Here is a 72,089-nt window from a genome sequence, read left to right as displayed (position 1 = left end):
AGGTGTGTGTGAGCGTGTGCGTGTCTGTGTAAGAGAAGCTGCAAACGTAAGACTGTCCCCTGCTGAAGGTTGTTTGTTGTTTGCTTATACTCAAATACAAGCTGGCATCCTGTTCTCTCAATGTGCCCAAATATTCATGCAGAGATGCATTACAATGACACACACTCACAAAAGGACCTGGCATCAGCAAAAGTGTAAGTGTGCATTATGTAGTCAAGGAGCACATTCCAATCACCACAAACCAACTGTTTTGCAAAAACCCTTGAACAGAACAAGCAGCTACTCTACATAGGAACAAAGCAACACCACACTACACAAAGGACTTAAATACATAAGAAATGCAGAACTTCAAACATGTCTTCATAATGGTTTTCTTATCATCAGACCAGACTTCCTGCATCACACCCTCCTGATAAAGAACCACAGGACTCTGTTTGAGTCTTTTTGGGGAGAATCTACTGACCACTGCCTAAACCTTCAACTCTAGCCATCTGTACTTCTGTTGCTGTCTTCCCACCAGACTTAGTGGCTCTCTTAGGTTGACAACTCATCCGCTAGAGGCCTTTTTCCTCTTGTTCTGCCTCTTGCCCAATTCAAACCTGTTCCTGTGCTAAGTAGCTACTACACTTTTAGTATTTCCTCCCCTCCAACCCTTGACTTTTCCTTCCATTTGTGTTTAACCCCCCCCCCCCCCCCTCTTTTTCTTTCTTTATCTCATCTTGCAGGTAGGTACTTCAGGAAAGACAGGTAGGCATAGTACTTTACTAGAATTACTCTCTTTCCCTCCGGTCCAGCCAAAGAGCTATTGTTTGTGCTGAGAGGCTCTGAGTGGCCATAGAGTGCGTCTGAAGGGATCAGTTTCAAGACAACAAAGCAGAGGTCTCGGACAGTGTCTCCTGCCTTGTTCCTAGCAGGCAGCGACAGCCACACTACATGACAGGCTGAGGGGGAAACTGAGGATGGAATCTGTGTGTGAGGGCGTGCAATCTAGAGAGTATGTGTTTATTTTATTTCACCTTAAATAGCCGGTGTCACATGTGATTACAAGTAACGAAAACAATGGAAAACTTATCTCTCTTGCTACAAAAGGAGTGTCTGCAGTATCTACTGTATCGTGTGTGTCTGTTTCAGATGTGGGCGACAGTACAAAGTAGTGATTTATGGAGCTGTCTTGCATGAGAAAGACAGTGTCTCATCATAAAGAGAGCCAACACCAGAGGATAGTTATATAGCGTAATTATGGGTCCTATGACAGAAGACGACACACAAGGGAAAAGGAAGAATACTGCCGCATACACACACTGACACAGACAGCTTTTCATCCAACTACAATGACCCATGGTCTGACCTGTCACAGATTATTAATGACTGTTAATGTACTCCGCTTTGTTACTTTGTGTTTGTGTGTGGCCCGCACCCTCTGATCATACGGAGGACAGAAAGTAATCCTCTTTAACAGAAAGCACAAACTTGTTTTCCGACTATCTTTTCAGTACACTGGGGGGGACGAGTATAATATAGCATTATTGTATATAAATTCACTGGCGTCGTATTGTGTTTATGATCATATCATGTTATCATTTTCAAATTTCTGTTGCTCAAATTACTAATTATGGCCGAGCTGTTATAAAAAGCGAACCAAATTTGGGTTATGGCAGCTTGGGGCAGGGGTTGGGGGACGGGGACGACACCAATATAAACACTTCAAGCAGTGGTTCTCAAACTCCATCTGTGCTTTTATAAGTAACAAAATAAAGAAAATTGCAATCACTTTCAAGTAAATCAGATTGCTCCATCAGACATTTTTTTTATTTTAATTTCAATCACTTAGAACAATGAAAAGCCCTATTGGCAATATGGTAAATGTACTGTGTAGTGCAATACCAATTTCCTACCTGCCTAAAAAGTATCTCGATACGGAAATGATACCAAGACAAAAAGATCAGGAACACGGAACTCTTTTTTTCCCCTTCTGAAAATCTCGTCAATGTCAATGCAAGACAAAAAAGTAGCAGTCATTTCAGCAATTTTCTTGAGTGGTGAAATGCCCCGAGTGAGTTTAGTTTCCCGCTGATAAACAGCGATGGAGCGTATACGTCTAGAGCTTTTATTATGAAAGGTAGTACGGAAAAGGTGTAGCTGTAATCAGCAGCCACTGCTGTGGACAAGGTGGGAAAACAAATAGTTTCACATCTGGGTTCGAAAAAGGGGCCAACTGCTTATAATTGTATTTGCTTCATGGTATAGGTGCAACTCATAACCCTCAGCTACAGTACTTTAGTGCCACATTTCCTTCTATGAGTTGGCTTTATCGTCAAAAATATGTCTCTTATTCAAACACTGTCATTCTTAGAAATTATTGGCGCTAATAACTTGTGGTACTATTCAGTTTATAAATGCGATACTTTTCCAGTAACGGTATGTCGCACATCACGATTACTTTGTTTTTGCCAATAAAATCTAATTGAAATAAACTACATTAACGTTGTCTGCTCACTTGCATTTTAAGTTCCTGGTCCTTACCAGTCCATGAAGGACATTTTGCAGACAGGAGTTTGAGTCTTGAGGGACACGAAGCGCCACAGCGGCTGCTCTCTCTAGTAAATCACTTATCCGGAACACGACTACTGTACACATACACACAAAAACACACATGTAACTCCCTTGAGAAACAGAGATACAGTCTGTGAACCTCATCACTCAGCAAGAGGAAAAAGAGAAGAGAAGTGAAAAGTCACAGGAGGATCAACCCCGAGTGACCACTGCTCCACTCTTTAAAGTGCATCCTTCCTTTCTACTTCCCATCTTCCTCTTTCCTTCCCATGAGGGACCAATAATATGAAGATGTTAGCTGAGGTGCCCAAGAGAAACCTTTACTTGGGCAACCTGCTGCACACTGGAGTGGATAGTTTTTTTCAAAGACAGGAATGGGGAAAGGAAGGAAGAAAGATATTATTAAACATATTGCATGATGTCTCATACATCACCCATCCCCTCTTCGCCTTCACTCTGTCTGTCTCCTTCCTCTGGCGTCTCAGAAACTCTTTTTCAAAAACAGATCCCATTACATGCCATTATACACACTCAGCCTCACACACACACACACACACACACACACACACACACACACACACACAGGAGGATAAAGAATGTGGGGGCTGTTGTGGGTAGGAATCAGAGTTGGTGGGAGGGCCTTTGTGTAGGTAGATTAGATAAAAACACTAATGCTATTAAGCTGATGGTCTGAAAGCCACAGTCACACACTGACAGCGACTCAGGGGAATACACACCCGTCCCCAATGGCAGACATAAGGAGCCGCTGACACATCAGAAGCAGGGATCAGGTTTTCTGCTTTTGTGGGAATGGCTCTATATTGGAGCTAAAAGCTACATAACCAGGTAGCGTGTATTTTTGTGTCACCAAGCCTGGGAAATCGCAGTATGTGCTTCAAATTAGCTCCAAACATCGATTCCCTTTCAAAGAGGACAAGGTCACACTGAGTGTGGTGCAACAGCAGACCGCCCTTGCCCAATGTCTTCCCCCCCTCAGCTTAGGCTCAAAGCTTTAGAGGCGGCATAGTGTAGCGTCAGCTATGTACGTCAGTTCATGTGCATGCATGCATCTGTGTGTTCAAGTGTGTTCCCAGTCTCCAATGGGACAAATGGATCCAGATGGGAACTCTGGAATCACATTCCCTACAGGAAGCCATCCACCTGAAGCCACACACACAAACACACACACACTAATGCTAATCAGGATTAGGTTCCCCGGGCTCTGGAATGTGTGTGTGTGTGTATATGTGAACATGTCACTAGTGCCGGGGGAGTTGTAGCAATCGGTAAGTCTGGTCATCAGCACATGCATGACGACTTTGGTTCATCACTGAGCCAACATATGATCTACTTCCCTCGCAGGCTTGAGCTTAATGTATGTAACAGAGCTTTTAATCAATGGTATAATAAGGGTGTGGCGTTATGATGGAGATGATTGCCTGGGATTTTTCTGCCTCTCTGGTGCCATTTTCACAACAGCAGGGAGAATCAATTTGCTACAACCAAACCTGCCAGCTTACTTCACAGACTACAGCAATGTATCATGTTACATGTTCTCTGATAGAGATGATAAACATGCTTGTCCGAGTGGAAACTGGGCAAATGTGTACACACATCCACAACGATCTGATGAAACTTCTGTCCAAGAGCCAAAGTTTCTCTCAAAATTACAACAGTAAGGTTGACCTCAATCAGGTTGTGCATTATATACCTCGTGGCATGGTGCATATCCAAGTTGATGCTGTAAGAACAGGATATCATGGCCCTTTTAGGAAGTCTAGATGTTTTCTCCTGCATTTTGATAACATGAACCTGGTTCTAGTTTTGTTTCTTGCACCGTTCCACACAAAGCTACCTACAGCTCAGAAGTTCATTCTGGAGCACAGAATCTCACAGATCTCCATAATGCAACAACTGGAACAGAGCAGTCATTTTTAGACTCAAGCTTTTGTTATTACTATTACAGACCGTTTTAAAAGACGATGTCAACAATATACTTGTGCATGTTGGCATCAGAAGAGTGTTTTTCCCCGGCCATGCACACTAGCTTTCAACATTGAAGTAAAACTGTTAACAGGACCAGAATGTCTGGTTGTCGCATGTTTTCAGAATTGATAATCCAACAGCAGATTCAACTTCTACACTTTCAGAGCAACAGGTGTTTCAGTTTAATGAGTGACCGTGTTAATTGTTGACTTTCACCTAGGTGCGTCCATGGTTGCTCATAGTAAGTTGTGTAAATGGTCGGCGTAGATAATTAAATAAAAATTGATTGGAGATTTTATTTTTTTTTTTTACAGAGACACCACAGTTCTGTTTGGGTTCTTAACAGCTGTCGTTCCTAAGAGCAACCAAGAACACATTCAGCTGAGTGTCACCAGTTAAGATGGTCGCTCGTTCAATCAAAACACTGGTTAGACATGTTAACTACCACTGGACTGAGGACACGATCACAAATGCTCACGTTTGTAGCGCTCATTTTAAAACTCAATAAACTCAAAACTCAAGAGTCTATGTCATGGTATTTGACGTTCAGTACATGAGCACAGATAACTTTGTTGTAAGCAGAGAGTGACTCGTAATTTCTCGCTGGTGTAGCGTTACATGCCAAGTTTCTCCACCAAATACATAGCAGGCCAATAAATATTGGGCCACTTGCTAATGTATTCAACCTGCTCACTGATTGCACACAGGTCTGGAAAGCCAATTTGTTTAGGTTGTGTTCCCAATCTTTGGTGGTTAAAGCCGGTGCATAACCTTTGCTATTGCGTCCCACTTGATTTCCTTTGCCAAACTGCATGCATACACTTGCGTATGTCATAATTGTTTACAAACTGTAAAAGAGTCTGTAGAAGTGAAGACAGGATTTCTATTTGCCGTTACTGACATGTAAACAACAGCAAAATTCCAAACTAAAAACAAACCAGACACTGGGCAAGTGAGTGAACGAGAGATCTTCACTACCTTTGAGACGTGTCTTGCTTTTTAAAATATTTTCTTTCATCTCTTAACACCTCATTTGGGACATTTCTCTAATTTTCAGTAAATCAACAGTGTGTCATTCGATGCTCTTATTATTATTATTATTATTTCTCAAACTTAGCAGCTGCTAAATCTCAGTCTAATTTTCCTATTCTTAACATTTCTTGAGATGCAATGGAAACTCAAACATGAATATGCGGAACGAACAGTTTGTTATTTATTTCCTGAGTGTTGTTTCTTATGAACAAGTGCCAGGACAGAAACATATGTGATCCATATTGTTAAAATTAACCTGACAGTGAGGGTAGACAGAAGTATATACTGTAAATGGAAGCTCTCACTGGAGCCAAATTCAGCAATTTACATTACTTTCATATATTATGAACACATTGTTTAGTTGATCCAAGATGGTTAAGAAACTTCAATTGTGTGTCTTTTTATGTGCGTGAGGTGAGAATGAGAGAACATGATGATGAAAGTGTGCGCGTGTTTCTTTTCTCCCTGGATAGCTGAAAACTCAAGATCAGCACTGGCCATATATGACTATCTCCTGCATTTATTTTCCCTCCCCTCCCATTTTGCCTCTCTTTTTCCCCCCACATTGATATCTGATTTGCACTATATCAAATCGGTTAAACACATTTCATATTTTGGCTTTTCCAACTTGCTGGGGAGACTGGCTCACCTTACGCACTGTGTGTCTTTGTAAGTGAAATATGTGTTGCTTATGGAGGAGCGTATTGAACTTGCCTTGGCTAAAAACACAGAGAGGTGAGTTTCACTGCCAAGAATCCAAATAGGGAACTTTGGAGACTTGAGGAATGTCCCGACCTGAAACACACACACATACACACAATAATAAAGATATGTGGAACAAATTAATGTCTATTTTCAGTCATCTTCCTCATGAATCAGTTATTGTTAAAAGAGTAACATCAGTCTTTTCATCAATACATTCATATTTGAACAGAGATTACATGTCACAGTATATGAACAGCAAAATACCTCTCCGGATCCTGAACAAATAGTACGACGTAATGAAATGGATATCCTCAATGTTAATGTCAACTCATTTTCACTTGGATCTTCTCTCACTTGAGTCGTCGGCTGATCTACCTATACAGCTTGAATTTGATTGCCATAGACAAAAAACAAACCAAATGTATGAACAGCGTACATATGAGCATACCTCACCTTATTTGCTCTTAACAACCCTCTTTGGCAACCATCGGCTTGCTCTTAACTTGGTACAGCTACCTACTTTTTCTACCTTACGTATTTTGGCAATCATAAACAGATTTCAATTCCAAACACGATTCCTGTTTTTCCAAGATGAATATGTTACGTCACATGTATTTATAAATATCTTTTGTGATCTATTTTTACATATGACCAGTTAGTTTGTTGGGACTGTTTCCTCCAAACACATATTTTCACAGTGTAGCTTTCACTGTGGTCGGTGTTCAAACGTTGGATGTTTCCTACATTTTAGAGTCACAAGTAACAGTGAGCATTTATTTGTTTTTCTAGCACTATCTCCTCTTGTAGAGTGTTTGTCTCAATTCATAGGTCGTCTTCTTCTTAAAAACAATTCTACTAATCCTATATGTATTTGCCATGAACAATCTTTTAACAATTTGCTTATATCTTTGCATAATGTGTCTGTACCTTGCAGTAGCGGAGAGATTCCATCAGCGTGAGGAAGCCAACTGATGCCTGTTTATGAATACCATGCAGTTCTATGATGATGGGGAGAAAAAAGAAAAAGAAAATGAGAATTTGTTCAATTACATCAGACTGTCATTAATTCCTGTTTTTTGTGCACTGCTGTGGCATGCAATATATGTTGCCCTCTGGTGGAAAAGTTGAAATTGGTGGCCACAAAGTTTCTATCCGCCACAGAGTTGGATATATGTGGATGTCTGTTGTGTGAAAATGGCGTGTCTGTGCGAATGGAAGTCATACTCATGCCAGAGCATTCCCTGTCTCCATCCCAGACATTAGAGACAGCATGGCCAGTTACAAGGAGGTTCACCAAGCTCTGACTAAAAAGATAGATAGGAAAGGAGACATCAAGAGTTTTCGAGAAAACGAAAGATATCCAACATAACCACAATGCAATGATGTTTAACTGTTTTTGTTGAAGTCCAACTGATGAAGACAGATGTTTTAATACCTGCCATGACCATGCACAAGGTCTATGAGAGGCTCCATGGTGTCCTGGATCTCATTTCTTATATTCTCCATGCCCTGCACAGAAGAGATAAGTATACATTTAATTTTCTGTGATTTGAACATTGATGCAACAGAAAATAAAAAATAAAATAAAAAAATGATATAACACAATAACTAAAAAGGTGAAAAAAAAATGTAAAAAAATTCGACGTACTTGCAGCAGGCTTTCAAAAATGTGTTAGTTAATTATCATTATATGCAAATTACTTAAATACATCTGCTACCAGAGATAACATTGACAATATTATTAGTTCCAATCAGTATTCAATATTTCCATCCATCTCTCCATCCAGTTTTTTTCTTTTTTTTTACCTTGGTTATGATGACAGAGTAGAGGAATAGCAAGACTCCACAGCACCCCCTCCAGGTGTGGTAGAGAGACAACACCTCCTCTTTGAGACTAGACACTGACATTACAGTCCGCTTACTGCAGGATGGGAACAAACATCAGGTTAATTTGTGAAATAATCAAAAGACAGAAGATTTGATGGGTTTTAGGATCAACTGGTGTATTAATTGTATTCATCATGTCCACATGACTTTTATTTTAAATGCATCAGAGGGCAAAGAAAAATCGTATCTTCTCTGTTTGGAGTCACTACCCTATTTTGCTCCACCCTGGAACGCTTGAAAGTGGAGGTGTCAGTCTTAGTTAGCATGCATTCCTTCACTCTGAGTCAGCACTGCTTTTTGCTGACTGTGGTCTCAGCTGTAAGATGTGTGATGAAATACCAATATTTCCACTGGAGAACGCAGCCTTGCATATACTTAGTTTGGACGTGTGGGACAGCAGTGTGTAAGAAAGGATGGGAGCGGTAGTTTTGAAAAAAAATGTTTTAACCTAAGCAATCAGTGAGAGTGCTGAGTCAGCAAATTGTGAGAGACAGCCAATTCTTGCAAACCAATAAATTAATCAAATACCACCTATCCCACCTGCAGATACTAATCTGAGAAATATGATGTTCCTAGTATTGCATAATGGGAATTGTAAAACAAGAATTTGTGAGGTTGTACTCCCTCCAGAAACCCACAGTATTATCTAATCAGATTATCTGCTTTGAGGTAGAGTATAAATATGCAAGGTGTTATCTACAGTCACTTACTGGAGAGCACTGTGAAATCGCTCGAAGCCAAGGTCCTCAGCAGTTAAAGCAGCTAAGCACATTAAAAACACACATACATGGCAACATCAGAACATGGCATAGAAAAAAAAACTACAAACTGTCAAATGGTTCAGCGAGAATTTGTTTGTACACTGTCATTCTGAATGTGACAGACATAGGACTCACTGGGTTGCTGTTCCTGTGGCGGCTGGCTGCTCTCAGGCGCTGGCATGTCCTGTGTTTGCGACTGTGTCTGTGTGCTAGTATGTGGGCTTTGTCCCTTAGCCCAAGTCACTAGGCAGAACCCAGTTGATGGGCTGGAGCAGGCAGACTCCAGGATTTCACTCAGCGTGGAACACAGTGCTGTTTTCTGCTCCTCCTCTAACAGACACAAACATAAAAGATAGATGATATAACAAGCCAGAAAACCCCATAAAACAATAGCACAAGCTGTGGACAAGCTACCTGTCATCTGTCTCCAGTTGGAACTTTTTCTGTTGAAGAGAATGTTCTTTAGGAGGAAAGCCTGTAAAGAAACACACATTTCGGAAAAATATTGTATCCTTAAATTATATATTTTGGTACACTTGGTATTATTCATCCATAGTCTGCTCTCACAGACATTTGTGTTTACTTTATTTATGCATGATCAATAATTTTGTAGTCAATCAAGCATTGCCACCAATGCATACACCTACAAGACTCACGGACTAAGTAACAAAGTAAGTCTGCCAGGTGTAAAAGCTGGCTGCTCACTGTAACATGGGAGTAAATGGAAATTGATACTGGCCCCTAAAACACTGCTAGGATGTCAAACTAGAGTAGACCATACCTGGACAGGTGCAAGGACAGCACATGGACCGCCTTCAAACTGCTCGAGTGCCGTTTGCTCATTCTCACTAAAAACAAATCCTGTAATAAAGACACAGGCAAGACATCATTAAAAAGGTTCACAGTAATAACAAATAAGTCAAGTTTTTTTTTATTTTTTTTTTTTTAGACACTTTCCCCCTGCAGACATTAAAAAGCCACAAGTGCAGGCATGCTCACATCAGAGACCACTAACTAAACTCTATAGCAGGAATGATGCGCAATAGTCATACTAAACCACTAAATTACCTGTTGCACTTTCTTTGGTTAGAATTAAACCCTGGATACACTTTACTCTCAACAGTACATGGGTGAATTCAATTCTCATAATCCTTAGAGACAAAGCATCATACCTTGGCTCCATCTACGGAAGATGGAGGCAGACACACTCCCACTGGAGGGTCTCCCCCAAACCAGATCCACCACCTCTTTATTTAAATCCGACATGACAATAATTTACAGCTGGTAGATCCACAGGCACAAGGGAACAAGAGAAGGCTGTGGTTGAGGCCAACTTGGCAGCTCTTTCTGAGGTTGACAGTCCCCTTTTCTCGGCAGGTCGAGCCTGTGGCATCGGCCACGAGCTACCTGTGCTGCTCGACACAGTCTGACTCTAATGGCTGGCAGCAAACTGGCGGGTGGGAATGACATCAACGTAACCACAGCAGCCTGCAAAGCAATGGGACAAAAGCATACACTAGTGTCACCATCTGTAGGGCAACACCATGTTTTAACACATAACTTTATCGCACGAGGCGATAATGGCACGATATAGCTAGTTTATACTTATTAGTGTAACGCTAGACAGCCTACTCGTATTATTAAGAACCGAGAAGGCGAACAGTCGTGTGAACGCCCAGTAGTTAGTAATGGAGTAACACTGAGAGCAGGCAGACACGTTTGTTACCTCGTTAAACTATAGTGATTTAAAAAAAAGAGCTGAATTGACGTGAAAACGTCAGCAGTTAGCGTTAGCAGTATTCCTAGCAGCTAATCTTTCATTTCTTTGTCACTCCGTCACCTCTCACGTTAAAGCTAAGCCGGGTAGTTGTTGTGTGACGGTTAGCCGTCATTTAGAAGACGTTGTATCTGAATTACCTTGATACACAGTCGAGTAACGGGAATCCGTATTGATGATATATTGTGGTAGCTATTCCACTATCAGCAGCGTCTCTGTCATTCGTTTATTTACAACAGCATTGTTAAAAAAAAAATGTGCGTACGTTTTGACGTGGCTGCCGATTGGTTGAAATCCAGAAAGTTCGCGATGCGTCAAGGGGTTCAGCTTCAAGGCGTTACCTCAATGGTCTACAGGCTTGTCAATCATATTGAGCACCCGCCCTCAAACAGGGAATCGTTTAATTAATTTAAAGCCCGCCTTAAGTAATCAGCGCTTTGGGGGAGACAATACTTACATTCAGTAAGTCTAAGATTACGTCATTATTAAATCATGCGTTTAAATGCAATGTCTAACAAAATGTCAAACCATTTACCGTATAAATAATGTTTTTCCCATTATTTCAAACCGCTCGTTATGTCCACTCCCTCTCTCCGTAGTAGTCACCCAGTCGCTGTTTAGAGCATGCGCACTGCATCCCTCCAGCTCAGACATACGCGTGTGTGAGCCACACGTTGAAAAAAGTCTGTTTTGAAGACAGAAATTGTCAAAAATATCAGCTGTATCTTCTTTACCACCATGGGAGGACAAGCAAAGGGCAAAAAGAAAAGCAAGCCGAAGAGGAAAGACAATCGCCCAAACAGTAATTTAGTTAATTAGCACACCATGTTGCTAGTTCGTATGTAACTTCAACCTCTCAGATCGCAGTTAACGTTATTGGAAATTAATCTGTTGCGCTTTTATTTCAACTCCAAATGAGCCCAAACTAACGTTGACTCTCCGCTTATTTATTCACAGCAGATGCAGGATTTGTTGGATTGTCGCCTCAAGAAAGGATGAAACTAAGAGTACATGAAAAAGCCAAGAAGAAGACAGCTGAGAAGTACTCTGTGCAACAGCTACTAGAAAAGGTGACATTGACAATATATCCACATCAAAGACATGCCTTTTGAAATGCATTTTGAATTCTGATCATATATCTGTACATGTGATCATCTTTTGTACAGACAGAAGAATGCATGGACAGTTTTGACTTTGAGATGGCTGGCCTTTTCTGTCAACGAGCCCTGGATGTGGAGTCCACCAACCTGCAAGCTCTAGACATGCAGGGACACATCTGCTCTGAACTAGGGGACACACAGAAAGCTAAGGGAATATCCTTTATGCAGGTGTATTCTTTCCTCTTATGTGCATGTCAGTAACCCAGTCATCTCATGTAAACACTAATATACCACTGATATATATTATCTTGTTTGAGTGGAGTGAGCCTCCTTGACCAATTATCTTTAAGCTTTTCTGCATGCAGTGGAGCTGAGCCCAGATGTAGGCCACAGTAAGTACTTGTACCTGGGGCAAATCCACACAGGCCAGGAGGCAGTGAACTACTACACTAAAGGAATACAAGTCCTGCTGTCTACATTGGACAAACAAGCACAGACCACAGTGAGTGCACCACCATACACACTCACATTTCCTCTTTTACGTAGTTGTACATACTTGGCATTAAATAGGGAGAGATGCCATTGCACCTAAGGCTAAATGCTAGTGTGATGGTATTTATCTTCACAAGAGGGTGCTGTTGAACAATATATGGAATAATTATTATCTATTGCATGCATGCATTTCACCTTGTGATGACATCAATCCAGCAAGCAGTGTCAGTTCAATTGGAAATCAATACATTAATCACCTGGTAGTGTACATACTCAGCACAGAGTTATTCATAATGGCTCCGCTTTAAGGTGCTGCATTATCTATGAATAACGATGTTACTGTTACACTAACAATGTCATGTTTTGTTTCCAGTTGAATTCACACATTGTCCAACTTACATTATTTCATTTTTATAATTGTTGTAATTTCAAATAACCTTTCTGACAGTTTTTATAAGAAATAGCATTAAAGGTTTACTCAACAGCCAAATTATTTTCATAGCAATTGTTAGATAATATAACTAGGAAAAAGCTTGAGCTGTGTCAAATCTTCATATGCCTTTTTCCGAGCAGACTTTTTGACTTGTCATAGTAGGAAAAGCAAAGCTGTTACTAATAACATTAACAATGGCTCCATTCTATTCAAGTGTCCTACTAAGCCGTGACAGTGAGCCAGCGTTGACAAAACCAGGACCCTGAAACCGAAGCAGCTAAATGGAATTCAGTCACCATTCATTTAGCCCTTTTCTACTATGACATATCAAAATGGTTTTCAGAGAAGTTGCGCATAATGTTCCTTTCATTGGACAACTAAATTGTTAATAATACAAAATAATTGTTTCCCATGTTCACTATCTTTTGATTTATTACACTTAATAAAACGTTTCACATCTTTTTAAAGACCTCTGTTCTCCGATCTTTACGCAGGCTCAGGCTGGAGCTGCTGCCCCACCAGATGAGGACACCGAGCTGCCCACAGCGAAGGATGTTTGTGTAGCTTACTGCTCTATGGCGGAGATTTACCTCACAGACCTCTGGTACTGGAGCACACAGAGTAACGCTCGTGACACTTGTAGCCCATTTCGTGTTACCGCTTTTTTAATGAGTTGAGATTTGTCTTTCTCTCTTTGTGTGTGTGTGTGTGTGTGTGTAGCATGGAAGAGGGCGCTGCAGACAAGTGCAAGGAGTTCATTGAGCGTGCATTACAGTATCACCATGACAACCCTGAGGCTCTACAGCTCATGGCAAGTTACCTGTTCAGTACAGAGAGAAACCAGGTCAGTCCATGCACAATCACACACACACAGACACACACACAGACACACACACAGGATGAGTTATCACTACATTAAAGCGGGAATCTGCTGAGTTAATTATTCTGCGCAAATTGAATTGTATGCCATTAATCAGCAGATGGACACTTGCATCACCACGCACACATACACACAGACAGGTCATGCCGATAGGAATGTTAATTACTGGGCAGATCATTGAGGTCAAATAGATAAAGAGAGAGAGCAGCAGTCTATTGGGCTCAGTTTGGAAAATATCTCACAAGAACTTTGCAGTATGAAGCATCTGACAACGAGTTTGAAAGAATATCTTAATTATATTTCAAAACATTTCCTCATTTAAAAAACAATTTATTATTGCTGCTCTACCAACTGTTGTTAAGAGCAGATGCCATTTGAGACAAAACCTTTCACTGAGAAACGTATGTGGAGCACGCTTAAGAATGCGACCCATTTTGTTTTTGCAAGAAAATTAAAAGTCGTAAAACGTTGCATCTTGTGAGTTTTTTTTGGTTCACTATTGTGTCTTTGAGTTGGATAATAACATTTGATTTTCATCCATTTACAGTTATTTTATTATGTAAAAGTGCTACAAGCCTGGGATTTAATATTTGAGAATTAATAACACTCTTCCAATGTTTCCTGGAAAACGATTTGATAAAGAGAGTGAAAATATAGCAACAATTGTTTCCAGCTACATCGCGAGCATTGTTAATGGAAAGGCACTTCTTTTTTTTTTACATAATTTTTCTGAAAAGTTCTGTCGGGCTGAAGTGGATCTGTAGTACTAGCTGTACGCTGTAGGGGTCAGACTGGCTTCAGTCACACTGTGTATCATCCCACATACGCAACAGTCTATTTAGAAATACTCTGGTAATAATTTTGTGACAATATTGATCTGACCTCAGTTTAATCAAAAGACTATTGACATATATGGAGCATTCCTGATCCAACCTGTAAAAGTGATTTGAATTCAAATTATTTCTTTTTTATTTGAGTTGTGTGTACATATGCAGGTTTAGTTGTTGTTGAATTGTGTATGCATTTGTCCGTCTTTAGGAAGGCAAAGAATACCTGTTGAAGAGTGTTGGAGTGTGGCTACCTGCCCAGAAACAAAGTGCAGCTTTTTTCAGCACAGAGAAAGACATGCAGGTGAGTTGGAGATGTGCTTAGTATTTCTCTGACGGCAACAAACACTCATAACAGTTTATTTATAAAGCACTTTCAACTAACAGGATTGTCACACTGTGCTTTGCAGTGAGCACAAACACGAGTAAACAGTCGAGATAAAAAGTAAGAAATATCGAAATGAGGGATAATAAAAAGTAGAGAGATGGAAGATGGAACAACTACTTCACAAACGTGTGTGTGTATAAAAAAGTGTCTAAAGGGTAAATCAGCAAATTAGTTCAGTTAATTTGGCCTAGAGAAAGTAATGATTGTAAAGTCAAAGTAGGGATGGGTTCTAAATGACACCAAGTAGATGGCATTCAAATACGGAGCAAATGTGATATAAGAGGGTTTGGGATGAAGATTTGAGACTAAAATCCCAGTAGCACCACTGTTACGACTCTTATCTTTAGGAGCAGGTTGATCTGAACTCAGCCTGCCCACACTCGCTGTGATTAACAGCCACATAGCCGCAGAATGTTGCGTACCTTGAAATTGGATTGTGTTATTATCAGACAAAGGAAGAACTATGTTCTGTGAACACTGTAGAGGTGACGGTGTTGTCTTTTCTCTCCAGGATGAGATCCCGCCATACGAGTCTCGTGTAACCACTGCCAAACTGCTCATTGAGTCGGAGGAATTCGAGGTAAAGTTGTGTGTGTGTGTGTGTGTGTGTGTGTGTGCATATGAGTACGTTTGAGTGCTTCCTTTCTCGTGAATAGCACTGAAGGTAGGAAGGCCATGCATGGTCTTTATCCCCTCCAGAGTTCAGTCTCAATAATTTAAGAGTGGTATTTACAGAGAGGGACAGGGGTAAGGGGGTGCATAGGGGAGGAGGGCTGTGTGTGTGTGTGTGTGTGTGTGTGTGTGTGTGTGTGTGTGTGTGTGTGTGTGTGTGTGTGTGTGTGTGTGTGTGTGTGTGTGTGTGTGTGTGTGTGTGTGTGTGTGTGTGTGTGTGTGGAGGGGGCCAGTCTGATGAATTGCCGCCATATCTATGATTCGCCGCACTTCTAGATCACTCATCAATTTCTAGTATTAATGGCCGCGATTTTAGTGGCTCAGTGCCTTCAGTTCGGTGCTAAAACCCGGAGCAGTCATTAACGCTTGAAGTAATTTTCAGTGATTACTGCCACACCAACAGCGGTTCAACTATTTTCTGTTGTGATCCAGTGATTAATTTGTAGTCACTCTTGTTGAGTGGTTTATGGTTATTACTGACAGGAAATGAGAACAGTGTCCTTTCCCCCCTTCACTCCTAAATGGTTCAGCTGCAGTTATGTCTTTGTGTGTGTGTGTGTGTGTGTGTGTGTGTGTGTGTGTGTGTGTGGGGGGGGGGGGATGGGCTGTCAGGTGTGTCAGTGAAATGACAACGTCTCGGTCCACAGTTTCTGACATGTCGTTTGTCTTCATCCTCCTGGTGGTGTCATCAAGCCTGAAACCCAAACTGCTCATATCCTGGGTGCTTTAGTTTGCTGTATGGATACATATCCACATACATATCCATGAACAAGGTTGGTCATATGCTTTTTACCAGCAGCTATGTGAACATTTCAGAATGAAATTGAGCTTACGGATAGAAGTGGAGTAGAAGCAAGCTATTTTCTGTCCGTCTCTCCCAGACTGGGACTTAGCCGGATTTGATAGGGACATCCTCTCTTCCCTTTCCTTCCTCTTCTCCTCTGTCACAAATACACACACACACACACACATTCACTCATTTTTGCGCTCACTATCTCTCTCTGTGGACTATAAATCTATTCACAAGTAAACTCTCTGTAAAGTTGTGTGCTTCCAGTCTGTATCAGTTTGAAGGCTAGAGTGTTGCAAGAGTGCAACAATTTGTTTGTATTTCTTTCCCTATTGAATATTTAGTTGCATGGCTTTGGAAATGTAATTTAAATATATGCCAAAGAAACAATAAAAAGAAAAATAATAGTTAATTTTATGTTCTTTGTCAAAAAGCATTTGTCTGTCTCTCTTGGAGATGAAGCTATTTGTCTGATGAATGCAGTTTGGACCATTATGTGGTTTGAGTTTGAATTGAAGGAAATTTGGCATTTGGCAAAATGATAGTATGATTACGTTGTCCAAATGATCTGGGTGTATGTATGATATTATCTGGACAGTTATTGGGGTGGATCACTATAGAGCATGGTGGTAACAAATTCAATAAAAAGGGCCTTTAGGTGTTTTCCACAAGAGCTGTCAATGGGAGGTGGACGCCATCTTATCGTTTGTGACTTTACTAGGTGACGCTCCACACAAATTGCTCACACATTGCATGTATGACCTTTGCTATCTGAAATAGCACCTCTTGCGTTTTTGCCTGGAGAGTTTCTTCGGGGGTTATTTCATTAAAGCCAATTGATTTATCATGACATTAAGAGAGGTGGTCGCTAATTCGCCAGTGGACAGCCTCTGCAAATAGTAATGCTAAACCCAAAGTAGGAATGGGTTGAGCATAAATGATCATTATTGTATCAGTGCTGTATAAACATGTATCTTTTATAAAACATAATCTGTCAAGGCCATGACTTCCAAAATGGTTTTGAGGGAAAAATATTTTTAAAAGAGAGTTTTCATACCAATTTGTAAGCCGAGTGTGCATGAGAAGTTCAAAATGAAATTCAATTTAGTTGAGAAAGCGGTTATTTTATGATACTTAAAATAATGGGTCAAGAGCATGGAAAACATGCCATCAACTGATGGATTGGTACGTGTCTCATGCTTTGTTGTGAATAAATTATGGCATTGAAAAAACTGAGCTCAGAAATTCTTGAAAACAAAAGTATTCTGTCCCAGCAATATGTGGATCTGTGCCACTTAATTTGGAAAGGGGATAAAGTCAACACAAAATGTATTACAAGGTCTTTTTCTCCCCTGTTTGATTGCTTTTGAGGAGAAACTGATTTCCATAGCTGTAATGGAAATTTAGTTGAAGCACACCAGAGGTGCTTGAAAGCAGCATAAGTGAGACAACTGTGAAAATATAATTGTTTAAATATTTCTGGGCCAGTTTCTGTAGTGCTAAAACAGCTAGTTCATGAATAGATATGTTGATGGATAGAAGATAAACTCATAAATACTGAACAAGAATCAGCTGTTTTTCTCACTGTAAGTTTAATATCTTTGGGTTTTGGATTGTTGGTTTGAGAATTTGAACAGTTGAAGGCACTGCTGTGGGCAAATTGCGAGGGCCATTTTTCACATTTCTTCTGATATTTTAAAGACTAAACCAGTTGAGAAATGATTAATCACCAAGCAGGAACACCTTCCAATCATTGGTTCTATTTCCCCCAATTTCATGATTTGCTGCTTTTTACTGCTTTATGTAATTATAGGAAGAATATCTTTGAGTTTTGGGCGGTTGGTTGGGTTAAAATTATCAATTTGAAGAAGCTTTTAATTTCTTTAATTTTGACAATAAAAAAAAATCAATCAATCTATGAAGAAATTATTTTACAATAAAATAATAATTGTTTTTAGCCCTAAATTCATGCTCCATTATACTGACGTGTAACTTCATGTTTGAATGAAATACAAATGTGCTTTGTAGTCACAATGCGGCCTTCAGAGACCACAGTTTTCTCGCTGTCAAACACACAGACACACAAATTACCATCATCATCACCCATCACCGCCATTAATTCACTTGCCACACAGCAGACAGACAGACAGACACACAGACAGGCCGCCTCCCTTGACAGCCATTAAGGTGTCTGTTCGGCGTAGTTTTCACAGCAGCTGATGGTTAGTTACTCTCCTTGTCGGTGTCACTCTTGTCAGCTTTCATGTTCCTTGAACATTTCTGTTCTTAAATTTAGCTCATGATGGAGAGCAGCTTGTACTTTCCAATGTTGCTTGCAAGTACAGCTAGCACTGACATCCCCAGGATTTATTTACATAAGAGTAGACGTCCCTGTTTGTGCGTCCCTGTTTGTGCGTCTCAGTTTATGCGTGCATGTGTGTGTGTGTGTGTGTGTGTGTCTGTATGCGGCTGTGTGTGTTAGAGATACTGCTTGCCCTCGCTTGTAAAGTGATTTGTCTTTCTCCTGTCTCGGCTACGCGCGCCGGTAAAATGATTCTGTTACACAAAATTGCCCGAAGATCACACACACACAAACACACCCGCACGCACAAACACACAAACAAACTGCACACGCTCACAATGGCCATTATAAATGTGTTCCTCCCCAGAGTGTTGCTTTTTAAAATCTTGAAATAAAGAGGACAGCATGTACGTAGTGTCTTTGCGGTGCACTGTTGTTCGTGGACCAGTTTGATATTGTTTATTAAGATACTTTTTTGTGCCCTTCCTTCCAATTTTCACACTTTTTTCCCCTCGTAGTACCGCCTCTCTTCCCCTTATCTTCATGCGAATATTAATCGTGTTGTTGTTTAGAGCGTGAAGCGGCTTAAGAATCTCTGAATCTTTAATCACTCGCCTCTGGGTTGACCAGTGTAGTTAGGAAGGAGTACAGTTGGAGACGATATAATTGTTATCATTGTGTACTTATCCTGGCTCCCAGATATCTCTTGTTCTATTTTTGTTGCTCCAAAACTGCCAGATGTTTAATACCCAGACGGATCTTTACTCCTATCTCTTATATCTATTGCTTGGCTTGGATTACTCTGAGTGTGTGTGTGTGTGTGTGTATGTGCGCGGTTGTGTGTTGTTGTGTGTCTGCCGGTGTGATACAATGAAAGTCAAGTAGATCATTCTGACGCTGGGCATGAATCCATTCATCGTCAACTGGGATTAGGTGTTTTTGTTTGTGTATTTTTAATCAGACATTAATTAATTTAAGACAATGGGTTTTCAGCTGATAATTGGTCTAGCAATCAATCAACTGACTCCCTGACATGGACATTTGCGCACTCTTAATGAGATACCCTCAATTAACCTGACTCTCCCTCAGTCGACACAGGCAGCTGACCTCTTTATTGCCACCGGAAGCGCGGAGGCTTAATGAAAAGAGAAGAGAAGCCTAAAGAGCGGGAGGGAGGGGGGGAAAAATGAGGAAGCTCTCCAGCTAATAAGACTGCCTTAACAAGAAACAAGTGCTGCTTGTTGTGCTCACTGTTGTGTGCAGCTTTGTTATAGTGTGTGACTTTGCGGCGGTGTGTGAGTGCACACACAGGTGCGTGCGTGGCTTTTATTCTTGCCCTTCACCACGGGTGATTGGCTAACAGTCGCCTCCAACCTGAAGTTGACAAAAATCAATATATCATCACCTGGGGCCTCTCACACACACACACACACACACATACACACACACACGCACCACAAACACAGAATCCACGGAGGGAGGCAGAGCAAACCAAACACACAGCCTACTTTAGTCAAGGTCTGTTTTCTGTAATAGAAACTTCCCACAGAGTCTGACCCAGACAGGTGCTCTATGGCAAAGGTCACCTAACATTAAACTCAATTTAGACCTCAAAGGGAGATAGTGGGGGGACGGGGGGGTGATGGAGACGATGGGTCAGGCTGATATTACAGTTTATCATGTGTCCCTTGTGAGTGATGCCGGTTCAGAATATATTGACTGGTAATGTCTGTAAATGGATTATAAGGGCAAATCGAACCGAGCAGCCGAAGTGACTATCGACTGCGCGATAAGCACTGGTGAGTGTGTCTATTGACGGCCACGTCTGTTGTCTCGTTGGTATCGACGATGCCGTGATTGGGACGTCGATCTCATAAGACGCTTATCAGACTTTCTGATCACTCTGATTGATCGAGCTGCCTGGGAGATGCACAGCACGGCGTGCAACAGCAACGTGCTCGTGCATACTTGTTTTATGGATCGAGGCTGTATCTATGAGTGTGCACTGATGTTGAGCCGAAAAAGTCATTTACTTGTCTGACTATGCTCTGATGTAATGAAGATTATTTCAAATGTCATTTCAATCTCTTGACCCTCATCTACTCTCCCCCTCTCGATGTCTCTTTGTCTTTCTGCATTAGATGGCGGTAGATGTGCTGGAGGGTCTTCTGGAGGAGGATGATGAAGTAGTCCAGGTAAGCAATGGATTGATGGCCCAGCTTTCTTTTGTCTAAAAAAATGTGGTTGTCTGTATTCATGTTTTTGTTTTGTATTTTTCATTAGTTGGTAAAATACAGGGAAGCTGTGCGCCTCTGATAATGTTTGTTTTTGGTTTTTCTTTAACTGATTTTGTATTTCCAGCATGGCTGTCTCTATTTGTTTAGCAACACCAGTTGGTCTGATGTCGTGCACGCTGTTGTAGAAGCAATTGACCAATCAGAGCTTTGTTAGGATTAACAATGGGACTTCCCACAAAGCACAAATTCACCGAGATACAGTACATCCATGAAAAAATAGCAACAGAAAAAGTATGGATGAGGTTGATGGAGCTTATAGAAATAACAAATCTTAAATCTGCATATTTCTTTTAATTGTCATGAAAAAACGTACAGCTCATAGCAACCACGACCACAGCTTCATCAGTTTGCCCTGCTGATTGGCCAGAGCAAAGTGCATCAAATATCCCTTCCAACAAGGAATGTGTGAACACAAACACATGTCAGGCAGAATGAATGAAGTGAAACTAAAATGGTTTACTTAAATCCGATTATCAGGCTCGTCCGTCTCGACTAATTGGCGCTTCTCAGTGGTCAGGGGTGTGTGTGTGTGTGTGTGTGTGTGTGTGTGTGTGTGTGTGTGTGTGTGTGTGTGTGTGTGTGTGTGTGTGTGTGTGTGTGTGTGTGTGTGTGTGTGAGAGCACGTGTGTGTTACTTGTCAAGGTCTTTTCTGGTGTCCTCTTGCAGGATGTCTTTTCATTATGATAATGATCAGACCAACTTGTAGGCAAATCTTTTATCAGCCCAGAGGGACGGAGAAAGCCTCAACCTGTGCACCTATTTGCTTCTGTCGAGCCACTGTTTATGTGTCTGCACAAAGGAGTGTCTACACACCCATACTTTGCCATTACTTGCTCTCAACACTTGCTCATACACCATGATGTATGACTGAGAACTTGAGTGCGTATTAGAGAGTGACGTAAATGGCAGTATTTTCTGTGCTTTAGTAGGAAGTATGTGCTGTCATTGTGCTCCAAATCCCCACTGTCAGTGGCAGATGAAGTGAAGGTTTTCCACTGAGTGTCAGATTCAAGAATACATCTCTCTCTCTGTCTCTCTCTCTCTCTCTCTCTCTCTCTCTCTCTCTCTCTCTCTCTCTCTCTCTCTCTCTCCCCCCACCCCACCTCAGGCTCAGCCTCCCACGTACACACACACCCCTGAGCTGACAGATTGAGAGCAATCATTGGGGGGCTGAACTTTTAAACTTGCTCCAGAGATGTACAGCTGTGACAATCGATTTGAGCGGGCCTGCAGCCAATCACACATGCATGCAGTCACCAGTTCTAATGGTCAGAAAGTGTTCTGTCAGGTTACGTTGCTCGTCATATTGGTGATGCCAGACGTATTTGACTACTCTCTCTCTCTCCTTGTTCCCCCCTCGTTCTTCCCCTCTTCGTCTTACTTTCTTTTGTTATTTCCTCTTTTAACTGCAGTAGATAAGTTGTTAGCTTTCGTCTCCGTCTTTTTGCTCTCGCGTATCTCAAAGTTGGAGCCTTACTTATATAATGTTGCGTCTGCACAACAACAACTGAGCTGGTTTCTTGCAAATCTTGTTTCAAAGGTATTCAGTTGATTCATGATGCTTTTGTTCTTCCTTCAGCAGCACCATATGGGAAATAAGATGTGCCTTCACTTTGAAATGACAATAGTCTCAGTGATTTGATTGACAGAAGAAAGTTTATTTTATTATGTGTGCTTCTGTCTGGGGTTGTGCTTGTGAATAGTGGGTTCTCTAAAATTCTCAATTAGCCAACTCTTTTCATGTTTTCATTTTGAGTGTTGAGGCCGTCTTTACAGCATACACAAAGATTTTATCGTGGACCATTTGTATAAATATAGTTTTTGACTTGTTTTTTTTGTATGTTTTGAAGAAGTTTATTTAACTGACCCAATTTTCACTTTATTTCTTGGACATACACAAATATACAACACATTTCTGCATTCACAGGCAACGTTTGAGTGATATAAATGTCGCACTGCTGGTTGTGCAACATTACTACATGTATCCAGTGCAGCTGTTGTTCTGATAAGTATGGCTGCAGGGGGTAGCCACCCACTCGGCATGCTTAGTGGCAATTCTGAACTCAGTGTGGTACGCCTTGATGTGTGCTTCTTTTTTTAGCTAAATGGTTTATTTGGCAGAGGTACAGGTCCTTACTGCCTCTTCCCTGAATAAAGTGAATATTTATGTCTTGGTGCTTGAAGAACAGTGGGTGTGTGATCTTTGGCCTCAGATGAGAGGCACACACACACCTCCAAGTTCACTGAGAGTTTAAAATGATTGTGTTTAGAGGAAGAAGAGCAAGCGTAGCACAGTATATGTAATTACACTTTAAAATATGCTTCCACTCACTGTGTGAACTCTGTGAAGCAACAGGATTCTTTTTTTAAGGGATGTTCTAGGTTTTTTTTGTTTGAATTTAACATATTCATGAGGTTTTCATGAAGTTCAATCATAGCCAGTTAAGAGATCCTTAACACCTAGTCTGCATGCTGGACTTGAAATGAGTTGTCTGTGTCTGTGTCATAATCTTACTACGGGTTGTACGTTAGCAGCAGAAGAGGTTAAGAGGCACATTGATGGATCTAAAGCTCTGCATTTAAAATAAGAGGATACTGCTGGTCTCATGTAAACATTTAGTAATTGATCAAAAGACTCAGTAAATGAACATGGCACAAACTAAGTGCGTGGATGCATTTCTTATGAAGTAGCTTTGTCTTTTCAGCTATTGTGTTTAAATTAAATGTTTGTGCCCATGGCCCTCAAAACACTTATGAGACAGTACCACAGGCCTGTGGTACTTCTGTTCCTCCAATTTATATCAAGGCAAAATGATGTGTACAATGAAATAATGAATAGTCTGATAAAGAGAATAATAAACTATATTTCCTCCTCTAAATGAATGACTGATATTGTACACAACCTGTAAGTATGATATGATTTGGAATGCAGAGAAGATATTTGCCGGAGGGAATTCAGTTTTAATTTTATTACATTATGTTTTGGTTAATGTTTCATCAAAGTAATTGCATTTTTTGCTCTAGAAAGATAACAACCAAATTGGTAGCGGCAGATGATAGAGTCACAAGTCGGGTCTGAATTAATTGTTAAGCTACTATGTGCACATGTGCATTTACACGCATGCATCATTTCTAAATGAAAATAATACATGTCAGGATTGGATGAGGTTGACGGTTATTATGTGAGTGATTGATTACTTGTGTTGCTGTGTGATTCCATGTCATATGTGTGAAACCTGTTTGTCAAAGACGGATGTGAGATTTCATGCAGACATGCTCCGTGAGGGTTACAAATCTGTCTCCCTTGTCACAGCTCACTTACTGCAACAAGGAACACTTTCTCTCTGTCCTGCTCACACGCCCCAACCCAACCTCTCTTTCTCTGTGCCCCCCCAGGTGTGGTACCTCTCCGGCTGGGTGTGCCACCTCCAGCTGGAAAAAGCAAAGGAGCAGCAAGAAAGAGAGGGGAGAGAAGTGACAGAGGAGGAGACCGAGGAGTGGAAGGCATTGAAGGAAGCGGCCAGATCGTACCTGACCAATGCTAAGAAGGTAATTGAGCTCAGAAAATCTACCACACAGCTCTAGGTAGTTGTGATGGGCCTTTTTTTTCTTCTTTTATTTTAAAAACTATTTCCTACCTTTTTACAAACCAAACAACTCATAGTTTGATCGGGAAGATAATTAGCAGATTAATCCATAATAAAAATAATTTGTTGCAGCCCAATATGCAATAACTAAGCTCCACCTCAACCAACAACACGGGTTAAACACTTCTTAAATAATAATGCATGAGTAATAATAACGTAATGGTGTAACAAACAATAATACATCACACACAGCGGCCATTTATCAGCAGTACTGTTGGTACTATCCTGCTAATGTGGATCTTCCTGATAAAACCTTCATACTTTTACTTCAGTAAGATTTTGAATGCCAGACATTTTCGTATTGAGTATAAAGTCTCTGAATACTCCTTCCACCACTGTGCATGGCAAATGTGGGTAGGAATAGTTACATCTAGTACTAAGGTGAAACTCCCAAGACGCAGTTCTCTTCAGAGATGGAGTACATGCAGTCCTGTGGCTGTGAGGGGATTCTAACTAAGCTCCATTGTTGCCACAGAAATGTCTTTTGGTACTATCTCAAAGAGGTTTAAATATACCGCTGTCTCTCTTCCATTCCCGCTCACACACACGCACGCACACTCGGAGTGATGTGTCTCGTTCATTCTGTCATTCTGTCAGGGAGCAATGCCTCTATGGGCCATGATTCATGTTAGCCTAAAATCCAATAGGCTTGTAAATCAGACAGCACAGGCTGAGGGATAGCAGGCCCCACCTACATTTCTTTTTTTCTTCTCTTTACTTTCCTCTCCTTTTCACCTCCCCACCCAACTCCCCACCTTCCCTCCTGCTCTCCCGCAACATTGTGTTCCTCTCCAGATGAGTAGGAGCAGCAGAGTGGCAATATATTAATGCCTGTCTCTGGGCAGCAGTGTAGTGATGGGCCTGTCTAACCAGCATCCACTGGGACAGGAGCGAGGTGGGCTTTGAGCTGCCAAGAGGGAGAATGGAAAGAAACTGTGGGGAGGAAAACAAAGGCACACGGCACATATAGATTTGAGCTGCCAGCTTTGTAGTAAGACTTAAAAACAAATGGAAAGAAATGGAAATTGAGAAATAGGGAGAATGAAGTGCTACAAAGGAATAAAAAGGTGAAAGACTTAACGACTTGAATGAATGACGTGAGTGAGTGAGGCGGCAGAGCGTGACAAGTAAACACCATAGCTGTTTCTTTGTAGAGTGAGTGAAGCAACAGGCGCAGAATAATGTGGAAGGTAGATGCTAAAAGACTTGGCAAAGGTGAGGTGGAACGTGGAGAGAAAAGACACCCCACTGTGGTTCGCTTAATTCCTCCTCGAGCAGCTTTTTTGTCATATGTGTGCGCATCTGCATATTGTGTAGTCAAGATTTGCCTTTGTTTATATCAGAGCTTTGTTTCCGAGCGTCACTGTGTTAATTATTAACGATGAGTCAGTCTGCTAGTTAAAATGGGCTCCAACATGGAAATGAGGCCTCAAAGCCCAACGGCTTGTTTTGGCGCCAGTCCACTTCTCTGCATACTGTATGACTTTGCTAAGGGTGTGTGAGTGTGAGTGTGCGTGGGTGTGTGTGTGTGATGTGAGACAGTGAGAGAAAGCATGTGGCTATGTGCACCTTATGTGGATGTACATATTTAATAACGGTTGTGTGTGCCAACTTGCATATCTAATTATGTTTTAAGAACGGTCTTCATTATCCACTTCAACTGTGATTGACTATCTCTCTTTCTCTCTCTCTCTCTCTCTCTCTCTCTCTCTCTCTCTCCCTCTCACAAGAACACACACACAGATTGCATTCAGCTGAAATACTATAAAAAGGAATGATAGGGAGGAACGGATGGTCTGAGAAGACAAGAAAGAAGTGTAGGAGAGGAGCAGCAGGGTGAGCAGGAGTGGGAGAATGAAAGGGGAGGCGAGAAAGGGAACAGATTGGATAGTGTGTGTGTGTGTGTGTGTGTGTGTGTGTGTGTGTGTGTGTGTGTGTGTGTGTGTGTGTGTGTGTGGATGTGTGGTTGTGTGGGCGCAGAGGGTGTAGCTGGTGAATAGTGGCGAGGGTAAAATCAATAGTAAACCGGACGTGAAATGGAATTTGAGTCTCAGCCAGATAGGGTGCGATTGAAGAAGGATCTGCAGTGTATGCACAGAGGACACTTTTATATGTGTGTGTGTGTGTGAGTGTGCACAGAGGCAGCTGGGGCAAGTGAAGGTCAAAAGCTTTACTATTTGATGTGTCTGAAAGGGTATCCCATGAGCAGGGATTGTGGGCAGGGTTGGTCCAAGGTGTGCTTGTCATGTAATTTTAATGCCTTTCCCTACCATGGATGTGACTGGAGAACTGAAGTGTTAAGTAAGTGTGTGTGTGTGTGTGTGTCTGTGTGCGTGTGTGAGTTTGCGCTCAGCCCTCTTGAGACGTCCAGCGACATGCCCTGTTCACACTCAAGAAGGTCTAATCTCAGCCAGTGTCACACATTTGCAGTGAGGGAGTCTGTATGTTTTTCTGACAGAGTGAGACAGAAATGAAGAGAAATATAATGTGTTGAAACTATTTATCTAATTAATGTTCTCTTGCTAATGAAGAGATGTGCAGTATGAGAGCTGGGATTGGTCTTAAAATGAGTTGGGGAGAGCAGGATGGAGGATATAGGGGGAAGTCGAGAGGAGGGCAGGATTTTGGAACTATTGTGAAAGTATGAAGAGGTATCTCTCTCCTTGACAGGAAGGTCATTTGGTGAGAGTGTACGAGTGGGAGCAAAAGGAAAATGGTCAAAAGACAAGCCGGAAGAATGAAATCATTAGAAAATGAAATAACAGAAGAGATGAAATGAAAGGGGAAGTTAAGCATAGGTGTGAAACAAAGGTGAACAATGATGGAATGATTAGTCTTTCACCACATAATCAGCCTGTCTTTATTCTGCCATATGAGCAGTAGAAAAAGGTTTCTATCAAAAAAATGTGCTTATTATTACACTTTTGTCTGCTGCACACCGGACAAAAGATAGCTCTTACAGGCAGTCTATGCTGAACCACACCATATTATGTAGCCAAATGAATTAGGTACTTGAATTAACAAATTGAATTCTTATCTATTGGTACATTTTCATTTTCTTTACTTACTTTTTCACTATCAGGTCTGTACTCCAAACCAAGCAGAAAGCCATATAATGACCATAAACAGGGTGAGTCCTCATTCAGCCCCCAGAAGCACAGCTGCGTTGTGCACCTTTAGCGAACATAATTCAGTTTTGTATTAAAATCCATAGGCCTATTCAATTCTGTTGCCAAGAATTGGAGCCATTACTGTCATTCTCATGAAGTCAAACTTGCCAGCTCTGTTGATGTATGCCGCATCTTGTTTTGGAAATAAAGTTTTCAAATTGGTTTTCCTGGTTTGGAAGTTTGCCAGTCTGTCGAGCTCATCGGGCTGCTGGTCATGGGGGTCATCAACGTCAGCGGCGGTATTTCAATCTGGACCAAAGTGGCGGACCGACCGACATATCGACACCCTTGACGTTCCTAGAGCCACGGCGCTAACATGGCTAAAAAAAAGAATAGCGAGTAGATGGTTAGAACAGATGTGTCAGGTGTGCAGGTTTGAATTATTGCCGTGCGTGCGCGTGCGTTGTCATGGCGGTGGTCAATTGTGCTTTGGGCTGCAACTCGGGGCTTGAAAGTAGAGCAAAGTGGACCATGAAAGAGTTATACGATTGCATACACTCACACATACGCACAAGCGCTACCTCCCTCTCTAGGCAGCTCTCTGGGCCGTGACAGTGAGAAAAGAAAACATAGGCTGTTGTAAATGAGAAACGCCTGTGTTTCTCGCGGCGGCGATGCTGATCTCAGCAGCGTTCGGTGGGAAATGTGTAAAGAATAGCTCCTGTTTGTTTAGCTAGCTGAACGCATCACAATGAGTAATCGCATTCCATCCAGCAGACACACTACGCTATTGATTCGTCGGAGATATCACCACTTAGAAATACAATTTCCAAATGACATTCAGTATTGTAGAACATACAGTATTTATTTTATTTTATCATTTACACACATTCACCGAATTTCTCTTTCATTATTTCTCTTACACAACTCATATGAAAGACACCCTCTACCTCGTATCCAAGGCAGGTGCAATTATTCTTGGTATCGAGTCGAGCCTATTGTAAAGCAAACGCAACTTTTTCTTGGGGATAAACATCTCCAGGAATTTCAGAGTGACGTTGGCGGAATGAAAATCCATGTTTTTCTTCCCCCTCTATGTGTGTGTGTGTGTGTGTGTGTGTGTGTGTGTGGGTGTGGGTGGGTGGATGGTGCTTTAAGGAGACTGAGAGGGTCAGCTCTCCCCCGGTGCCTGGACCTGGGTCACGCTCCAAACTCCCTGAAGCTCCAACCTGCGGAGACAGCATCCACTTAAATATACACACATACACACACACAACATATTCTTACACTCCAAATGAGTTCCCGGGGGACTGCGTGTCTCCTGTCAGGACCTGCTGTTGCTTAGAGACTGGTCCTGGGGCAAAGCAGTCACACACACTCTCTTCACTCTTCTGGCCTCGTTACACTTTTAGTAAGAATGATGGCACTCGGCTGCTTATTGTCCATGAGCTCAAGGGACTCTCTCTCTCTCTCTCTCTGTGTGTGTGTGTTAGACTAAATAGAATAATATTCCTAGATCTTATGAACCATTCCCCACTCACCCTCTTTTTCTCTGGAAAGAAAAAACAGAGATATAAATTGCTGCATCAGTTCCCCGTACTCTGTATATGCACACAGTCTGAAACTCAGTATTGTATCGGCCAACTTAACTTTGAGTTCAGTAATTAGACACAAGCCGAGTATTTTACAGAGATAAATGTGCTGGCTGCCTTGAGAACAGGATTTTTTTTTTATCTTGCTCCTTCACGCCATATTTCACTGAGATAACAACTTTGATTATGTGTGTGTGTGTACGTGTTCATGTGCGCCACACAACCATGTGCTCCAGGATACATTTATCTGTGTGTGTGTGTGTGTGTGTGTGTGTGTGTGTGTGTGTGTGTGTGTGTGTGTGTGTGTGTGTGTGTGTGTGTGTGTGTGTGTGTGTGTGTGTGTGTGTGCGCATGCATGTTGCACCCGCAAAAGGAAGATAAATGGTCTTTTTGTCTCTTGTATGGATGAACGGTGGATCCAATGTGCTGATTTGCCAAATGAAAGACAAAAACTGTTTACCAGCTATTTTGTGAGCGTGACTGCCTCACTGACAGAATGCAGCTGCTGTTGGATATTTCAGGCGGCCTAACCAGCACTTGGAGACTTAACACCTCGGGCCTGCTCACTTCCTTTAACTCCCAGCTGCTGCTTACTGATGCTGTGGTGATGCACCGTTATCTTCAGTGGCACAATGGATGAGCTTCAGTCGAGGGCTTTTCACTCACCATATCTCATTTCCTGTATTGCCTCCACGGTACAATTTCGGTCTCAACATTTCTGCTGTATAACCTACTTTCTATTTAGAATTTTCCTTTTTCCAGTCTACTGACTGGCCCATTACACTCTTACATTGTCCTTTTTTGTCTTTTTCTCCTCCCTTTTCCCCAGCTGTACATTAAGTTGCGATGTGATGACCAGCCGATGTTGGAGCATGTGGAGCAGCTGTTAGGCGATCTGGGAGGAGAGCTGGAGGCAGACGAGGAAGACCAAGTCTTGGATGAAGACTATGAACCCTGTAGCGATGACGAGGAGGACAATGCAGAGGCCCCCATGGACCACTGACAACACTCCAATTTCCCTTCTCCCCATCATGCTTTCCTCTCGTAAAATGTTCTCGTGCACTCTCTAAAAGTGCCTTTTGTACTGACTATCCTTTCACAACAGTTTATCAAAGATGAAATTTGAAATCAAGTGAGATGCACAAAAGAGCGACATTAAAAGCAACAGCCTACTCAATCCCTTTCAGTGAGTTGTCTTTGGTGAAACAAGTGCATACTTGAGTAATGCGTTCCTTATTAATCTCTATGACAGATGTTGATGAAAGAAATTTGTTTCAGAGCTTTACTACTTACCAGCAGCAAAAGCAAAACACCTTTGAATGCTATTTCCTCTCATATACACCCACACATTGGTCTCTACAAGCAAAACATACATGGCACTTGTGCGCACACACAAACACAAAAGCTTCACGTTAATTACTTCAGCTCATCCTCAAAACAACAACAGCAGCAGTGTTTCCCCCTCTGACAGCATCTCGACAGGAAGTGAGCCTTATTAGAGCACCGTGTCTGCCAACGTTCAACGCTATCTTTACATATAACGATTCTAATATTCCAAGTTCATGTGCGATTCTTAAATTTTAATGCCATTCAGTTTACAGTCTCGGCTTTGTTTTTCCCCCCTTTTTTTGTTGTTAATTTATTGGATTCAACAAGGCAAGACACAATAGTGAGAATTTGACATTATCTTGTGCAGCCTGTGCTTTTCTGTCTTCTAGACTTTTCAAAGTGGCTGCTACAAAGTCTTTCAGAAAGGAGGAACGGGAAACTCTTTTTTCAACTATATTCCACATCTCAGCCTTTTAAAATTCTCAGGCGAGGCTACGTAGGAGCATGGCTTTGTGTAATGGAATGGCAAAATGACCGATGCTTTTTACTTGCTTTTATAGTTTTTTATGATTGAATTCAGGTGAAGAGCAAGAGTTTGAACTAAGTGGTAGAAACAGTATATGTGGAGCTATTTTCTATGTAACGTTTATGAGGATGTGTCATTTGAAAAACCTTTTAGCAAAAAAAAAAATCAAGATTCACAGCATGACAGACTATGTCAGACTGAAAATGTCAAAAACACGTACGGTGTGACAATAGTTGATACACTTTTCCACATTACAACATATCTGAATCTTTCAATCTAACACTCAAAATTGCGATTGACTGGCCCAAATTAATCAGTATCTATTTAATTAAGCTTTTTACACATAAATGCAATTTGTACATTAGTTTCTATGCAACTTGCAAGCATAGCAGTTGTGACTTTACTCAAGCCCTGTATATTTATAGTCCAGGTCAGTATGTGACATGCATGCTGTAACACAGTGTATATCTCAATGCAGCATGCCTGTTAACAAAAACACCACTGGCATCCACTGCTGCACAGCACCTTTGAAGAATTTTTATAACCAGTAAATGGGAACGTTATCTGAGATCCTGCTCCTGATAGCGACCCAGCTGCAAGCTGGGAAACCTGTTTCGGAATACAGGAGTTCAGATACCTTGATCTGATTGTGCATGTTTGTGTTTAAGGATATGACACTGTCTGTGTGCGTGTGGGTATATGCTGCAGATATTGATAGCTTAATGTGATATGATGTGTTGCTATTTGTTGACCCAGCTTTGCGCGGAAATATTCATGTCTGTGATGTTTAATGTATGATAATGCAGGCCTGGAGGACTGACTACCTGGAGGGATGCTGTCACCTAGCATTTGGCTTTATAATTAAAATGGGCTCCAGTGTGTATGTGGGTTTCTACATGTGTGTGTGTGTGTGTCCGTGCTCATCTGCAGTGCTCCGTGATTAATGACTCCAGGGGTGAGTGAACATCGGCGGTCAGCCCTTTCTGGTTATTCTGAGCTGACCGAGTGTGAGTGGGCCATTGTGGACACAAAGCCGCGGGTGATCTCAAAATCCTCGGCTATTCTCTCACCTGTACATCAGCGTCGGCACTGCAGGACTGTTTTCACTTGCTGAGAGAGGAGAGTGCAGTTTCTACACAAGGACACACATTCAATCACAGGGAAAGCACACTCACTGTTTACTTGCATTCTTTCCCGCTCTATGCGGAAAATCGCTTCCTGAAAGGCCAGAATGGCTCTCTGAGAGGCCAAAGCACAGACCTATTCAGCCTCGTATAAATATATTTCTATGTCCATGAATTAACACATGTGCATAAACAAAAATGTATTTACATTGTATGCATAGTTGCTGCCTGAGGTGTATGCATGCATTTACCTGTACGTCAAGCTGCCTTTGGAGGCCAGCAGCATGACTTCAGTCTCCAGGGAAACTAACCCATAATTAGTATTTTTGTGTGTGCGCATGTCCCTGTATGTGTTTTTTAATAATCGACATAATGAGATGAGGAGCGGAGAATAATCCTGGATTAACAGCTTTAAAATGCATGTGTTGTCATCATAACAACATCCTGATTTGGATTTAATCATTGGAACGCAAACACTCCGTAACCACACACACACACACACATACACACATGCACAGCCATTGTCAGATAGCTGAATGCTACAAGCTGTGTGTGCATGTGCTGTTTATCCTCATCCTGTGCTGATGTACACTATGTGTGTATCATGGACTTAATTAGAGATTTAAGCGGGGTGTTCCTCTGAAGGGATTAAAGGGGAAATTATCAGAATCTGGAGACTTAATGCTGAAACCAGTTAAACGGAAACAGGAGGAGGGAGATCAGAACTCGGGGGAGTAAGACGTTTTAGGGGCAGTTCTCCCGTTTAAACACACATGCACTTGTTCACTTGTGTAAATTGTCCTCTTGAAGTCACGTGAAAGCACTTACATTTGTTTCAAGGTGTGCAAGCTATGCTTTCAGCCTCTCAAAGCTGCTATTCAGAGTCTTACGGGCACGCTGTGTTTGGATGCAGGAGAGGTTTAATGGATATTCAATGATGCTCTGTGACAGAAATGCAGACAAGCACAACGAAGAAGACCAAGGACAGAATCGACTCCCCTGATTTGAGGATTGAGGACTCATGCCACTCCTCTACGTCCCTTTCTTTATGCTGTGGCCGTGCATTTGAACTGTGAGTCAACGACATAATGGGAGTGATGGTTATCTGACCCAAGGGTTTTCCTGACAGCTACTGTGAGAATCCATGAATCAACTCTTTCCTCTGCAGTGAAACCATTTCCTGAATGGGATGGATTTCCTGGGTAATGGATGAAGTGCATCCGATGTGGTGAACGCTCTGCAGCTGATTGACATAAAGGGTTAAAACTCACAGCTTTGTGGGGTTTAATGTGATTATTAAAAGGTGATATCGTTTTTCTCACTGTGTTCACTATTTGGGAAAATGTGTGCTTTTCCTGAAACCCATATGGCAGGAAGTTAACGTCCATAATTCAATTAATTTCATTATTTTAAATGGAATATTTGTTGAGGAAAAGTTTCCGTGCTTTTTTCTTCATTGTGTTCTGCAGAAACTCATTACTAATCATGATTAACTCCCAGAGAAGTTGTCCTCATCATTGATCTGCGTTTTTTGTCATCACGGCTATTTTAGATTACCCTGCTGCTTTTATTGTCTGAGAGTTGTCTGTGTGCATGCAGAGATGCATGAACAGTTTGTGTGTGCGTTGTTTTTGTTTTGTGGGTACACGCATAATCTTTGGTGGGAACATCTGTCTCTCAGAGATAACATAACCAGGGAATTAGCCATGCTGTCTTACAACCGAACATCACATCTCACTATTACAGCCTCCTAAATTATACCCTATTACACCTCTGTGTGTGTGTGTGTGTGTGTGTGTGTGTGTGTGTGTGTGTGTGTGTGTGTGTGTGTGTGTGTGTGTGTGTGTGTGTGTGTGTGTGTGTGTGTGCGTGCGTGTGCGAGCGAGCGTGCGCGCGCGTGCGGCTGAGTGGAAGCAATGTGCTGACAGTGTCATGTCCTTGGGGCGCCTGCCAAGTTAAAGAGTATCACAGAGCCCACTACCTCCTCTAATCCTTAAATCCATCGTGGAACAGAATTCCCTAGTTACTTCTGGATTAAACAAGTCCTACACAAACAGGTCTCTTCTCAACAAGGGAGCCAAGCATACAGTAAGTGAATATAATATAAAAAGAAATAGATCGGATAAAGGTGCTTTTTCTGGCTCAGAATTATACATGGTGATATATCTTTTTGATGTAAAAGCTCTAAACAGCCTGAAGCCACTTAGCTCTCCGTATATGGCACCTGCAGCAACAGCAGTGTCTCTTGACGCAGCTGGTGACAGATTGCTCTTTGAAGTGAGAAGCTTTAAGTTCAGAAGCTCACAAAAGTTAGCAAAACGATGCATCAACCTAAAATCATCAGATATGCAAGATCATTTACGATGAAATGCGATAACTGAGGAGAACTACTCAACTGATGGAAACTAGAATTTCTATACTATATCTTGAGAGGCTTGATCCCTTTGAACTTTATTTCCACTTGTAACTTTTGAATGTCATTTGTTGGCTCAGTTGAAGAGTTGAAATTCCTAAGAGGAACAGATATTCAGTTAAAAGATGTAAATTGGAGTGGAACAGCCTGGTACGGTGTGTCACGCTCTGCCAGGACTCAAGACAACTTTTAATGAATGTCACTGCGAGAGGGGAGGTAAGGGAAGGGCTTTCCCTGTGTAATAATAATACTGCACAGCACCTTGTGCTCTGAATGTCGGTGCCGTACGGCATTCAAAATTATAAAAGAAACAAATGTAGACTCTGAATGAGGTGAATTCAGAGGACGAAATGTAATGGTGCCTTTTCTTCAGCAGAGTGAGAGAACAGCCGGGGGAGCTGAACGCAGCCCACTGACCTGGTAGAATCAAAGAGAAGGGTAAGAGGCGAGACCACGGAAAAAAAGGGGAAGAAAGAGAGAGGACAAGAGATGGGAAGTGTCTCATTTATACAGCATTGCAATTTGGGTCGATGGATCGCTTCAGTAGCTGTGAGGGGCACTTTTTGCTCAGTGCGATCTATACCCACAATCTAACAATCAAATGTGGTGCCAATAGAGCAGTGAGCTCTCTGTGATTGCTGCTGTATTTGACTGAGTGCCAGCTTTAGTTTTTATACCTCATTAATTCACAGGAGCGATTGACTGAGGAAACCGCTTCTTCCCCATCATAAATCAAACCCCACTCGTGTGCGTGCACGTGCACAAAACAGCAATGAACACACCAGGGGGGCAAACCTCAGGGCGTAGGTAATGATTTAATCACTCACTGACACAAAGTACAGTGATATCGTGATTACTTATTTCCACATGACCCTTGTGTGGGTAACTCCTGTGTGTATGTGTGACTTCTATATTTGGCTTTATAACACAGAGAAGGTCCCAAGCACTCATGGAAGAATTTGCTTTTAAAATAACATTTAAGCTTTCCGTGATGTGACACTTCTCATGCATTTTCCCCTTTAGACTTTGTGAGTGATTTTAATGCTTGAGAACCGAAGAGAAGATGTAGCAAAAAAGAAATAATGCAGTGGGTTGATTTTGTATCATCTCCACAATCATCAGTATTGGAGGACTGAGAAGTTGCAGCTCATTTTAGTATCTCTAAATTAAAGTCTGGGATAAGAACTGTGCAGTAGTGTGTGTGTGTGTGTGTGTGTGTGTGTGTGTGTGTGTGTCTGTGTGTGTGTGTGTGTGTGTGTGTGTGTGTGTGTGTGTGTGTGTGTGTGTGTGCGTGCGTGTCAGAGAGCGAGAGGTAGAGATAGAGAGGTTTTGATGCTGTAACAGCTGCTAATTATTGCTGCTCTATATTTCACATAGTCTGTTTGATCTCCTGTCCTGTGGAGAGAGATAGGGATTCTCTGTTTCTCACTAACTCACACTTTTGTAGACACACACACACACACACACACACGCACACACATACATACACGCATATACGAGCAAGCTCAGGGGTCACAAGGTGGAGAAAGAGGAATTGTGCTCTAATTACCAAATCTCTGCAGGAGTTGACTTATATTTCGAGCCAACACCTCAGGACTGGGAGTGTACATTTTGTGTCTTGTTTTTGTTTCTGTATTTATGTCACCGCTTGCTGTGTGCTGGGCTGTGTTCACTGATAGCACGGAGGGCAAATCAATCCAATCTCTCAAAGCACTCTGGGTAGTCCAAGTCCATAGACCATCTGGATGCCGCTCTGTTTTCCTCTGTGTTCTGCTCCCTGAGTGCCGGCCGCTGCAGTGATCGACTGTTTGGCAAGCGGCCTTAATACATCCGCACCTTCACCAATCACCAGGCATGGATGCATAGTAACAGTTACTAACCACCATGGATAGCCTTTGGCAAGACAGGCAAGAAAGAACCTCTGTGATGTTTCATTAATCATGAAAAAGGGATTTTCTTTCTTTTTTCTTTTACCTCGCGTGTAATATCCAAGTACAACTGCAGATTGAGAGTCTTGAAACTCGGTAGATATTTCTTGACTTTGGGAAAAGTCCCAGTGCTGTGAACCAAAGGACAAACTGGGCGTGGAATGTGGTCAAAGAAGTGTGCTTCTTTGGACAAATGATGTATCTGTCTTGCAATGAAAAAGGCCAGAATAGCACTTAATTAAATGTATTTTGGTACTTTTTAAAGGACAGCATCTAAAAGACTGTGACTGAAAGAAAGTTTAAAAAAACATCCTTTTATAATTTGAAATGGTGAATAAAGAAACTTTAATTATAAGCTTTAATTATTTGCACCTTTTTATTTAAATAATTGCTACACTTGCTGGACAAACCTCTTGCTACAAGCCATCATTATATTTTCTTCAGACACTCAAATAGTGTTTTTCTACCTTTCAAGATGATTATCAGTTTAGGATAAGATACATTTTTAATGTGGCCACAAATGTGCTTTTTTGTTGCTTTTACCTGATCTTTGCATCATTTGTAAAATACTGTGTAGTTTTACCTCCTTTGACATATTAGACGTATTTAAATAAAACATCACAAACAGGGTAATTCCCTTCCCAACAGTTCAAAGACATGCACCCTGTGACACAGGGTTAAGTATAATCACTTCAACCTAATGGGTCAGGTTTGGAGCCACATAATCTTTTAAAGATCTCTGAGGAGTTCTGGGCCTCTCTTTGAGATGTGGTAAACCACAGAGTAGCTTATTCATTATTTATTTGGAACATATTGCAACATGTTGCACAATCAACATGAATCAGACAGAAAAAGAAAAAAAGCATTACAGACTGTTTATTTTCAACCAAGTTTTAATGTAACAGACTCATTCATTGCTGTCTCAACAACGGATTTGTTAAATGCTGTGTGGAGAGAGAGAAAAAAAAGGTTTTCATTTCACATATGAGTATGGAAAGATGTTGAAGTGTTTGTATCACGGAAGCCGTTGATTGTGGAATAAGCATTGTACTGATCAAGGTTAAATCCACCTTTTGTTGTATTGTATGCCATGACTCTAATGACATTAACCCCTGCCAGAATATTTACACTATAGAGACAGAACAGATCTTTACATGTGTCAGATATGGAAATGAGTTTCCCTTCTTCCTACTGTGTATGTGTCAGTGCAGAAGCACCTCTTTCAATTGCACACACACAAATACAGCATACACCAAGGTTAAAATGGCTGTGCTTACCCACCAGGCCCTGGAACGTCATTTCTGTTTGTTGAAAGTCGCACTCTAACTCAGATAACCTGTATGAAATGAAGATAAGGGGATTGTATTATCACTCTTTCTTGCCTCTGTGTCCCTGGCATGAAGGATACTTCAAAAGGCAGCTGGCCTGTCTGTGGTTCAGAAGGAAATAGAGAGGATGACACAAGCCCAGCTTGTCTTTGAATAGCAGGTGCACCTTTCCCTTTTATTCTGGGCCTGAATTAGGAATGATAGAAAAAGCAAAGGATCAAAGTCTGTTTTCACTATGTCTGCTTCAACACAGCAGAGGCTAGATGGAGAAACACATTTTCATTTAAAAACAGTCAATAGTTGGGCTGTTTGTGCGTAAACGTGTATGTGTGTGAGTGATTGGAGTGGATTCTAGTAAAAGCACTGACACAACCCCATTTCAAAAAGCAGGCTTTAGTCCAAACCCCAAATGTTCCTCTCTTTCATTCACTAGCGTGTCTTTCCACGGAAGATTAATACACACTCTTTGAAAATCACAACGCCTTCTGTTGAAACCTCACTGGCCAAGCTCTCTCCATGAACGACTGTGGGTTCAAAGGTTGCAAGGCTACCTGGGAGAGTGGAGCGAGGGGGGTCCCATGAAAAGCAGGGGACTGGGGGAGGAGAGGGATGGGATGATGGGACAGCAGAATGGAGGGAAACAGGGAGGATATGGAGAAGGGAGAGAGGTGAAGGTGATGAGCGAGAGAGGGGTGCAGATGGGGCAGAGGGTGAGGGAGCTGAGCTGGGTGTGGGCGGATGGAAGGAGAGTTGGATGAGGCGGAAGAGGCGGAGCAGGACGGGGGCAGGGAGAGGGCTGCGTGTTGTAAAATGATATGATGGAGGCTGGAGAGAGGCGGGAGGCTAGGGACTCTCAGAGCCATGGGCTGAGTGAAGTTCTCTTGTGGAGTCACATGTGGAAGCGGGAGACTGACCTGGAGGGTGTGTGGTCCCTGTGTTCGCATCGTGTCTGTGTGAAGTGTCTGAGTTTGAGGCTGTGAAGGGTTGTGCAAGGACACAGGTGTGTAATGTTCCTCAAAAGTCCCACAGTTCTCTGTCTTTGCCGTGTGCGTGTAGTTTGTCTGTATATCTGCGCTCTCTTGCAACTGTTCCAGGACTTTCTGCATGTGCTCTCTTGCTTGCTCTTGCAGGAGGCGATATTTGTCCATCTCCTCAGCAGTAAAGCTGATTGGCAGAGCTGTCTCTCTACCTGTCTGCTTGTCTTCAGTCCTGATGCAGAGATTTGGAGCGTTGCTGTCCAGACGACATCTTGGACTGTTGGCGACCGCTCCAGGATCCATTCCACTGCCCCTGGTCTCCTCTTCCTCCTCTCCTTCCTTCTCCTGACTCTTCTCCAGCAACCCTTTGTTCCTTCTGGCCTTTCTCTGGATTGCAGGAAGTTTCCCTATGAGAGGGAGAAGCAACACCCTGGCTGGTTTCTGTGGCAGAGGCTTACTGGGAGAAAGGCCTGGAAGAGTTGTGCCTGACCTGCTTGTATCAACAGGGGCCAAGGGTCCATGGACAAGGTCAGACTGTATACTGGGCTTAAGATGAGAAGGGCTTGTGTTGCAATGGTGAGTGTTGAGGCCCGGGACTACGGGAGCTAAATAGGATCTGTTAGGAGAAGAATGAGAGAAGGAGCAAGAGGTGAGGCCGGATGAAGTGGACATAGGGCTGCTCTGCTTTTTTGCTTCCTGAGGGGCCTCGGATGAGAGTCCAGGCGCTACAGAGGAGCTAACTGTCAACCCATCATCTGTGACTCCTGAGCAAGTACTGCTCCTGCTCCACTCCCAGCTTAGCTCGGACATGCCGGTGCTGCTGCAGGGGCTGCAGGGCCGCGGGCTGTGACATCTGCCGGACTGTGCGTTGATCACACTCTGGGGGCTGTATGTCTGCCTACTGGTCCACCACTCGGGGCTAGAGACATGTCTGGAGCTTGAGCGTCTGGTGGCTGCACATTTCCACACACAGCCCGGGCTGTCTCTGCTGTCTGCTCCTGTCCTGGAGCCTGATGTGGATCCGTGTGTCCCCCTGTCCTCCCAGCTGTCACCGCTGCCCCATGTCCATCTGTCCACGCTGCACCTGTCCCAGTCGACATCTTCTGTGCTCAGATGTCGGTCTCTCCTGCCCCAGCTGCCAGGACTGGGGCTAAACTTTGCCACCCGGTCCCACTCCACTGCTCTGTTTCTTGATCTCCACCCACTCCTCGACCTGTTCTCCTCACCACCTCGAGGATAGCCCCCCCTCAACCACTCCCATTGCTCTGTATCGGAAATCGGGCCCCTGTCTCTGCAACCTGAATGCCCTCCCATTTTCCTGCCCCTCTCTGTCTCCTCCCAGACTTCACGATGCCTCAAACTCTTCCTCTTACTATGAATGGATTTCCTGTCCCTGTGGAGGAGTTTTCTCTTTCTCGCCGGGCTGCAACCACAGCTGTTGTCAGGGTAACAGCAGTCAATGAAACTCTTGGGGTTGCTATGGTGACCCCTTTCCCAAAACAGCTTTGAGTTACATCCTGGTGAGAAGGAGTGTAAGGAGAAGTGAGACCGCCAGGGAAAAGTCACTGCATCGCCGTCTCGCTTTCCCTCCCCCTCGGTGTGTCTGTCTGCTGTGTGTCTGGCGAGCTGGGAGTCAGCACTGCAGTGCTCTGCCTGCTCTCTGTCTGGCTGTGACTGGGATTCAGTGCCGAGGCTCCTGTGAGGCCTCCTCTTTCTGACAGGGACAGCTACTGGCTCAGCCTCATATCTTCCCAGGAGACAGCTGCTCCCAGCTCCCTGCACCCTCCTCCTCCTCCTCCTCCTCATCCTCATCTCCCTCGTCTCCCTTTGCCTCCTTTTCTTCCCCCAGTTCCCTCCAGCTTCTGCACTCCTCTCTGGGCCAATGGAGACTGTAGAGACAACACTCCTCACTTTGCACCTTGCTGATTGCCGCTTAGTTGAAGCTTTTTCCTTCTCAGCCCTCTTCTTCTTTCCCAGCTTGTGTTTCTTTGTGCCGGCTTTCCTCTTTTTGCGTGACACTTCTGAAACGCCCACGCACGGCTGTGGAGCACTGGCACACTCGCACATTGTCTCACTCCCACACTCACACCTGAACGGGCCGGTGCACATTCTCTGTTCGCCAGGCTGGGTGACAGATTCTAATTTACAGCTCAGAGCTATGGCTCTCTCCCTGATCCCTCTCGTACCCCCTAATCTTCCTCCCAGTGGATTCTGGGGGTTTGTGTCAGAGCTGTCACGATGAGTGGGGTCAAATGGATGGGAGGCTTCCCTCACACCATCATCCACACTTAGCGAGCATCTTCCTCTTTCTGGTCTTGTTTCTGATGATGAAATGTTTTCGTTCTTTAGCAACAGGTGGGCTTCTGTCTCCACATGGATACGTTCCTCAGTTTCCTTTCTGTGTGCTTTCAACTCGTGTCTTGTCTGTCTTTGTAAACAGGAAGGAGCGTCTGGTTTAAGAATAGCTGGCACACGTAGATCTGATTCATCTGAGAGAGCAGACACCTGCTTTTGTTGTGACTCCTGCAGATACTCTGTGAGTTGTTCTGGTTGCTGTGGGTTTAAGCAGAGTGGGTTGCAGCTGTAGGAGATGTGTGGTTGAGACTTGGTGAACATACGCAAATTGACAGGCCATCTCAGTCGGGTACAGCCATCTTTCCCCAGCACACACATACACTGACTCTCCTCCATCCCCACTTCTGTTTCTCGCTTTCTGTCTGTCTCGTTATCTGTGTGTTCAGTGTCCATGTGTGACTCTGCTAGTGCTGTGCCCCATAGGGCCACCTGGGTCTGTGATAGCAAGCATAGTGCATCGTGGCTCTGATTATCAGGTGCTGCTGTAGAAATAGTAGAGTGTGCTTTTACTGCATCTCTTGTTCCAATCTCCCCTTTTTCTCTGGCAGCCTCTCTGGGGATTGGCCCCGTGTCGTTGAGACTAGCACTGTCAGATCTGGACTCATGTTTCCCCTCCTCTGCTGCCCCAATTTCCCTGTCAATGTCTTCCATCATCCCCTTTATCCTTTCTTTCATTTGTTCCCTCTTCTCTCTCTCCTCCTCTTCCAGGTCTGAGAAGACGGAGGCAGAAGGCTCAAGCCTGGGCCCCCTGCGTGAGAAGCAGAAGGACACGCCAAGTCTGCCGCCCACTCTCCCCTGCCCAGAGAGAGGCAACTGGGGATGCAAGCCCAGGCAGGACTCGGGGTACACTGCAGGAGGGTCTGTATTGGATGCCAGATGTGTGATTAGTGGGGACTCAGCGAGAGCAGTGGCCAGCGGCATCTGGGAAGGAGATTGACATGGATCTTCTGGCTGGTGGCTAAGACGTGCTGTTCTGGGTTGTGTAGGAAGGGGACTATGGGTGTGGCTGAAGGGTTCAGCTTTGTTCTCAGGCAGGCGGTCGATTTGGTGTTTTTCTTGCTGCTGTCTCACAGCCCTGACTGCACTTCTTAGTCCAGAAGTCCTTCCTGGGACTCTGAAACAGAGAGTGATATAGGTTTTTGGATTTGAATTGATTTCACTTTACATCACTTAAGCTTAACTTATGACAGATAGAGAGTATTCTATTGAGAAAGAAAAGAAAGGAACAAAGAACCACGGAAAGAAAGACATAAAGAAAAAAAGAAGAGGCGTAACATTCGTATTCACAGTAATGCTGTTCACATGCTGCCTGATTATAGGAACACACATTTAATTGCACAAGGAACAGGCACAATCAAGATGATTATAATATGTATGATATATTGTTTTTTGTATCTGTTGTTTTGATTGTGTAGGTATGCAAACACGGAGGCACGCAAGTTTTCAACTTGTTTCACTCATTTTACAACTTTCTAAATCTTTAAAACTCACATCTGCTTCTCCTACACAACATCTACTCTCCGAGCATCAACACAAATGTGTCTTCATGTTATATTTATTTCACCTGTGGCCTATCTAGGACAACTCGGTGCTCTAACATCTGTGGACACATCCATCAAAGGAAAGAAACGTTGACTGGATGTGAAAAACTCTAACCCTTCTGGACTCCTGCCCCTGGTCTCGTTACACAAACACACTAACACACTGCCACAGACACACACAAATACACTCTCCATCCACTCACCGCTGGGTTTCCTGTTGCAGCTGTGCGAGCTGGTGCAGACGTCTGAGAGCCTTCTCCTGTTTGCGCTGGTCCTTCCACGATTTTGAGGACACGTTGCGAGCAAACTCCCTGTGCTTTAGTTCCTTCAGCCTCTGCAGGAAGTGAAAATGAAGTGGTAGAGATGGAGGGACAGACAAAAGTATGTGGAGGGCACAGGGTAGCGAGAAGCACAAGAGTGGAACAAAGAGAAGAGAAAGTGAGGAATTAGTTTTAGGAAGCTCTCTGCAGGCAGCTGTCTTTCAAACCTACACATCAGTCAGCAGCGTTTGCAGATGTTCTCCTTCTAAGCTCATGTCCAATTAACTCCATTCAGCATGGAAGAAAGCGTCTTTTTTCCAGCGCAGCTTGAAAGCAAACACAACCCAACTGGTGAATAGCAGATTACAGACGCCGTCGAGATGAGTGGCAGGAGTGATTTAATGACGATGATGACTTTGCCACTGACATTTTGAAAATGTTCAGCCCTCCTCCGTCGTGACAGCTTGGTTTGAGAGACAATCGGATCCAATGACTGATCTGCTCTTTAGCTGGAGTGTAGCAGAGGGTGCATTTGCTGATGCTTAAATTGGCAAAATATTCATCTGAGGCGTTGTAAAGAGATTTCAGCTGGAAAAATGCCAGACCATTGTGCGTGTGTGTGTGTGTGTGTGTGTGTGTGTGTGTGTGTGTGTGCATGCACAAATGCAATATAACATAACTCACACATGAGTAGTGAGTGATTCAAGTGTTAGCAAACTGGTGGGTCTTCATCCGCATCATACAAATAACAATTAGCTTGACTTTGTGTGTGTTTTGTGTGAGTTCACATGTGTGTATTTGTATGTGGAGAAACTGTGTCTATAGCCATAGGTGTGCCAGTCCTCTCAGGGAAACAATGAGTCATGCCTCTCTCTCCATTTTCCTTTTTTGACACACTTTAATCCCTCCTTTATCCATGCTTGGCAGGTGTGTGTGTGTGTGTGTGTTTGTGTGTGTGTGCATGTTGGTGTGTTTCTATTTGTATGTCTGAAGGCTAAGGAGGGACTAAAGAATAGTTTGGGAATAGCTGCAGTATCGTGCACCACTATCCCTCTTATCTTCCGTCTTACTCTCTTCGCTTCCCAGTATATTTGAGCTATACCTCAATGAGCAATCCACCCCAGCTTATAAATTCAAGATTTGTTGTTTATTTGATATAGTTGTGAATTTATTTTTTAGTATAAATCTCACCAGGATTACAGCACTCTCACTTATAGATCATGTTACGCTATTATCCATCCATACAGTGTGTATTGCACAAACACACGCACACATGCACACATCAGATCAGCCCCTGAGACATCAGATTTATTTATACACTCACTCTCTTTCACACCCAGATCTTATGCTGGAGCTGACAGTCGTCAGGTTAATCTCTGCTGAGTCTTACACAATCGGGTGTCTTTTTACATTATCGCTCAATGCTTAACATCCCACTGCCAGCTCACTGAAGACAGCAAGTCTTTAGTATGTGCCGTAGGAGCAGCACTTGTGGGTTTGTGTCCATCAAACATATGATATCGGTGCTTGTGCATCTTGTAGATGTGTGAGAGATCACATGTGGGTTTGTTAGTGTGTGGTAAGGAGCTTTGAGAGGCTTTGATGCCTCACTCATTCTATGGGAAATATTAATCATGTTCAAGCAGCGAGGCATACATAATGAACGACTGCGGACAGAGCCAGGAAAGAGGAGGAAGAAAAGATCAGAGTAGCTGTCCATGGCAATGACTGAGAGAGAGAGAGATCAGTCTATAATGGATGGAATGTATGAAGACGCATTCTTCCTCCTTCCTCCTGCATTTGCACTCTGCCAGGTTATTGTTCTCTCTTAAAAACAGATCCCACTGCAGGGAAACCTGTAGCTATATTTAGAGCCAAACAAATCGTTGCACACAGAACCATTTTTACCGAGCACACAGTGCAGAGATATTTCCTTTTCACACTTTAAAGCGGATACTTTTGTCTTCAAAGATGATCTCAGGTCCCCAACAGCTTGAAGCGATATTACTCTTCAACATGCCAGTCTAGCAATGTGCTATAAAGCTCAATCCGGCTGTCAAATCATCGATCAATATTCCTTTAGATGTGTTAAGGAGTGCTCAGGCTGAGGCAACTATGAATGAGTCAGAGTTGATTCATTTCATATCCACAAGGGCCTTAGAATGAGGATTGGTGTATTCTTAGCATGTGAGGGGCCATGCTAATGGGCTGATTGTTCTTTTATTTAAAAAGGGAGCATAATTCTCTTGTAATGAGCAATTTCTATAATCAGCGGTAAATGCTGATATAGCACTGCATTCAGACTTGTTTATCCCTGAATCGATGACAAGGAAAAGAGACAGAACAAACGCAATCAGCTGCCTTTCTCCAAAGCCAATACTCCTGCAGGGAAGCTGTCTTCAGCTAGAATTTCATTTGTTGTCTGCTCAGTAGGCAGAGTGTGCATGCACGCCTGTATGTATGTATGTGTGTGTGTGTGTGTGTGTGTGTGTGTGTTCCTCCAGTGCCAGTGGCTACTGTCAGCTCAGTGCCTCATGCAGCTCGTTTCATGTGCCTGCCGCTGGCTAAAACAAAGCATTAACATTGGCCTGCAGTTGCTTCGATTCATTTTCAAAGAACAATGACAGTGAAGGAACGGTCTTATTTAATGTTTATTTCATGTTGCACAGTGTGGGCGTTTAGAAGTGGGAAGTGGCTTGGCTTGGTTGAGAGATTGCCTGTGTTCGAGGATGTGTGTCGACGTGTGTACACGGGGAAGTGCATGTCTGTATGATTTTGTATGTGAGTGTATGCCTTGGCATAGCAACAGATAGCTGTAGGAGAATGTGCTATCAGCAGAACCTTCAGCGTGTTAGTCCAGAGTGGAGGTTGTGTATGGAAATGGATGTGAAAGCAGAACGTAGGAGAAAACCTGCTGCCGGGCCTTTTCCTAATGGTTCATTGGCCTCATCTCGTCCAAGTCGGAATAATAGAATCATACTTGAGCTATGCTAATGGCTCCATGTTTTATTTTTATACAGAATATTTGTTTCTCTTTTGAAAGAAGTACTATTTGAAGATTAAAGTGCATTTTGCAGCTGTACCAGCGTTCTTTCGGGATGCAACTGTGTCATGGAAGGTGTACCAAGAGAACTAAGGCAGCGCAGTGTTGAGTGTTAAGTTATTTAGAAGAGCAGTTCTCAGTAAAGCTGCAAGCAGTAATACTGGAGGCCAAGAACATTTTGAACAGCACACACTAGTTATCATAAATGTGGGAAACAATAAATACTGTGTGCACCTTATGATTATTAATAGTTTTCAGTTGCTATGAATCTCCACATTATAAGTGTGAGTATCTGCCTCAAGTTCCACCTCTGTGTGTGCGCTTGTAAGAGATGATGCGGTTGTCACACACCTACTGTTACCTGCTGGGAAACTGTATCCAATAAGCAGATCGACATGGGAACGTAAAGTAGCTTTCCGTCAAAATGCATAAATCGAACACGCCCAAATCCCATGAAAAACGATCATAAAACATGTCTGCATGTGTGCTGTTACGTAGCGTGTGTGTGTGTGTGTGTGTGTAACTGCAGTGCCGGGGCATCCCACATGTACCTGTTTGTGCGCATGGTCGTAGGAGTTGATGTGGTTGTCAAACTCCTGGTGTCTGAGGTACTGCTTGTGACACAGCTCACAGTAGAACATAGCCTTCAGATCCTCCACTGAGCAGCCCAGAGCCCTCTCTGCATGCTCCTGGAGAAAGAGGGAGACGGAGAGAACAAGTGAGTGCGTTGGAGGGGTAGGGGGAGAGAAATTAAAGAGTCAAGATAGAGGCATAAACAGACCGAGACATAAAGGGTTAGAGGGGCAGAGATAGAAAGCAAGAGGAGTAGCGGGAGGGGGGTTGGAAGAATGGCAGATTGTTAGCCATTTAGAGCAAATCTGCATCCCAGAGACATCAGCAGTAATAGCCCTCTACATGTGCTCTGTATAAAATCTGTTAAACGGCTCCCCATTAAAGAATGCTGCTTTTGCTGCTGCTGGAGGTTGGACAAAGGCACTGAAGCCTTGTGTTCATGGCAACTTGAGCCCGGGGACACATTTAATACAACCACTGTAATAGAAACCTGTGTATGTACTTTAATGGCAAATAGTCTGAGTCTGACTGGAGGGAAAGTGGCAATTCTGTCCGACAGACGGAAAAACTGAGCTTCTTAAATGCACAACGCAGTCTTTTGTACACTGGCAAAACCGTGCATGTGAAGAACTATCAGACAAATACACACACGTAGAGGTGCGTAAATAGTACATGGACATAGATACACATGCTGGACAAATGGCACATGGACCTCGGGGGATAAATCGCTTGTCTGCATGCTCACGTCATCCATAGGGCTTTTTTTGGGGGTCCGAGGACATGCACAGTGTTGTGTTCAATAGATGTGTGTGCTTGTGTGTGTGTGTGTGTGTGTGTTTGTGTGTGTGTGTGTGTGTGTGTGTGCGCGTGTGCACATGTTCAAGGGTGTGTGTGCATTCTTGCCATGCTCTGCTTCAGAATGTAATTTCCCTGAGGCTGGGGGCTGCCAATAAACACTATTGAATTCTGTTCTACACTGACATGATGGGAATTTAATTTGAGGTTGTCACTTCTTTCTCTCACTCTCTGCTTCTTTCCTTCCCTCCGTCCATCTCTTGGCTCTTTCTCCCTCTCTTTGCTAGCTCTCCTGATTTCCCAGCCTTTTTTCCCCACTAACTCACTCTTTTCTCCTTTCCTTTATCTCCCTCTGTATCCCCTCTATTTGCCTTTTTCTCTCTGTCAAGCTTGTTTCTTTTTTGTTTGGTGAGCCCTAGGTCATGCAGTGACAGAGTCTATTGGCCCCAATTTGCTTCAGTAATATGCCTGCGCACAGGAACAAAGGTGAGAGGAAAAGAGAGGGAGGATAGGAATGCACACAAGAGGAGAAATGACCCCTGCCTGCCCTCACAAACAGACACACGCACAAACACCTGGCATTATAATTACTTTATAACAGAGTAACACTCCCTTCATGTCATTACTTTTCACACCTATATATTACAATTATAATTACATTACACACACACACACACACACACACACACACACACACACACACACACACACACACACACACACACACACACACACACACAGTCCATCCTCTGGGTCTTTCTATCTGGCTTTCAGTCAGATTGGGTGAAGAGGAGAGGAGGCTGAAGAAAGGACCAGGCAGACAGGACTCTCATACACTGAAATCAGCAGAAAGGTAACTAATAAATATTGATCCTGTGTTACTCTGTGTGTGTGTATGTGTGTGTGTGTGCCGTGGTATTGATCTGCCTTGCAGGCTTCAGTCACGACCAGGAAATGATCCAATCAAACAGAGCGGCCTTTCTTTGAGTGGTGCCAGGGTGAAGAGATTGAGTTGTAACAGATGTGTTATCTATCTATCTATCTATCTATCTATCTATCTATCTATCTATCTATCTATCTATCTATCTATCTATCTATCTATCTATCTATCTATCTATCTATCTATCTATCTATCCATCCATCCATACTGATACTGAAAGCTGTTTATTTGTCAACCTTTGGGATTATGCAAGATTACATATAGGAGCTGTGTAAATGCATGTCTTCATACACTTATTTTATATTGTGTCCATGTGTAATTCTCTTTGCATTCGCCTTTGTACCCCCAAACCCTTTCTTCTCACCTCTCTGCATTCTGTCAGGGTAATTATTTTGAAGAGGGAGAAATTTATACAGAAAGAGGGGTGTATGTACACGAGAAAAGGTGTGAATACAGGAAAGCAGACAGTGTGTGTGTGTGTGTGTGTGTGTGTGTGTGTGTGTGTGTGTGTGTGTGTGTGTGTGTGTGTGTGTGTGTGTTTAAACTCAGGAGCCATTTGTTTATGTCGGAGACACCCTGACTTGCATTTTCCTGCTGAATAAACTCAGACGTGAGAGCTTTCATTTGCCTTAAATAAATGCACTTAATGATTTCTATACCGTTATGCACCAACACAGAATGCATAGACACACTTACAGAATTACAACCATACAAACACTAACACACTTATGCATGCACAGTCGCACATAGTCTGTCAACCTGATATACCAGGGCTAAATCAGCATAGACCTCAATTTACCTCACTCGTATAAATCTGTTTGCAGAGAAAGCCCAACTGATATCTGCAGACCTAAACGGACAGTGATTGTTTGCAGGATTATGTGTGTGAGTGTTTGTGCGAGGGTGTGAATGTGAATGAGATTTTTTTTCTTTTCTCTTATTCTCAATTTGTCAGAGAAGTGCCGTGTTATTCCTTTTCATAGCATTGCAATTATGCCACAAATAAGAGTGTGAACCGTAACTGGAGTTTCAGGCACACACACACACACACACACACACACACACACAGACAGACAGACAGACAGACACACAGACAAACAGACACACACACAGACACACATGTAATTCAATGTACCGAGTTTCTGTGGAAATGAACAGGTCACGCTTAAAGTGTTTTTGCACACGTGGTATGTTAGCGTTTGGAAATGTGTGCACTAGAAAGTAATGATATACAATGTATTCAGAAAAAAAGTCTTTAGAAAGACAAAGTTCCTTGAGGAACATCTGGTGCCATCATACTCGGTCAAACTGCCTTCTTGGTTCTTTAATGGCAAATAAAATAAAAAGCGACACCCTCATTAGTTGTAAGCCTACTATAGAAAGGCTTATGGAGATTTAAAATAAGCATAATTAAAAGCTTTTCAAAATTCTGTCTATTGATCTTGACCTTCAAGACTGCTGAAGAAAATCAGAAACCCCTTAGATAATATGCTTATGACTGTCATAACTTAACTCTAACATCTTGACAGTAAGCTGACTGCAGGTGGTGCCTCAAGGACAGAGAGAGGCTGGATGTTTGAGGCCAAGTCTGAAATTATAATTAGCTTAACCACTATTGGCCATCAGCTATTTTTTATTTATTTTTTAAGTTTGCTTTTTCTCTTCAGCAATCTACTAAACAATGTGCTGTTCTTTACAAAAAAATCAATACATATTTTGCATCCACTTAGGTTAGAAGTCAAACATTTTGTGTTGACAGAACACATTTTAACATTGGTTGAAAATTAAATTTAGGAAAAGAAAAGCATAAGGTAGAAGACACTGGAAATGAAGCTTTCTTTAATGCTCGGAGTGATGAAGACTTTATGTACAGTGACTGGAATATGTTCAGTGCAGTTAAATCTTTGCAGAATTTGGTATGATTTAATCAATTACATTAAATAAATAATTTAAATAGCATATACTATACTTGAGCTAAATTCTTTCACTCGTCTTAATGGTCACTTTCTCAGTAGTTGTAATTAAATATTGAACAGCAATTCCATGGATGGCTGACTCCTATCCTGCACAGTGTGAGGGAAGACTTACAGAGATTCAGTTACAGTATAGTCTCTCTTTGCCTCCTTAATGTGATGTATTTTGGAAAATAATTAAAAAAGAATAAAAACAACCTTATTTAAGCCTAGAAATACACGATGAGATAACCCCTAATTACACATAAAGTATGATTACACTCTTTCCTTACCCATTATGTCTCTCTTTCTTTATTCTTTCATCACTATGTGTGGATAAGTGACTGTGACTAGATGTGCCTAGGCCAGTGGTGAGTACTTAAATATAATTTGCAAGATTTAAATTTGTTGTCTTGGACCTACTAAGACGAAAGTCCTCAATATGATAGTTATTAACAGCATGGCAACACATTTTAATTGCAATCTTGGTTTGGTATGAAATTCGAAGCATATCCAAAGTAGCAAAAACTATGCCTCTCCATGCATAATCAATCTCGAGAGAGAAAAGGAGAGCCCAGTAGCAACATAATAGTGGTAACAGATTCTCTCTGTTCAAATGTATAAACTGAAGAGTACTTTGACTGCAGGGGGGAGATGAAGTAAAAATGTCATGATTATGGCTTACTTTGAGGAAACTATTGTTTTTTTTTCTAAAACATTGCTTCTTTACAGTTGTGTTAATCAACTCATGATGCTTTTGTTAAGTATAACAGCATTGATTTATTATGGACAACATATAATGAGTGGTCATCAGCTGACTGCACCGGTCTGTATTAGCATAATCTTCTGTATCACCTGTATTTATTGTATTTACATCTACTGTTTATTATTGTGTAAGTGTATCCTCAGTGAGGTAGGGTTGCCTTTCAAAAAGCAACATTTGGAGAGTACAAGACCAGATCTCTCAAAAACATAAAGGACATGGAATTAATCTCGAGAAGTATAGAGAGGAGAGGAGAGTGACACAGGGACTAACAGTGACATTTATGAATTCAGAGAAATTCTAATTGCTACTGTGCCTTGTGAGGACAATTAAATAAACAATTCATAACTGTTTAGCAAGCCCAATTAAGTATTTAATTATCTTTGGCTATACTTATCACCCTAACTTGGCCACTGTGATGAATAGAAACAATTCCATTAGTGGTAAAAAAAAAAAAGAATTCCGCAAATCTGTGGGCGCCAACTCTGTCCCCCTCTCGCAGTCTAAATGCCTCTCTGTTTTCATCTATGCTCTAACTATAAAGTGTTCCTGTGATTATCTCCCTCAGACACACATGCATTCACACATGCACAAGTGGAGACAGTCTGGCAGTGTGAGAGTCTGCCGCTGCCGTGTTGATTTCTGGCCATTCTTCTGTAGCTAATGACAGCTGACCTGAGGGCTAAGTTGCTTGTTACTGTAATGACCTATAGATCTCGGCGACAGACACATTTGCGCACACGCACACACACACACACACACACACACACACACACACACACACACACACATACACACACACACACACACACGTGGAACACCGACTGACAAATAGGATCGCTGAGTGTTAATGAGCTGGTATTTACAGCCCTAATGCATCTCCCTTGACTGCCTTTAATATGCCTCTATGGCCACCCACCCATTCATTAATCTGACGTGTTTGTGCATCTGCGTGTACATCCTAGCCGGTATTTTGTGAAACCATCTGATAGTGTTTGTGTATTTGTGTTTGCTCCAGATCAGTAACCAGTTAGAAGTATGGCTAACAAGCACATAGAGCAACCATAGCCAAAACCGCAGATGAGTGTTGACCATAGATATGGTGCCATAGCTATAGATATGTGTTACTACCAGTTAGCAACATCATCTCACCCACTGCCAAGCAACCAACTCTGTGAAGGAGACAGTAGACGGGCAAACATAATTTCAGAAGATACCACCACATTCATAGACGAGTACAAAGTGCATTCCAATGATCGAGAATCAGGTTTTTCGTGACTCATAAACTGTGTATCTATCTTAAGCAACGGCCTCGAAACACTATGAATCACCAGCGGTTGTTTTTCCATTCTGTCTTGCTCAAAATATAACCAAATGTTTTGTCTCCCTCTGACCTTTTAAATTGAGCAGCATGCAAGACAAACAAACTGAATGAATAAATGATGAAGGGATTATATTTGCAAATTTGCCCTGTGCCCTTTGTTGTTTTGTTGAAATGAGGAGTGCTTCTACTGGGATCTGATTCTTAACCCAAGAGTTGTAACAGATGTGTTGTCTATCTATCTATCTATCTATCTATCTATCTATCTATCTATCTATCTATCTATCTATCTAATTCTTTATAATTAGAATTATAAAGGTGCTCTAGTGATTTAGTTTGGGAATTGCATTCCCTTTTTAAAGATAACAGCCCCATTTTGGGAATCCGAAAGTAGCTGTACATTTGCAATACACATACACTTTACTAAAGTCAGCATATTTAACATTTGGTTGCAAATCCTTTGCAGTCAGTGACTGCTTGAACTCTGAGATCCATCAACATCAGCAGACACTTTGGTAGCCTCTCTGGTCAGGCCTGTAGTGCAGCAATTTGTTTACCAATTAAACAGATGTATAAACAGTTGGATTGAGATCAAATGACTGATTTGGTTAATTTGGAAGTTCACTTTTTTGTCTTAAAAACATATCATTGCCTTGTCTGTATATTTCGGATTGTTGGGCCTCATGCAAGAACGTTTTCGTATTTTTATTGTAACTTTCTCTTACTTTTGAGTGAGCCACGTCAAATTCAGCAAAGGCTCCATGATGAATGCCACCTGTGCGTAAATGAGCGTTCTTTCATGAGAAATGTAGATTATCATCATTAAAGCCACAATTATATAACATATAAGGCTATTTGACCTGGTCTACATGTCTGGAAGTGTTCACTCATAAACATCCCACCAAAGTATAAAAAGATAGCTTCACAAGGTTGTGAAGTTTTGGTCCTGCTTTCAGAGGTCCATCAAAAATACAAAAAACAATACTTTATAACAGCGTCGGCATTGGAATTAAGGAACCTGCTTAAACCACGGAATGAGAGAAAATAACGAGCACGTTTAATGGTGTGACACCTGAGGGTCATATTGTTAATGGAATAAAGACCAAATAGTTCATTATGAAAATGGCTGAAAGAATACGTGCCATTATGTGTGATGTTGCAGTCGTTTCAACAGAAGATATTACCCTGGGCAACGACTTATAAACCCTCATGTGAAGGAACAGCCATCTGTCTCTGCAAATATTAGGACGCTCTCTTCCGAGGGCCTGACTCGCTAAGGCATTCAAAAGAAGTTATGACGCACCTGGTTACATTTCTCAATGACCTCATTATATTCAGAGACCAATTAAACTTAAATTAGTGCATAATTGAAGTAATTTTGCAGCATGAGATGTTTTATGATTATACAATAGCCCATTTTGAATGATATCAAACAGGAAAATATCAATAATGAAGTGTAATTCATAAAGGATTTTCTAGTGCAAATTATTCCAAAGTAATGCAATCTACAATCCATTAGTGCAAAATTGATTTTGGATAACAAAGACTATTTGCACATGACTCCTACGACATGACCACTTGGAAGTTGTGTTCGTACTTAAGAAAACATTCTAAAATACGAGAAGATCACTTAAGAACTAATCTTTTCATAAGGGTGGTTCTTTCATGAGGCCCATTGTCCTTTTTCACTGTCCTAAAATGTATTATTTAAAAAATGGAAATCTGCATGTTTTACATACTGAATATGAACGTACAGTCACTCAGAATCAGTTAAAGGCGAAAGTCAGCACTTTAACCTGGTAGTCAATCTAATACGCCGTGTTTACAGTACTGTGTTACACTTGTACTGTTCAAAATATATGCGCTCTAAACACAACTGTAGGCATCAATGCTGCTGATAGATTTTAAGACCAAAATGTTTGCTCTAAAAAAAGAAAGCTACAGGTTACATTAATAATGTATAACAGGTGACATATCACATCCAAACATAAAAGAGGGTGAAAAATAACGAGACGCCGGTGTTCAAAAGACAAAAAAACACACAAAGTCACACCTGTAGTCTACTGATTTCGTCTGTGGCCACAGCAGGAAGCTTGTGGCATGAACAAGTCGCACTGCTCTCCTGTTTGAGTCATAAATCTAGGATTAGTCACACGGCCCGATCAAACGATCACCAGAAAGCTATCAAAATTAATTCTCTGTCCATCACAATGCAAGGCCAAAGATCCAAAGTGCCTTCGTTCTCTCTATCTCTCTTACTCAACATGGCTCCCTTATTATCGCAGAGTTATTCATGCGCTGTATCATTGATCAATCCTATTCGGTGCCACATTTAAAATCTACCCACCTCTCAACATCCTCCCCCTCCTCTCTCAATCTCACTGTATTCATTTTATGCTGAATACAATGTGAGTTCAGCCTCTACCTCATGCAGGACAAGTTAAACTGATTCACCGGGACAGAGCATATAGCTTTCGGGCAAAAAAAAAAAAAACAGAGGACATCTTAAAACATTTTCTCCACTTGAACAAACGTGACCCATAGTTTATTTCCAGACGTTTTGTGGATACATTTTGTGTTGGGTGGGATCAAGGCAGAAGAAAAAATGCATGAAAGCATGTATGCAAATTCCTAAAATACCCTGCCGTTCTACAAACTGTGGTCTCCTCAGTGCATTTAAATGCATTTTTATGATCATACCACTCACTCACAGTGCTCTTCAGGGACTTGCATTTGTTTCTCTAAAAGGCGAAGATTTCCTCTTTTTTTTCCTCTCAGTGAACATTAAGGAGAACATCATAAAACAATTACAGGGAGACAAAGGATGGTAGGTATAAAGTATAGAGAGGTGAACTCTAGGCACTGTCTACAAATTACATAAGAAGAGCCTTGGATGGCAAGATTGGTGAAAGCGGATCTTCTGTTATTCTTTCACCCGCTCATCTCTTCTCACTCCATTTATTTGAGATATTTTTCTACCATGGTCATAAATAATTTCTTTGCACATAGTTCCTCTCTCATATGTGCTTTCCTCTTACATTACTTGTCAAGTATATGTGTAACAGTTGTGCGTTGAACAGAGATTGAAGCGGTGAACAAAGACAATCTGGCAGAGAAAACAGATAAAACCAGGAAGTATACGGGGAGGACCGATGGCAAAATCAGGGGCAGGTGAGTATCCTAATTGAAGACAGGTGTGGCTAATCAAAGAGGTGGGGAACACACACAGAGACAGGAAGTAAAGCTCAACAGGACACATGAGGAGAGCACCAACAAAAATAAAACAGGAAATGGACTAAACATAATTGAATAACATGAGACAATGAAAAACACAACAAACAGAGCATCCAAAAAAAAGCTCAAGATAACTGATAACATACAAATAAAGGCAGAAAACTAATAAAGACCATTAAAAGATAGATTATAAAGTCCAAGTAGCAGTTCCTTTCTATCTGTTTGCTTCTATCTGCTCGAGCTAAATGTCATCTCCACTATTATATGCATTCCTCTCCCAGCTGGCAGAAATATTGAATTATATGGACCATACACTCTTGACATTTAAATTTCAGACACAATTGAATACCCGGGATGGGTAAATGGATATACAGTGTAGCAAAATTAGTACACACACACACACACACACACACACACACGCTCCAAACACATGAGACAGCTGATTGAATGCCTCAAAGAGGATTGCGTCTGTATCTGTTGGAGTGATCAAACTTGGACTGAAATCTGTCAGCGTGTGATAATACAGATTAGAGTGAAAGACAAGTTAAGAAGATGAAGGTAATCAGTTTGGGAAGAGACAGATTCAAAGAACAGGATTAATGCGATCGCAGATTACACGCTGCACTCTTAACGCTCGGCTAAATCTCGCCAAACTCACAGATGAGGGGAGCGAGGATGGCTGAGCGAGAGCGATTGGTTTCTGCTGTCGCTGAATGGAGGAATGATTGCTGTCTTTCAGGCATTTATGATTGGGTGAGCATTTGTGTGTGTGTGTGCATGTTCGCTGTGTGTGGTTCATTGGCGTTATCAGGGGGAAACACGAGTGTGGCCAATAAGAGTGAGTGATCTTTTCTCTGGCACATTAGAGTACGAGTGCATGGATGGCAAATTAATGATGCTACAGACGAGAAGGCTGGAATGAACTGTTGGGTGCAACCTCATCACACTCATACAGGGGAGACACACACACACACACTCACTGAACACCACTCTGTGGTGCATGTCAGTCCGACTTTGTTAAAGCTGGTTTTGCTGTACTCAAAGATTGTGTAGCAGTTAAGACCCTGTGCTGGCCGGGGATTGGAATCCCACCAGGACTCTCTCTGCTTTCAACATCATGCTCTCCCTTCTTGCATCTCTCTGCTCTCCAGATCTCCTCCTTTTTCAGTGTGTCCTCTCTATCGTTCCCAACTTCTATCCAGCCCTCTGTATGGTTGCATTAGTATGTATGGCTGTGTAGCTCCGGGTTTAGAGGTTTATGTCTCCTAATAGACAGAGATTTGTCCTGTCACACCAACACCCCCATACAGCTTAAAGAGAGAGAGACAGGAAGAAAGCGACTCCCTCCGCTCTGTGTTTGGAGGGGAGAGAAAGAACATTTATGTTGCTGTCTTATCTCCAGAGAGAAAGGTTCCATTTCCGTTCAGACAAATTATAAAGCATTAAATTGTGGCTTCCTCTTTTTTTCTCCCACGCTTTTCAGCATCTTCTTTCCCCCCTCTCCTGCTCTCTCGTTGCCTCTCTCTACCCCTTTCTCTTCCTCTTACACTTGCAGTGATTGGATTAAGACCAAAGAAGCAGAGTGAGGAGATGAAGAAGGGATGAGAGCTTATTAAGCATGTGAGAGGTGAGATGACATAAGGCTGTACAGGAAGAGATCGAGGAAGAGGTGTGTGTGTGAGAGGGGGTGTGCGAGTACAGGACATTTCTGTCTTCATCCTCGCAGAAGGTAGAGGGGAAAGAGGGAGGAAGTGAAGCATTTAGCTGCGGAGCACTTTAATCAAGGGGCGAGCAATCCTGCATGACCCACTCTGTCATCCATTATTGATGCCTGCCTCAGCCAGGCTGATGAATGATTAAGCCACTCATCAGGCCTGGGAATTCTGCCTCCTCCTCGGCCGATGACACTCATTTACATAAATCACACGCTGCTATTTTTCACACGCTCACACATAAACAAAAACACACACCCACATGCAGGCAAACACACAACGTTTATTGATTTTGGTTTGCTCTGTGAAGTGCATGACATCTTTTTTCCAATCCATTTCCATAAACACACAAGTCTGTCAAACCTGGAAGAGATAAGTTAACTCACGCTGCGGTACAGAATTTAGAACGGGGCTTATGCTGCTCACAACAAGCACTAAGCAGCTGCAACACCTGCACATTAAGAGATGAAAGACAATATGTTCCACATCCTCCGGACCTCACATTCTACTTGTTTCCCGACAACACAACAGACACGCTTGGCATATCAATAAATCAAACACAGTGCTAACTTTACATTCGGACAGAAGAGAGTGAAACAGGAGGAATGACAGAGAGAGAAACTCACAGAGGCCGAGAGAAGGAGATCTTGTAGAGTTTGTGTTTACTACTTGCCTCTGGGTTTTATGGCAGAGGAAAAGTAGAGAATCTTAGGGAAATTAATGAATACCCATGGCGTGCATACATGCACTCACACAATCCACCCACACGTTTCTTCTCATCTTTCTGGGGTTTCCTCTCCTCTTCCTCTCCTCCCCTGCTGCTGTTTCCATGTCTTCCCATTCAGTATTGTGACTAATCCCGTACCACAGGGTAAGAATATACCTCACAGCAAGGGTAAGCAGGCCCCAAAGCAGACTCGTGCAGAAATGTGCAAGCTCAATCCCGCCAAATATACATACACAAACAGACAGAGGAAACGGGCCCTCTGCCCAAATGAAGGAGGTAGCCAAGGCCTGGTGGCTGGAGGCTGGAGGCTGCTTGCAGACCACTGTGATCCTGCCATCCTTGCAGCGCGCAGCCAGGACATTTCTGCACAGCGCTAAGCTGAGCGCCTGGCATCTCCAATCTGCTAAGCACAGGAATGCTGCTTCTCATGATAATTGTGGTGGGTTGTTCTCGGCATCATGGCTGATGTGAAGGCTGGTTGAAGCAAACGGCATGAATTATTAGTGTCTGCATCATGGCTCGCGCTGCTGGTGGAGGTAAGTCTGATATTATGTGATGCATTGTTACGGATGCATGACCGACCCCGTGCTACTTGAATGTCCTAGTAGCTCATATCTGCTTTGATAAATAAACATGAGAGAACACCAGAATGAACACATAGTGTTATTATAATACTACAGGCATTTTTGCCCCGCTTGTGCGCTTGTTTTTGTGTGTGTCAACCTTCCTGCATGTGTGTATGTACAAGGGCATTCTAACCTATGATACTACGCTTTATGTGCACACATACAAGCAGTATATTTCCAGATACACAGAGATATAATAAGGTAATAGTTCAATAAAACACTTTATATTGGACTCCTTGACCCAAGCATTGACCTTAATCCCATATTTTCCTCAGGGCTATTTGTCAGAGGTCAGAGGGGAATGGTGAAAAGGTCAGGGGTAAGAGGCTGTGGCTGAGACTCATGAAAGCCTCATTTCGAGATTCAACAAATAAAAGATTACAACAAATAAAAGATGACAATAAAAGTAATGTCCAGTAGCAGAGATTATATTTTCAACATTCAAACAACCAGGTTTTAAAATAATCTCTCGGTTCTCCTAATTCAGGCTATGAATTGAAGATGTCTGTTAGCGTATTGGTGTACTCAGAAGCGCGCTATGCACCAGAACAGCCTATTCTGTGCAAAGCAAGGCAATGCAAAACATGGACGCCTTGATCTTATGTCAACGATTTCAGGGAAGTGAAACTTTGTTCATATGCATTAAAATTCCTCTGCCACTTTGATCTATAAATGCAACGTGCCTGCTCCACTACTTTCAGTCACAGTTATTTTTTATAAATTGGCCTTATGCACATGAAAAGTGGGAAATAATATGATCTGAACATCAAGCTGAGGATGAAATCCAAGTTTAATGTTTTTTTCGAAAGGAGGCCCCTTGCTCTCTGCTAGGCTGGGAGTCATTCCTGGGCTTCTGTTCAACCATGAGAAGCTTGTTTGCAGCATCTATTTCAGTGAGTCATCTCTCCTCCAGAGAAGAGATAATTAATTTTGTCTGAGCTGCTCTTAACCCCGGCCCAGTGTGCCAGTGGTGGAGACACAAGCACACAGGTGCAAATATGTGTAACGAGCACACCCACATGTGCATGCAGGCATATACGCACACTGAGTTAATAGAGCTATAATTGTTTGCCACATATGCTCCTCCAGTACACAAAAGCATGAATCCATATAGAGAGCCGAGTAAAATATGGGGGGGCGGGGGGTTATTGAAGAACAGAAATACTGACCAGCAATATGAAAATATGAGGCACACCCTCTCTTTTCTTTCATTCCTTCGAGGGGTTTTCAGCAATATTGCTACTCCAATATTACTCGCATCGACTACACACATAAACTCCCATACTGTACACATAAATACACACACATGCACACGCACACACGCGCACACACGCGCACAAAGATTTAAAGGCCCTAAACGGTTGAACCGTTGACCTGCTAAAAAATGAATGGGCTGCAGAGATGAGATGAAATGCAATGGAAGAGGAAGATAAAAAAAAGAATTTCAGGGAGAAGGGATTGGAGCAGAGGTATCGCCGAGAGAAATGGAATGGAGAAGAGACAGAGAAGCAGAAACTATAGTTTTTTTTTTTAAAGAGGAAAAAAGGGAAGACGAATAAGACCAAACCTTAAATGAGACATGACATCCTAATGACTGCGAAACAAAAATCCTTTCATCTCTTCATCTCTCACCTGTCGTCTCACATTCCACGTTTTTTAAATTTTTCTTTTGAGCGTGTCTGTCAGCTTCTACCTGTGCTGGTGATCCAGATGGTTCATCAAACATCCTATAATTAGCAAACACTCACTAATTGTATGTAAGTGTGTGTGTGTGTGTGTGTGTGTGTGTGTGTGTGTGTGTGTGTGTGTGTGTATTTATGTGCTGTGCTGGTGTGTCTCCAGGTAATTATCTAATGCTGCGATCACTAATGACCACACAGACAAACAGCTGTCCCAAGGTAATATACAAAATGAGAGGTTGGCCATCTGTGTTATCCGTGTGTGTGTGCGCGCCTGTATGATAACTTGTGTGTCACTCATAGCATACTGTACATCTAATACCAGAAACTGCACTTTACAGACATTTGCAAACCTCATGATGAATAGCAATAGAAGCAGACAAACTATTACCAAAACCTCTCTGCCCACACGATACCCTCCAAACGTGCTCACACCCACACAGAGCTCACGCAGGTCAGCTTGGCACATCAGACATCCATATAGCCGATTTTGACCTCTCAGGCATTAGACCCAAACATAAATAAATAAATACTTCCAGTTCATAAACAAGCACCTTTAGTCTGACATAACTTTCAGTTCAATGGGAGGCCTGTACAAACACAAGTCCTCTGGGTGAAACATCATCCTTTATGTGATTGATAAAACAGCTTTTGGATAAGTTTAAAAAAACAGTCAATCAATTCAAATGAATTCAATTCAATTCATGAGTGTGTGTGTGTGCATGAGTGCGTTTCAAAAGAGCAGGTCAAAGACACACAAATAAAGAGTAAATCAGTCGTCAGTAAATTGAATAAAGATCATTTCCATCTCAGAGGTGAGCAGACATTATAAAGCTCACACTCGAGCAGAAGCACAAAGGCACCTATACATATAGGCAGAGATGAATGTGCTTGTACTGTACATCTTACACTTCTCTCTTTCTTCATCATTTTGAGGGCGTGCTGCACTGGTGTCGGGAGACCGGCAGGTCATGTCCCCTCAAAACACGGTTCATTTAAAAGTTACACAATGCAGCACAAACAGACAGGGATGGAACTTGGTAGGTAAAAGAAAAAGAAACATAGGTGTGTATGTGTGTGGGAGAATTCCTCTGGGAACCATCCTGGTTATCAAGTAGAGGTTATTATGCTATGAAGCACTAATGAATTCATTAGCTAAATGAAATGTCAATAAAGGCTTAAGAGAGTGTTAAAATCGATGCCAAATGTCTGACTCTACCCCGCTACCCTCCTCTTTCTCGTCATCCCATCTCACCCATCTCACCCAATTATCCACCTTTCTCCCCAACACACACTCTCTCTCTCCAGAGCGTTGAGTGTAAACTGTGACGGAGGACATTAGCAGTGATCAGTGGGAGCACTTTGCAGTGGTCAGCAGGAATGGTCCAGTCATGCAGGACTTTAGTATTCAGCAGCACTCACCTGCTCACTCTCAAACTGCTCCACTTGGGCCTGATGGTGGCTGCATTGGTGTGTGTGTGTGTGTGTGTGTGTGTGTGTGTGTGTGCACATTAACATTACACTGTATGAATGAGTGACTGCAGCAGCATTAGAGGCCATGACTGGAATAGCTGTCAGGAACGGTATAACTGCTTTACGTTTATATCACAACCACCTTTTAAAGAAATCTTTCTTTCTGACATTTGCCGAACTTTATAAATATCAAGATGCTATTACCAGCTTGATCGTCCCCAGGGACTGAGTCTGTATCACTTATTATTATGATCATCATTAACAGCGCACTAAGATGCCCACACCCATGAGCAAACTGGCACAGCAAATGGCAAGCCAGTTGGCTCATCTCACCTCTGTCCCCTCATGATGGCTTAATATTTGTAGCTAAGTACTTGACTCACTCCGAACACGGCGGTGTTTTTGTGCAGCTAAATACTTGTTTCAAGATAATTGTTCGGGGCATATGTTTAAATGCCACCTCATTTACATAAACACTGTTCAGCTCCCTGCGGAATCAATGAAAACACAAGGGTGCAAACGCGGAGTCACACACACACACACACACACACACACACACACACACACACACACACACACACGCACAGGCCCATTCACACTCTCTTCGACACTGTGTGGTACAGCCAACGATTCATCTGTTTTCTGTAACGGCAGTGAAATATACATCAAAGTGGTCTTCAGTGGAAGTATGCACACACACACACACACACACACACACACACACACACACACACACACACACACACAGCTATAATATTCTATAGAGAAATGGGGAATGGGGAGAAAAAAGGAAAGGGATTGACGGATATTTGGACAAGAGACAGCAAAATACATGGAGGGTAAGTATCAGTTTGGATCTGTTTGAATGAAAGGATACACAAGGGCAGCACCTGTCCTCTTTGCACACACTTTTCTACATCTCTCCTCCTGTCCTCCCTCCATGCTGACAATAAGAATGAGAAAACCCTTTGAAGTATTCATGAGAGTTTGAAGAATGACTCACCAATGATGATTAAGCACTAATATACCTGCGGGAACCACACTTTAGACACGTCCGAGAGGCCTATCACAATGACTAATTAGTGATGATAAACGAGCAATGATCAAAATCTAGACATACCACAGGGAAGCTAGCCAAACAAAAAAGCACAGAACTCTTTACAAATACGAGAGGATTTGTAACAAAGGGGGGGGGGGGAAGTGGGCCGTGTGTCTAGACGACTTTTCTTTCTCCTCCATTCATGGGCGCCCAGTATTTTGTTAATGCTGCAATGCCTTATCAAAGTGAAGACACAAAAAGTTACCCCTGACAAATCCCAGTTCAGATATCCTTTGTACTCCACTGATCTAAGATAAATCAAAGAGCAGCTAGCTGTTGTGGGCTTGCCTCCTCTACAACGGAACGGACAGGTGCAAAAGATGTTGCTCAGCATGTCTTGGAGAGGTGTGTTAAACTCACCTGCTCTCTGCTGACGGACTTGTTTTTCTGCCTAACGCAAGAGGTCACGTTTGAACTATTCTTGACCACAAGCGCTGACTGTTTATCATGCTGACAGGCCCATAAATTGGCCATGTCTAAACTAATATGGATAAATCTGAAAGCACATCTCTTTTTTTTGTTCGACCTTCCATTCCTCCTTACGCAGCATTTTCTAGCACTGAAAACTTTCCACACACTTATCTACATTACTTAGGACATGGAGGTAAATGAAGTCCTTCCTACCACGAATGACAGCTATTACTGACATCCCTCAGCTTAACTCAACATTTCTATTTTTACCTGCCTTTGTCCAACCTGTCAGACCCATATGGCTTCAATGTTCTGATCGGGGCACTTCATTGCAGTGAAGGCTTGAATCGGGATATTTTTGTCGAGAGGGAATCTTCTTTGCCACTGCTACTGTTGCTCATTAATATGAACATGTTTTTGTTTAATCATTTAACAAAATATGCCACATTGCTCACTGCATGTTAAACCAACTTTGTAATTTGAGTAAAGTTAGCAGTTCCCTGATTGGAGTCAGTAAATATTTACAATTAAACAAATCACCAAGCTTTTGATTATATTGTAACTATTAATCATTATTAGTTAGCCTGCTTATCATTTTAATGATTAAATGATTTATTGTAAAATTTCACAGATTTCAGACTGGTCTTCAAGTTAACAGTTAAAATGTCAAATATATTGAGTTCACAATGATATCAATGATTTAAAAGGTATACTCAATCAGTTATCAAAATAGTTGCCAATGTAATTTCTGTCAATCCAAATATTGATTAATTAACTAATTGTTTCAAGTCCACATCTTGCAAAGTTTGACAGAAATAGAAAAGACGTGGTACATTGTAATAGTACGTCTCAAACAATTGTCAAGTCTCTTCAAATAAATGTTCATAACATGCTAAAAGGAACCAACATTTGCAACTGCCTGAAAAATAGGCAAATGCACTCAAAATATGTAGATGTGCCAGATATAGTCAGTACGCTTCAAGAGCATCCAAATTAGACTTCCTCTGAGGAATCGGTCTTGTTTCCGAGACATAACTTAACTTATTATGGGTACAATAACAATATGCATTTGATGATTCTACATGCAGATGAATGGGCTCCGAAACAAATTTAAATTTTTCTAGAAATTAAGATTTATGCACTGTATAGAGTGTGTGCAATAATTAGTTAGTTTAGCCCATCTATGTGTGTGTGTTTATTTGTTAATATGACTTTTTGCAGCATCTCTGCCAGTGTGACTCAACACTGTTCGCTCATTCCCATCACATAGTGAGCGCGGGCCGAACATGACAGACTGGTAATGACTTGAGTAGGAACACGCGCACACACACTTACAGCCACGCTCATACACACATACCAGCTGCTCCTTTCCTCCTTTCTCATCAAACTTGTCATCAGCTTTGCCAGTTTGTCTCGTCTCACATTAAGAGCTCATGAATAATTTGTGATTACCAGAGACCCTCCAAGCAGCTCCTAAATCTAGAACACATACACACACACACACACACACACACACACACACACACACACACACACACACACACACACACATTCACACAGTCCAAAATATCATGTACATATTTACATGTACTATTATATTGTCTTTGCTTCTCTCTCTCTCTCTCTCTCTCTCTCTCTCTCTCTCTCTCTCTTTCTATCTGACACACACTCTTTCTTGGTCTCTGCAAGTAAACACAATACACAGCCAGTGCACAGAAACTAAGGCCCAGTTTGCAATGCCAGTTTGGTGGTTCAAAGGAACCACGGACATCAGGGAAAGGTCAGCAAGTTGTTGGTAGTTCAAACACACACACACACACACACACACACACACACACACACACACACACACACACACACACACACACACACACTCACAGACACACACACTCACAGACACACACCTAACAAATACTCCCCAGGTAATTAGTGCTATTTTCAGCTGGGCAACTCATCTCCTCCTGAAAGCACTAATGTAATTTGATTCGTTTAATTCCCACAGCCGCAAGAGAGAGGGAGGCATGGAGGGACAATGGCTTCTTCATGGTTGGATACCCAATTTATCTTCTATTTAAAATATTCACATCTAACTGTACTCGAAAAAACAAAACAAAAAATCAATTTTTAAGGCTCAAAAAAAGAAAAAGAAAAAACTTGCAAACATATCCTCCTTCTCAGATGTGCCACCATGTCTCTTCCAGTATGTTTTCTTATATCCTGCACACACTATTTATATAGACACACTTGTAAGTATACATACTGTACTTGTGAGGACACACACACACACACACACACACACACACACACACACACACACACACACACACACACACACACACACACACACATAGGGAATTCAACTTGTTCTCCTACCGGTGAATCACTGGTTGCAGTTGGACACAGTGGTCCTCTGAAGACCCCCTTGACGCGCCGAAAGTGTCCATTACTCAGGTGTGTGGAACTGATAACCAGGTAATAACACGCGCTGCACGCCATCCCAGGGGCCTCCCGGGGCTTTGAGCCCATATTCGGCGCGTGCCTCACTTCCCCGCCTCGGGTCCTGGGTGCCAGCAGTGTCCCGAAGGTCGCCAAAGTCCCGCGTGAATGCTGTGCAGGTGAGGGCGCAACCGTGCCGGTCTGACGGAGGACGTCTCACTCCGGTCCCGTGTTGGAAAGTCTGTGGCTGCATTTAAAAAGGGAGACAATAAGAAGGTGAAGACCTGATTATGCGATGTATGTGAAAACTATTAACATAAATGTACACAAATAGACAGACAGAAAGAGTGAGAGACATTACACTGACCGAGCTCCGCCGCTTGAGTCTGCGCTTGGCATGCTGTCGTCGGTCGGGCTTGAAAACATGAATGAGCGCCTGTGGATTGCCAAAGGAGGAGATGAATCCCCCCCTCCTCTCTCTTTCTCTCTCTCTCTCTCTCTCTCTCTCTCTCTCTCTCTCTCTTTCTCTCTTGCTGTCTTCTTCCCAGTGCACTGGTCCAGTCTGTAAAGTGTGTGCCGCCTCAGCCAAGCAGCAGCAGCAGCAGCAGCAGCCCAAATGGAGTTCTCAGTAAAGAAAGGGGGAACAGGCACTCTCGCAGGTGCGCCTGCTTTTCATGCACGTCGAAGAAGAAATAAAGGGAACACATCTGACCCGTTCTCTTTTCCTTTGCTCACTATTGGTTCATCATCACCCGTCCTGTGAATGGAATTCCGACGGTGCGAGGTGTGAGAGACGCTACATTCATCCAAAGAGCAGCGCTGTAGTTATTAACGGGCTCCAGCGCAGGCAGGCTGAAGTGGTTCAGACTCCGTCTCAAGGAAGAAACTCTCTCTCTCTCTCTCTCTCTCTCTCTCTCTCTCTCTCTCTCTCTCTCTCTCTCTCTCTCTCTCTCTCTCTCTCTCGGTGGCATGGAGCAGCCTCCACGTCTGCCGTGTAGCCATATGCAGCCCTCTGTGCCCATGCGTGGGTCTGGGACAGGGGACGGGGGAATTACTTCTGCCCGCGCTGCGCTTGAGTAACTCCGAATTGAAGTCCCCCCTCTTCCTCCTCCTCCTCCTTCAATTTCTCTTTTCTTTCAGTTACGTCTTCTCTCTCTCTCTCTCTCTCTCTCTCTCTCTCTCTCTCTCTCTCTCTCTCTCTCTCTCTCTCTCTCTCTCTCTCTCTCTCTCTCGTCTTTCTGATGAGTAAGGTATTACACTTTATTTACACGGTGTGTGTCATTGTCATTTCAGAATATCTGTAAGTGAGCCACCGACAATGTGCCAAATCTCGTACTCTCTCATTTGATCTGGTCCACCCTCACCCCTCACCCCTCACCCCTGTCTCCTTCTTTTGTTGTTGTTTGCCTTCTGAGGGCATCAAAGTAAAAGCGCCATGCTTTTACAAGGTCTCTGTATCGTCAGGGGAAAGGAAACCTCACTCAGTTGCAACCTCGGAGCCAATTTGATTACAGATAAAAGGGTCTTTCTCCCGCTCGGCCTGTCAAACTGCGCCGGGTGCCGTCAAAGAGTATCGGATAGCTGCAGCTGAGCCTCAGTGTGTGTGAGCGGTGTATGGGCGCTGTTCACCAACGCGGTGCTGAAACTATTAAGCTGCGAGCAGCCCACAGCACCGCGGCGCGTCATGCATATTCAGCCCGGGATTAGGGTGCCTTTTGTGCTCAACGTCAACACCGAACGCTGCAGACAGCTCTGGGTTTTAGAGGTAAACATGCGGTAGAAGGACACAGAGGCACGAGTCACAGCCGTGGACTGCTCGTCTTTTAATGTGATGTATGCGCGCGGAAACAGATATGTCCTTCAGGTTAGCACAACTTTCATGTTGTTATCAAGTTGTAGCTGTATTTAAGGTAGGACACCTGTCACTGTAGATGAGTTATGTTTCAACAAAAATGTCTGACTCTGATATGCACATCCTTCCAAGTCGTTAGATTTAGTGCAGCCATCAATTCAGCTTTAAGGTCTTTAGATATCTGCCTTCATGCAGTGACTAAATCAAAGTTAGACACAAAAAAACAAACAGCCAAGGTGCTGCTGTTGCTACAATGCACAGAAAAAAAGTAACTTCAACACACCTTTCGCTTATCACATCGGTTATTCAATAAACACCCAAAGGACACCATGTGAAAAACGTTTTGGTTTCTTTTACTGTTTTTAACTTCCAAACACTTCTAATACAAATATGGCTGACCCTTGTACTTTTGTAGCTTTTGCAAACATATTATTCTCGGCCACCTCCTACTCTTCATCAAACTGTTGCTCCTCTGCATCCTACTCATTCTCTTATGTTTTCTGTCCAGTCCTCGAGGCCAGGTGCTGCCACTCAACCCTCTCAAACCACGGAGCTTTGTAGCGGCCTGCATCGCTTTATGAAGCCTCCGAGCAATGTTAGTCAAAATAACGTTGCATTTTGGTTTTGATCTACAATGACTGAGAGAGTGATGGGATTTCTTGTACATGCATGCCCTCACATATGAGAGGTTTGTTCCTCTGGGAATCTGCAGCTCCCAGTTACAGTAAACACAGAAAGAATGCAGCATGGATGTGTTGGTCTCTATACCATACTCCTCAGATATGTGCTTCTTATTGGATTTATATCCCCTTGCTCTATTATGCAAGCAGACGCTTGTATTACAGATACAGCTTTGTTTAAACTATATGGTGACCCTCTGTTCTTTCTCAGGAGACAGTGGACAGAGGTTCCGCAGTGATGCATTTATTTTCTCCTTTAATGGAGTGTTTGTGATGCTCTGAGACATGTTGCAAACATACTCTATCTATCTATCTATCTATCTATCTATCTATCTATCTATCTATCTATCTATATACTGTAGATTATATAGGGATACATATTATAATCCAATATTATAAAGAACAGGTGAGTACTAATACATAGCTCAACTTTTATTAAAACATTCAGCCAAAGTAAAGTTCAAGATGAAATCCCCCTTTTTTTTAGATAATCTTTATATAATCTTTTAGATATTAAGGTAGAGACTTCTTGCACATCTTACATCTTAGTCAGTAGTTTCTCTTCTTGTGGTTGGTATATTAAAAGGGAACGTCTAAAATAAATAATAGTTGTACACCTATGTGATATTTTTCATTTCTATTGTTTCTTGTCTGTGTAAAGAATTGTAGCTCCTATTGAGGACACAGTGGTTTTGTTCTTTGCATTTTTATGGGAATCGTGTAGGTTTTAGGAACCTGGGGTGAGTTTACATTCTGCATAGTTGGACATTTTTCAGGCTGATATCAGTATTTTTTTATCCAACATTCTTTTTAATTGTGGCTTATTTTAGGCCAATAAATACATACAAATATAAAATTCCCTCTCCTAGATTTGTATCTGCCTTTGACAGATTGCTTTCCATTGAAATCTATGAATCGGCAAATTTGGTTGTTTTTCATTTTTTCAGGCATTTTTTCAAGGATTAAATGTTCTCCTATTTATTAGGCTAAATCATTAAAAACATTAAATTTATCTGGAAAATGCACCGTCATAGTTCATGAAAAGTTGTCCATTCATGTTTTTCACAGAATAGAGATATTTGTGTTGGTAAATAACATTTACAGACAATATAACTGAAAGGTTCACAGAAAAATATAAAAACCTTTGGTATCATATCAAGATTTTCTACATCTAATATGCTGGCTACTGCCCTGCAGTGCTGATCATGTGGGTTTGCATGATTCTGTGGGTCTGCATGCTCTTACATAAGTCCAGTAGTTTTCCTCTGTCATAGTCTCTCCAGTGAGTTGCGATCTGCTAAGGCGTTTACGATCTTCTGCCAGTTCATTGTAACCCTGTGGGTAACATGTCCATGTGTGTATAAGTGTGAGGCTGTTTACTGATGCTGATCTGTGCCAATGGCCAGCATTGTCATTTTGTTGGTTTGCCACTGCTCAGTAGTCTAAACTCTAACATCACCCACGTCGCTCTCCAATTCCCTCCTGCAGCCACCGGCCTGAACCACGGTAGATCATATGAGCTGAACCCTCTAATGAGAGTACAACCTTCTGGGAGGAGAAAACATCACTACACCCATGTCTGCATCCGGACACCCACATACTGTGTATGAACACCAATTGCACGTCAGTATGTCAGTGATGGAAACATTGTCTTCATGCTTTTTCTCTACCACTTTACCACCTGGGAATACATTTCCCACACACGTGAAAAAGGAAACCAATTTTATGCAGGAAATTAACTCCATGCTATCTTCTAGCAAAAGCTTTAGTTAATGTCTCATACACTTAAGCACTGCTGGGTAATGTATTTTCTGTGTCTTGACATGCATTAAGAGCAAAGCAGAGCCAGTAATGACTGAATCCTGAATAACACTTACGGGTCATTGATAATGATTGAAAAAAAGGAGCTCCTATGTATTTGTTGATAATGTTTTAATAATGTCAGGGGAACCACACAGGGTGGTTCAGGTGTGTGATTCTGTACCTTCAGGTTATACTGGGTGTTTGAGCAGGGGGGTATTTGAACTGATCATTCACAAGAGAAAACACTGTTGTGTATATTTTAAACACTCTTATTCCCTGAGAATCCTTTCCTCTCCCTTGCTATCTCCCTGCTCCTGGTGCACTTATTACTGTTGGAAATGATGCAGTAATACTGAGAGAATGGGGGTGGGTGGGTGGGAGAGTCAGGGCGAGAGACAGACAGAAAAAGAAAGAAGGCAAAATCTCGGTGGTATCTGTTCTCCCCAGTTGCCGCCTCTGGCTCTTTACCCCCCTCCTCCCTTCTTATAAACCGTTGAAATATTACAGTTAGGGTTTTGGCACATATTGCTGTCTTTTATGCGGAGTGGATGAGATTGCATCTGAATGTGTTATGATCCAGAAGTAGGCAAGTTTGTGTGGACATAATTGTGTGTGTGCGTCTGTGTACGGCATGTTTATGTGTGGGACAGCAGTATGTTTCGTCCAAAAATTCAACATAGCATCACTATGAAAATAATATGCAAATCATTCCTATGATATATGGAGGCAGATAAATATCTTTACAAAAATAAATCTGTTAAGCGTTTAGATCACAAAGCTCCACAGAGAGCTGGTGTGAGAGTGATTTCTTTTATGAAATAAATATTGCCGGTTCAAGGTAAACTGTGGCTCTTTTTAAAAACAGCATTCAATTTGTGAATAAAATACAAGAGAACTATCATTTGACCCTAAGATACCATCAGCTGTGAGCGGGTGTGTGAGCACATATGTTTGCACATATGTGTGCAGTGAAATTAAGATTTATCACACTAATATGTGCATTTGTCCATATGTGCTGGTGAACATTGAGATTTATAGCTCTGCACGCGTGTGTGCCTTCTCACCTGCATGTGTGTGTGCGTGTGCAGACTTTTGTGTACGTTTATATCTCGATGTGTTCATCTCGTGTGTGTCCGCACATCCACCAGTGAGAATATAAAAATGCCTGCATATGGGCTAAGCCATGCACACATTGGTCTTGCACTGCAGATTGATAGGAATGAAATATTCTGTAATCTAAATGTAAATGGAAGTGGAATTTACCGGTGGGTTCTATGTAATTACCAGTGCCACAATTTATTAGAGTTGTGTTTGTGTAAGGTGGTGACCAAGAAAGAGAGTATGAAAGAGAGCGAGATGGGGGATTGAGGGGAATTAAAGAGAGCAAGTGAGAGAGTGTGGAAGGGCTATCAGAATGACAGAGTAAGAGAAAGGATAATTAATATTTAGTTATGGTGTTATGGTTGAGCAGTATAGGTGCAGGCTTACTGCATAGTGAGAAAGCATAGGAAATAAGAGGCCAGTCAACTCTGGTCAGAAGGGTCCATTTAGACAGAAGCATAGGAGTGGAGTGGCCTCTGCTCTGAACAGGACTCTGTTCAGCACACAACAGAGAGGAGGGGAGGGTAAAATATGGGATGAGGGCCAGACTTCAGCCTGTCAGAGCTGACAACCTGGCTTCGGATTTGGACTTGATCTCCTGGGTGGCGGTCAATTAGTCACTCTCTGGTAAAGGGTTCTGATGGGTCTTTGATATATGGACAGTGCTTGAGTTATGCTCTGTCCTGATCTGAACCCTGGTGGCCCTGCAGTTAAAGTGAAATGGTGTCAGAGGCAGTTGTGCTAAAAAAGATAGGGATCATTAAGGTGTGCCTCTGCGCTTACGGGACTGCAACTCTCCCTCATACCTATTCGGAGAAAGCGTGTATTTACCAAAGCGTGTATATATTTCTCTTTTA

General features: G+C 42.4%; 3 protein-coding genes across 3 annotated transcripts in view; 1 reads left to right on the top strand and 2 right to left on the bottom strand.

Annotated features, from left to right (window-relative positions):
• mindy3 (MINDY lysine 48 deubiquitinase 3) overlaps positions 1–10,190 on the bottom strand; it is a gene marked incomplete at its 5' end in the record, with an annotated part of 19,237 nt that extends 9,047 nt beyond the window's left edge. Inside the window, 10 exons of the mRNA XM_079227121.1 lie at positions 6,286–6,366; positions 7,204–7,274; positions 7,501–7,580; positions 7,712–7,785; positions 8,083–8,197; positions 8,874–8,925; positions 9,060–9,254; positions 9,339–9,399; positions 9,706–9,785; positions 10,097–10,190. Of these exons, the coding sequence (XP_079083247.1) occupies positions 6,286–6,366; positions 7,204–7,274; positions 7,501–7,580; positions 7,712–7,785; positions 8,083–8,197; positions 8,874–8,925; positions 9,060–9,254; positions 9,339–9,399; positions 9,706–9,785; positions 10,097–10,190 (903 nt within the window). The remainder of the gene's footprint in view (positions 1–6,285; positions 6,367–7,203; positions 7,275–7,500; positions 7,581–7,711; positions 7,786–8,082; positions 8,198–8,873; positions 8,926–9,059; positions 9,255–9,338; positions 9,400–9,705; positions 9,786–10,096) is intronic.
• Positions 10,191–11,386: 1,196 nt separating this feature from the next.
• Positions 11,387–30,438, top strand: LOC306745194 (uncharacterized protein). The gene is made up of 11 exons (XM_079227946.1): positions 11,387–11,503; positions 11,659–11,771; positions 11,868–12,014; positions 12,151–12,303; positions 13,221–13,330; positions 13,447–13,570; positions 14,645–14,737; positions 15,333–15,401; positions 20,727–20,780; positions 24,279–24,431; positions 30,061–30,438. The coding sequence occupies exons 1-11, from the start codon at positions 11,440–11,442 to the stop codon at positions 30,232–30,234; spliced, it is 1,254 nt and encodes a 417-aa protein (XP_079084072.1). The 5' UTR covers positions 11,387–11,439; the 3' UTR covers positions 30,235–30,438.
• Positions 30,439–38,352: 7,914 nt separating this feature from the next.
• Positions 38,353–65,886, bottom strand: znf804b (zinc finger protein 804B; the record flags this gene model as incomplete). The annotated part of the gene is made up of 4 exons (XM_079227319.1): positions 38,353–42,325; positions 42,956–43,086; positions 46,607–46,744; positions 65,734–65,886. 4 exons carry the CDS (start codon positions 65,884–65,886, stop codon positions 38,353–38,355), a joined length of 4,395 nt encoding a protein of 1,464 aa, XP_079083445.1.
• Positions 65,887–72,089: the final 6,203 nt, after the last annotated feature.

This window comes from Taurulus bubalis (genome assembly GCF_910589615.1).
Source record: "Taurulus bubalis genome assembly, chromosome: 12".
Taxonomy (NCBI): Eukaryota; Metazoa; Chordata; class Actinopteri; order Perciformes; family Cottidae; genus Taurulus; species Taurulus bubalis.
The sequence above is the reverse complement of the archived record's forward strand: the minus strand, read 5'-3'. Positions and strand labels throughout refer to the sequence as shown.

Bases quoted from the DNA above. Each gene is read 5' to 3' on its own strand.
- LOC306745194 (XM_079227946.1), top strand. From the start codon at position 11,440: ATGGGAGGACAAGCAAAGGGCAAAAAGAAAAGCAAGCCGAAGAGGAAA. The intron at 13,331-13,446 runs GTACTGGAGCAC...GTGTGTGTGTAG, and splicing joins ATTTACCTCACAGACCTCTG to CATGGAAGAGGGCGCTGCAG. The intron at 14,738-15,332 runs GTGAGTTGGAGA...TTTTCTCTCCAG, and splicing joins GCACAGAGAAAGACATGCAG to GATGAGATCCCGCCATACGA.